The sequence below is a fragment of the Phocoena phocoena genome, chromosome 18 (genome assembly GCF_963924675.1).
Source record: "Phocoena phocoena chromosome 18, mPhoPho1.1, whole genome shotgun sequence".
Classification (NCBI taxonomy): domain Eukaryota; kingdom Metazoa; phylum Chordata; class Mammalia; order Artiodactyla; family Phocoenidae; genus Phocoena; species Phocoena phocoena.
The window spans coordinates 13,069,706-13,141,794 of record NC_089236.1 but is presented as its reverse complement, the minus strand read 5'-3'; the positions used below and the strand labels follow the sequence as shown (position 1 = coordinate 13,141,794).

The following is a 72,089-nucleotide window of genomic DNA, read 5'->3' as shown; positions in this document are numbered from 1 at the left end:
CCCTCCCTTTTCCCTCTTAACTGGCATCTAGACAAGCCAATGAGAAAGACCACAGGTACTCCCAAGGGCTTTCCCACTCTCTCTCCCTCTCTCTCAAGAGCAAACCCAGGGCCGAATGTGAGACCATTTACCCTGGCCCCATACCCTAACTCCAACAAAAGTCAAAGTCATTTTCCCCTTCCTACTCTCTCAAATCCCTTTTGAACCTTCTTGGGAGCCTGCCCTGCTTTCCAGAGAAAGCTCTATTATGTAAGTAATAAATGTCTTTATACCCTATTTGTACATGTGTGGAATCATCAATCTGGACCTCTAGACAAAATCTGAGTAGTGGAATCGAGAGTAGTGCCCCCTCTCAAGAAACCACAAATTAAAGAGGAAAACAAAATATCCACGGGCCCTAATTTCCATTCACACGATCCTTCTAATGATGCTGCTGGCCTGAGGAGCAAACACACAGTAAAAGCAAGTTGCTAAAAAGAGATATGCATTGATTACATTTATCCTTTTTATCTGAAATCACCATTAAGGCTGAAGGCTAACGAAAAACATTTTTTATAATTTTATCTCTGTTTCATTTTGAATAAAATAAAAATAGCACTTAAGGAAAATAAGTCTTTTATAAGCCACAGGGAATATATTACTATGGTAACATGATCCCCAACAGAAATAGCAACAGTGATCTTGACACACTCCTAGGATTCGCTTTCTCTTGATATGACACTGTGGAATATAGATAAGTCCTGCAAAGACCTTAAACGGAACACATCAGCTACAATGGAAGGCAATGTCCTAATGTTATATAAAGCTTGACCCTCAAAGTCATCATGCAAAATATTCAGAAACTCCTTTTTCAACTGTGCATTTTACATGTTTAAAAGGGATACAAAGGATCGTTGCTTTTTCAGGGCACATCAGCAGAATAGAAACTCTGTCAGGTACTCTTTACTTTTAAGTTAATGTCAATTATGTATGTCTCCTGGCAGCCAAAAATAAAACATCGAAAACCAAATCATGCATCAACAACAAAATATCTTGTAACCTTTTAGACAAAACACTAAAAAGGGATTTTTAAAACCCAATTTACATTTATTTACAAACAAATATGTAAAGTTATTGTATATCATCCTGATACATTATTGAATAATATTCCTGTGTGTGTATACATGTTTTTTTCTTTTTAATTTGGATACATTGCATTTTGAAAACTTGTCAGTTTAGCATTTCACTGTCATCATGACCTAACTATACAACCTCAACAGTGAACTTATTCAGCAAGTACTTTGTCTTTTGTCCATTTGACCTGCCCTTTCTCCTCCACAGCTGGGCTCTCGCTCTCTCCCTGTATCTCCCCAGAGTTGATTATCTGTGTAGGCTGAGTAGGTGCTTCTGTGTATTTTCTTCCCCCCCAGAAGTGTCTTAATCCTCTAACTCTAAATGTTCCTTCACCTGCTGTACAGTATAAAAATTGTACAATACACACCCTCCACTTCAAGAAAAATAACTCTGGACATTTTCACTGATATTTTTGGTGCTACTGCAGGATAGTTCCTTGAGGTCAATCACCATGCCTGTCAAGACTGAAAAATCGGTATCTCTCACTGCCTTTTGAAGGTCTCGCTCGACATAAAAACAGAATTGGCAATTTTGAGTATTATTCACTTCCGTCAACCTCGAAAAGGCACAGGAATTACTCTCTTTGGATATTTACTTTAAAACTCTCTCCTACATTAAAAATAACTCCTGAAACATCTCTGAGGAGTTGAAATGGCAGATATTATTAGTTGATTAGTCAGCTAAGGGAATTGAGGCACAGAGATGTTAAACAGCTTTCCCAATGATCTCAGTACTGAAGATAATCAAGGGTTCAACTGAGGCCATCTAACCTCCCAGCAGCAGCCTCTTAAAAAAAAAAAAAAAAAATATATATATATATATATGGCACTGTGTCTCTCTTTGTCTCATCTTTAAGTTTTTAATTTCTTTACTCTGTCTTTTTACTTTTATTAATATCCAAACTCCCTTTAAATTTTAACAGTAACGTATAAGTTTCTGTGAAAGAAGAAAGGTCCAATGCAAATATAGAGAGGAATAAAAGAAAAGAAATAAAAAGAAAATAATCTTTGCTAAGGGATTGATAAGGTGTCAGTCATAAGTTTACTTACAGTTTTTCCTGATTTTTCTTAGAAATCAAGCAGAACTATCATAAACTCATTTTTCCTTAAGAAATAAGCAGCTGATCGATTGAAGTTTTACTCCTGCTTCTCAGAGAAGTTGTTCCTCAACAGATAAAACTGTTAAAAAAAAAAAAAAAAAGAAGACTTTCATACAGTAGAATTTCAGACTACATCAGACAGTGGAGGACATTAGAAGGATGAAGAATTTAGAAGGGGAGGAAAGAGTGTATCTGCTGGTCTCTGAGAACATACGCAGGGTGAATTTTCCTATTCAGCCCTTTATTCTCTTCTCTGCTTTAGATTTTATGGTTTGGGTGACTTCCAGTCCATAGCCAAACCCCAAACATGATCTATCTCACCTTCATCCCTTTCTACTGTGTGTGCAGTGATATAACACTGTCTCAAACAAAAGCAATCCTGAAATTCATTTGATTGCTTTATGTTGAACTAATGTCAAAAAATACCATCTTTGTATTGAGTTCTAAATAGGTTATCTCTTCAAGCGATTTTACATGCTAAATTAATTAGAAGCTGAAAGCATTTCTTTAAATAACTTAAAAGGAAAAACAAAATTAATTTACTTTGTGTCACAACATCTGAACCAGTGGTTCTCAATCCTGGCTGTTTATTATCGTTTCTCGGGAAAGTATCGATTTGTTTATTTTCTGGGCTGGTGGTCTGGCTATCAGTATTTTTAAAAGCTCTTCAGGGCATTCTAATGTGCAGTTAGGGTCAACAAGCACTAATCTAGACATTTCATATAATAGTACTTTAGAGCCCAAGTCAGCTGCAAAATGGTCAAAATATTTTTTTCCCTATGTAATTATAAAACCTTCATATTTTTAAAGGTTTAGCACCGAATATATAGTTAAAAGTCATGTTTTAGGACTTCAGTTACTATACCAAAAATATTTTCATCTGCTACATCCTGGATCTGTTATTTTGTCAATAAAATCTCAAAGGAATTAGGTTAGTCACGTCTCTGAAGGAAATGCATCTTCCTTACAGTTGCAAAAAGTAGTTGCAACCACTAGAGGTCAGACATTTAAATCTGCAGTGTGATGCTCAAATACTAAAGTTATCCAGTTTAGAATTCTGTACCCTGATTTCAAAAATATTTTCTAAATTTTCTTCCATTATTAAAAACCATGTCCTTTCAAAAAGTTCAAAGCATTTCCTGCCTGTGTGGATAGGTGTTTTACACTCTATTTCATCCAAGCTTCAAAATTCTAAAGAGAAATGTAATCCAGGAGTACAGAAAGTTAAAGCACTATCAGCATGATCATCTTCTGATGCTTTTTAAAAAATAAAATAGAAAATGGAAGTATTAGATATATAGTACTTCCACATAACTATCTAATTTAACTACAGATTAGAGGACTCTGTAGGCATTTCAGGGTCTACCAGAAGTCCCAGGGCCTACGTGCCATTCTCCCATTGCCACAAGTATTTTTATCCTCCTGTCAATGACAGGTGGAGTCTATGAGCTCTTCTCTTATGTTTGGGTTAATTTGTGACATTTTCAATCATTAGCATATGTGGCAGAAGATCACTATGTGTGCTCTGAGTCAGCTCATTAAAAAACATGTATATTCTGTTTGTTAGGTGGATCACTGAGCTGTCATGTACGAAGTCCAACTACTCTGAGGCCACCATGCTGAAAAGGCCACGGGGAGATGCTCCAGCCGACAGTGCCAGCTGAGCTCAGCTTTCCAGTCCTCCTTGCTAACGTGCTGGACACATGCGTGAAGACACCAACCTGGAAGTGGAGCCTTCTCCAGTACAAAGGGTTCCAGGTGGCAGCCGGTGGTCTTTGGGGTTACCCCCTCCCCATGTCTCCACATGAAGCTGCAGACATCACAGAGCAGCATGGATTACGGGCAAACCCATTGTGCACTGTCAGAATCCCTGACCCATAGAAACCATGAATGTAATAAATCGGTTGCTATTTTACGCCCCTAAATTTAGACTGGTGTGTTAGGCAGCGCGAGATAACTGGAACTCCCAGAGAAATTAACTGAGCTTCCTACCCTCAACTGGGATTTTGTTAAAGCAGAAATGGCCAAAATCTAGGTCATTCTGGGCAAATGATTTGTTTGTTCTTCACAATTACTCTTTGGCTATTAACTTGGTAAGACTGGTGGGGCGTCGGGTGCGGGAGGAGAAAAAGCTGGAGAAAAAGCCACTGCTGCATGGCAAAGACATGTGCTGATAGATGCTTAAATACAATTGAAGAATTAACATAATCTATTTTAAAACTGAAGTTCCCAAAATTGTCTCTCAGACTGAAGAGTTATTAATTTACAGCCTCTATGGTTTTTCACTGCTTGGCTATTACATTTTCTTATTGGACCAGCACTACCAATGCCCACCCCAAATAACGTTTTCCTCCCGCATTTCACTTTGTGTATGAATTCCAAACACTGCTGATGTACATGAATATATCCATTATAATGAATAACTGTTACTGTTACTTTTTAACCAATGTCCACATGCTTAAGAGTTTATTTTACTTAAACTGCAAATGATTTGCTAAAGGCAAAAATGTACAACTTGTGTGTTTCTATGAAAATTAAAAGCAGACTTAAAGAATCAAAAATTCTTTTCTCATTTAAGGTAAAAGCTTCCATTAACTACTATAAGCCTTTTTTTTTTCCTGAATAAGAGCCATAGAATTAGTCTATATGTCCACTTGAATGATTTTTCTCCCTAGAAATCTTTCTCATAAGGTCATCTTCTTTTTTTGTTGTTCATTATATCCTGGGAGGCTATTACGCCCAAACCCCTGTGTGGGTTGTACATGTAGACATAACTTTAGGTCCTATGACTTGTCTAATTCCATTTTTTCCACAAGTACAGGTATCTTTCCATTTTTGTTCCCCTACAGTGCTAACACAGTCCCCCAAGATTAGTTTGTATATAAGAAAATTGTAGTGAATAAAAACCTTCATCAGATGCATGTATTTAGAGAAGTGACATCTTTGGGTAAAGTTGAGCAAGGAAAGTGGGAGCTCTCATGATATATGGAGAGAGCAAGAAGAAAGAATCTCCAATAGTGAAATTCATCATATAAGATCAATATCTGGAGAAGTGGAGAAACAGTTAATTTTAGAGCAGAATATATTCAATGTCTTTGTGGATAGCAGAGAGATTATAGCTGAAAAATGAGAAGTAACTCAACATTGGCTAGCATTTTCCTGGGAAGAAGTACAAGAAACTCCTCAGGTGTGGAGAGAGAGAATATAGACCATGTAATACAAACACTGGAAACAGAAGATGAGGATTTGAGGACACTGTCGACATGGACAAATAAACAGAGAAGATATCAGCAGATAGAGAGCTCAGTATGAGACCTGAGAATATTCCTGTTTCTCAGGGACAGAAGGAGGTGACATATGGATGATTATGAATGATGGTGTTACCGTAATTCAGACCATTCTTTCAACAGACCAAATGTGCCAGGTGGGATGTTGAAAGTCTAGTATTTTAAGGGATAGATGTCTACAGAGTGTTTTTAATAGCAGCAATTTAACCATCCCTTCATCTTACAATCTGATCTGAAGGAATATTGGAAGTTATCTGTAAGTGGGAGACAGACAATGACTAGGGTCTTAATTGCCTCTGAAACAAAGTCATCCACATCTAAATGAGGGAAAAGACGAAAAGCACATGTCAATATCATCAGGCAGGCCAGAGATGAGAAATATGGGATGTATAAATGTGAGGGTGAACCAATAAGTAAAAATAGACTGTGGAAGTGATTACTTCCAATCATTTACTTGAATTAGAAAAGTCAGTCACGAGTCCTTATTCTTGTCATTAGCCTATGTCAGCATAGAACAACAACAAAAACTCAGAAAAAAAAATGAAGCAATTCATTCTTCAGCTACATACATACAAAAACGAGTCCAGATTTTTCACTTTTTGTCTGGATTTGACAACATTTATTGTGGTGACCACAATAAATCTAATTTGAATTCAATCAAATGATTTGAATCTAATCAGCTTTAAAATATTTTATATGAGACCATTATTGGAGGAGCTTCAAGATGGCAGAAGAGTAAGCCACGGACATCACCTTCCTCCCCACAAAAACATCAGAAATACATCTACATGTGGAACAACTCCTACAGAACACCTACTGAAAGCTGGCAGAAGACCTCAGACCTCCGAAAAGGCAAGAAAGTCCCAATGTACCTGGGTAGGCCAAAAAAAAAAAAAAAAAGAAAAGAAAAAAAACAGAGACAAAAGAATAGGGACGGGACCTGCACCTCCGGGAGGGAGCTGTGAAGGAGGAAAGGTTTCCACACACTAGGAGCCCCTTCACCTGTGGAGACTGCAGGTGGCGGAGGGGGGAAGCTTCGGAGCCACGGAGGAGAGTCTAGCAACAGGGGTGCAGAGGGCAAAGCGGAGAGATTCCCGCACAGAGGATCGGTGCCGACCGGCATGCACCAGCCCGAGAGGCTTCTCTGCTCACCCGCCGGGACGGGTGGGGGCTGGGAGCTGAGGCTCGGGCTTCGGAGCTTAGATCCCAGGGAGGGGACTGGGGTTGGGGCCTGATCACAGTCTGAAGGGGCTAGTGCGCCACGGCTAACCGGGAGGGAGTCCGGGAAAAGGTCTGGACCTGCCGAAGAGGCAAGACTTTTTCTTCCCTCTTTGTTTCCTGGTGCGCAAGGAGAGGGGTAAGAGCGCTGCTTAAAGGAGCTCCAGAGACTGGCGCAGGCCGCGGCTAACAGCGTGGACCCCAGAGACGGGCATGAAACGCTAAGGCTGCTGCTGCCGCGACCAAGAAGCCTGTGTGCGAGCACAGGTCACTGTCCACACCTCCCCTCCCGGGAGCCTGTGCAGCCCGCCACTGCCAGGGTCCTGGGATCCAGGGACAACTTCCCTGGGAGAACGCACGGCACGCCTCAGGCTGGTGCAACGTCACACCGGCCTCTGCCACCGCAGGCTCGCCCCAAATCCGTACCCCTCCCTCCCCCACGCCCTGAGTGAGCCAGAGCCCCCGAATCAGCTGCTCCTTTAACCCCGTCCTGTCTGAGCAAAGAACAGACGCCCTCCGGCAACCTACATGCACAGACGGGGCCAAATCCAAAGCTGAGCCCCTGGGAGCTGTGAGAACAAAGAAGAGAAAGGGAAATCTCTCCCAGCAGCCTCAGGAGCAGCGGATTAAATCTCCACAATCAACTTGATGTACACTGCATCTGTGGAATACCTGAACAAACAACAAATCATCCCAAATTGAGGAGGTGGACTTTGGGAGCAAGATATATTTATATTTTTCCCCTTTCTCTCTTTTTGTGAGTGTGTATGTGTATGCTTCTGTGTGTGATTTTGTCTGTATAGTTTTGCTTTTACCATTTGTCCTAGGGTTCTGTCTGTCCGTTTTGCTTTGTTTTTTTTTATTACTTAAAAAATTTTTTTCTTAATAATTATTTTTTATTTTAATAACTTCATTTTATTCTATTTTACCTTATTTTATGTTACCTTCTTTCTTTCTTTCTTTCTTTTTTTCTCCCTTTTATTCTGAGCCATGTGGAGCACAGGCTCTTGGTGCTCCAGCCAGGAGTCAAGGCTGTGCCACTGAGGTGGGAGAGCCAAGTTCAGGACACTGTTCCACAAGAGACCTCCCAGCTCCACGTAATACCACACGGTGAAAATCTCCCAGAGATCTCCATCTCAATGCCAAGACCCAGCTCCACTCAACGACCAGCAAGCTACAGTGCAGGACATCCTATGCCAAACAACTATCAAGACAGGAACACAACCCCATCCATTAGCACAGAGGCTGCCTAAAATCATAATAAGGCCACAGACACCCCAAAACACACCACCAGACGTGGACCTGCCCACCAGAAAGACAAGATTCAGCCTCATCCACCAGAACACAGGCACTAGTCCCCTCCTCCAGGAAGCCTACACAACCCACTGAACCAACCTTAGTCACAGGGGACAGACACCAAAAACAACAGAAATGATGAACCTGCAGCCTGCGAAAAGGAGACCCCAAACACAGTAAGTTAAGCAAAATAAGAAGATAGAGAAATACACAGAAGATGAAGGAGCAAGATAAAATCCCACCAGACCTAACAAATGAGGAGGAAATAGGCAGTCTACCTGAAAAATAATTCAGAATAATGATAGTAAAGATGATCCAAAATCTTGGAAATAGAATGGAGAAAAGACAAGAAACGTTTAACAAGGACCTAGAAGAACTAAAGAGCAAACCAACAGTGATGAACAACACAATAAATGAAATTAAAAATTCTCCAGAAGGGATCAATAGCAGAATAACTGAGGCAGAAGAACAGATAAGTGACCTGGAAGATAAAATAGTGGAAATAACTACTGCAGAGCAGGTTAAAGAAAAAAGAATGAAAAGAATTGAGGACAGTCTCAGACACCTCTGGGACAACATTAAATACACCAACATTGGAATTATACGGGTCCCAGAAGAAGAAGAGAAAAAGAAAGGGACTGAGAAAATATTTGAAGAGACTATAGGTGAAAACTTCGCTTATATGGGAAAGAAAATAGTTAATCAAGTCCAGGAAGAACAGAGAGTCCCATACAGGATAAATCCAAGAAGAAACACGCCAAGACACATATTAATCAAACTATCAAAAATTAAATACAAAGACAAATATTAAAAGCAGCAAGGGAAAAACAACAAACACATAAGGAAATCCCCATAAGGTTAACAGCTGATCTTTCAGCAGAAACTCTGCAAGCCAGAAGAGAGTAGAAGGACATATTTAAAGGGATGAAGGAGAAAAACCTACAACCATGATTACTGTACCCAGCAAGGATCTCATTCAGATTTGACAGAGAAATTAAAAGCTTTAGAGACAAGCAAAAGCTAAGAGAATTCAGCACCACCAAACCAGCGTTACAACAAATGCTAAAGGAACTTCTCTATGCAGGAAACACAAGAGAAGGAAAAGACCTACAATAATAAACACAAAACAATTAAGAAAATGGTAATAGGAACATACATATTGATAATTACCTTAACTGTAAATGGATTAAATGCTCCAACCAAAAGACATAGACTGGCTGAATGGATACAAAAACAAGACCCATATATATGTTGTCTACAAGAGACCCACTTCAGACCTAGGGACACATACAGACCGAAAGTGAGGGGATGGAAAAAGATGTTCCATGCAAATGGAAATCAAAAGAAAGCTGGAGTAGCAATTCTCATATCAGACAGAATGTACTTTAAAACAATGATTGTTACAAGAGACAAAGAAGGACACTACATACTGATCAAGGGATCAATCCAAGAAGAAGATATAACAATTGTAAATATTTATGCACCCACCATAGGAGCACCTCAATACATAAGGCAAATACTAACAGCCATAAAAGGGGAAATTGACAGTAACACATTCATAGTAGGGTACTTTAACACCCCACTTTCACCAATGGACAGATCATCCAAAATGAAAATAAATTAGGAAACACAAGCTTTAAATGACACACTAAACAAAATGGACTGAATTGATATTTATAGGACATTCCATCCAAAACAACAGAATGCACTTTCTTCTCAAGTGCTCATAGAACATTCTCCAGGATAGATCATATCTTGGGGCAAAAATCAAGCCTTGGTAAATTTAAGAAAATTGAAATCATATCAAGTATCTTTTCCAACCACAACATTATGAGACCAGATATCAATTATAGGAAAAAAATCTGTAAGAAATACAAACATATGGAGGCTAAACAATACACTACTTAATAACCAAGAGATCACTGATGAAATCAAAGAGGAAATCATAAAATACCTAGAAACAAATGACAATGAAAACACGACCACCCAAAACCTATGGGATACAGCAAAAGCAGTTCTAAGAGGAAGTTTATAGCAATACAATCCTACCTTAAGAAACATCTCAAATAAACAACCTAACCTTACATCTAAAGCAATTACAGAAAGAAGAACAAAAAACCCCGAAAGTTAACAGAAGGAAAGAAATCATAAAGATCAGTTCAGAAATAAGTGAAAAAGAAATGAAGGAAATGATAGCAAAGATCAATAAAACAAAAAGCAGGTTCTTTGAGAAGATAAACAAAATTGATAAACCATTAGCCAGACTTATCAAGAAAACAGGGAGAAAGTCAAATCAACAGAATTAGAAATGAAAAAGGGGAATTAACAACTGACACTGCAGAAATACAAAGGGTCATGAGAGATTACTACAAGCAGCTATATGCCAATAAAATGGACAACCTGGAAGAAATGGACAAATTCTTAGCAATGCACAACCTTCCGAGACTGAATCAGGAAGGAGTAGAAAATATGAGCAGACCAATCACAAGCACTAAAATTGAAACTGTGATTAAAAATCTTCCAAAAAACAAAAGCCCAGGACCAGATGGCTTCACAGGCAAATCTATCAAACATTTAGAGAAGAGCTAACACCTATCCTTCTCAAACTCTTCCAAAATATAGTAGAGGGAGGAACACTCCCAAACTTATTCTATGAGGCCACCATCACGCTGACACCAAAACCAGACAAAGATGTCACAAAGAAAACTAAAGGTCAATATCACTGATGAACATAGATGCAAAAATCCTCAACAAAATACTAGGAAACAGAATCCAACAGCACATTAAAAGGGTCATACACCATGATCAAGTGGGGTTTATTCCAGGAAGGCAAGCTTTCTTCAGTATATGCAAATTTCTTCAGTATATCATTTGTTAATATGATACACCATATTAATAAATTGAAGGAGAAAAACCATAAGATTGTCTCAATAGATGCAGAGAAAGCTTTTGACAAAATTCAACACCCATTTATGATAAAAACCCTTCAGAAAGTAGGCATAGAGGGAACTTTCCTCAACATAATAAAGGTCATATATGACAAACCCACAGCCAACATTGTCCTCAATGGTGAAAAACTGAAACCATTTGCACCACGATCAGGAACAAGACAAGGTTGTCCACTGTCACTATTATTCAACATAGTTTTTGAAGTTTTAGCCACAGCAATCAGAGAAGAAAAAGAAATAAAAGGAATCCAGATTGAAAAAGAAGTAAAGCTGTCACTGTTTGCAGATGACATGATACTATACATTGAGAATCCTAAACATGCTACCAGAAAACTACTAGAGCTAATTAATGAATTTGGTAAAGTAGCAGGATACAAAATTAATGCACAGAAATCTCTTGCATTCCTATAAACTAACAATGAAAAACCTGAAAGTGAAATTAAGAAAACACTCCCATTTACCCTTGCAACAAAAACAATAAAATATCTAGGAATAAACCTACCTAAGGAGACAAAAGAACTGTATGAAGAAAATTATATGACACTGATGAAAGAAATTAAAGATGATACAAATACATGGAGAGAAATACCATGTTCTTGGATTGGAAGAATCAACACTGTGAAAATGACTCTACTACCCAAAGCAATCTACAGATTCAATGCAATTCCTATCAAACTACCACTGACATTTTTCACAGAACTAGAACAAAAAATTTCACAATTTGTATGGAAACACAAAAGACCCCGAATAGCCAAAGCAATCTTGAGAAAGAGAAACGGAGCTGGAGGAATCAGGCTCCCAGACTTCAGACTATACTACAAAGCTCCAGTAATCAAAACAGCATGGTACTGGCACAAAAACAGAAATATAGATCAATGGAACAGGATAGAAAGCCCAGAGATAAACCCACACACATATGGTCACCTTATCTTTGATAAAGGAGGCAAGAATATACCATGGAGACAAGATAGCCTCTTCAATAAGTGGTGCTGGGAAAACTGAACAGCTACATGTAAAAGAATGAAATTAGAACACTCCCTAACACCATACACGAAAATAAACTCAAAATGGATTAAAGACCTAAGTGTAAGAACACTATGACATAAATCACAGGAAGATCCTTTTTGACCCACCTCCTCGAGAAATGGAAATAAAAACAAAAAAAACAAATGGCACGTAATGAAATTGAGAAGCTTTTGCACAGCAAAGGAAACCATATACAAGATGAAAAGACAACCCTCAGAATGGGAGAAAATATTTGCCAATGAAGCAACTGACAAAGGATTAATCTCCAAATCTACAAGCAGCTCATGCAGCTCAATATGAAAACAACAAACAACCCAATCCAGAAATAGGCAGAAGGTCTAAGTAGACATTTCTCCAAAGAAGATATACAGATCGCCAACAAACACATGAAAGGATGCTCAACATCACTAATCATTAGACAAATGCAAATCCAAACTACAATGAGGTATCACCTCACATCAGTCAGAATGGCCATCATCAAAAAATCTACAAACAATAAATGCTGGAGGGAGTGTGGATAAAAGGAAACCCTCTTGCACTGTTGGTGGGAATATAAATTGATACAGCCACTATGGAGAACAGTATGGAAGTTCCTTAAAAAACTAAAAATAGAACTACCATATGACCCAGCAACCCCACTACTGGGCATATACCCTGAAAAACCATAATTCAAAAAGAGTCATATACCACCATTTTCATTGCAGCTCTATTTACAATAGCCAGGACATGGAAGCAACCTAAATGTCCATCAACAGATGAATGGATAAAGAAGATGTGGCACATATATACAATGGAATGTTACTCAGCCATAAAAAGGAATGAAACTGAGTTATTTGTAGTGAGGTGGATGGACCTAGTGACTGTCATACAGAGTGAAGTAAGTCAGAAAGAGAAAAACAAATACCGTATGCTAACACATATATATGGAATCTAAAAAAAAAAAAAAAAGGTCAGAAGAACCTAAGCGCAAGACGGGAATAAAGACACAGACCTACTAGAGAATGGACTTGAGGATACAGGATGGGGGAAGGGTAAGCTGGGACAAAGTGAGAGAGTGGCATGGACATATATACGCTACCAAACGTAAAATAAATAGCTAGTGGGAAGCAGCCGCATAGCACATAGAGATCAGCTCAGTACTTTGTGACCACCTAGAGGGGCGGGATGGGGAGTGTGGGAGGGAGGGTGATGCAAGAGGGAAGAGATATGGGGACATATGTATATGTATAACTGATTCACTTTGTTATAAAGCAGAAACTAACACACCATTGTAAAGCAATTATACTCTAATAAAGAGGTTAAAAAAATAAAATAAAGATGGCTTCACTCAAAAAAAAAGAGACCATCATTAATCTTCAGTTGTCTGGCATTTTGAAATGCATGTAGATTATTTAAATTTTTTCATATCAATTTCATATTATTATTTTAATCAAAACATAATAGACTGTATCTGTGCTTCTTGAAACATATACTGTACTTTCTCCACTAGATGTCTCCAGAGAAATACAAGTAAATACTGCTAATTAAAAATGCTGGTAATACACACCCAGCTCAACTAAGGACAAATAGTTACATTGGTTACTTAGTATGAGAGTGAAATCTGTCACTTGATAGGCTTTTAAGGAAAATGAGAGTCTAAATGCATAAAGGAAAGATGGCACACTACCCACGTTTATCACAGAAAGCCCTCTCGCCTCTAAATGAATTAACGTTAAAGAGACATCATTTAATGTTTACTTTGTATTTTGGCTGTTATGATTGTTTTAATGAGGGAAAAATAATCACAAAATTTAATTTTTAGCTTAATCTGAATTCCTTTTACTGTTGGCTGAGTTCAGCATAATCTAATCATTTTAACAAAAGGTTTTCTCTTCCTCGAAGGAAGCGAAGATCTCTGGGTCTTTGCCAGGACTTCAGTTTACAAGGCTGCAAACCCAGGTACCAAAGAAGGCTACGCACTTCACAGGCCAAGGTGCTTGGACACTGAGAAGTGTGCCCCCAAGAAACTGTGGCAGTAACTTCAAAGCCTTATCGGCTTTTAGAAGTAAATTCTATTACCTGTAGTTTCCAAATGGGCCAATAAGAAAGAAAAGTAGTACTTAAGAAACGCCAAGATCCCACAGACCACACATTTAAAAAACAGGGGATTTTAAATTATCTGGGGGAAATAACCACTCTGGATCACTCAAAACCAAGGAAATTCTGTTTTAAAAATCCAATAGTTTGGTATGTAATCATTCCACAATGATTCGTGTATCCAATCATCACGTTGTACACCTTAAAGATATACATTTTTGATTTGTCAAGTATGCCTCAATAAAGCTGGGGGAAAAAAAGTCTGGTTTCTAGAAAAAAAAATCCACTATTGGCTTGAGTATCCAGGTTTGTTGAATCCATAGGCCATGTCTAATCCCAGAGATTGTTAGGTAAGTTTAATGTTGGTTACGTGCTGGTGATAGTAAGCATGATACTTTAATCACATCACAGTCTCCAGAGTCTCCAGAGGCTACGAGGCTGCTACAAAGATCCACTGGATAATTTGCAAACTGCCAGTAAGTTAGCATCCTGATAGCTAGAAACAAATGTCACTGTCTTTCGAACACATTATTTTTCCTTGGTTGTGTAATAAACCATTTCTTTTTCATTAATGACTTACAGTTCTGGGTCAGACTTTGCAACCCTGAAAGTCAGATTTAATTACCAAGGTTTCAAACTTCCTCCAAACTGTTAAGAAAATTACATAGCCAACCCAGGGTCAGGATCCTTTCATGAAGCAGAAGAATAAGCGTCCTATGTGGAGTGAGAGATTAACCCTTGATGAGTGCTCAGAAATGAGAGAATTGTGTCCCTCTCAAGATGTTTAAACTTTTCTCTACAGCTTAGAAAGTATTCCCAATCTCTGGAACTATTTCCTTCCCTCACCCTGCCCCAAGTTGTTGGCTATCGACCAGGGTTCCATATTAGCTTCCCTGAAGTCAGGATCCTGGCTAAAGTAGTTGCTTGGACTTCCCCCACTATGTAATATCTTATAATAGCACCCTTCTGGGCTGGGCTCAGCATTTTAAGTTGCAGTGCCTTTTTTTTTTTTAATATATTTACTCTAAAATTTTCCTTCTCTTGGAATGTTCTCCAACCTCTAAATTTACATGAAATTTATATGTACAATCTGGCCTTCATTTTCAAGATCCTCTTTGATGGCATTACTCACCCTGAATATAAATATTTGTTGAGGGCTAGCATTTGTTGACTTCCAAATATGATGCTCGAGATGGATACATTTAAGACTCAATTATTTGAAACTCTGAAAAGAAAGATTTAAGAATACTCTTTTTATAGTATAAGCATATACAATGCTTTTTACAAAAAGTAAACCTCTACCTACTGTCAGGAAGGAGAAGTCATCTTTTGAAATATGAATGCACTTCCATTTTCACGACTTTCCTCATGCAATTATTTGTCTATTTGTACCAAAGGAGGAGTCAGGGTGAATGGAAGCCATTCATTCCAGTGGATAAAACTGTGGTCACAGGAACACAGGTCACAGGTCAAAATCGTTCTTTAAAATAATCGATATATTTTCAATTTATAGGCGCTGTTAAGAAAGTAGGTAACATGACATATTAATCCTGCCTTCAACCCTATCTTCAAAGTCAAGTCCATCTGTTATCATTCTGGACCATATTTAAATAACTTTTTCACTCTTGATACATATTTTCCAAGTCTATATCTCTCTCTATACCTCATTCCTTCCTCTCCAATCAAACCCCATTGGATCTGAGCAGATTTGAGCTTCATTACAGAAACGCTTACTAACGGTTACAGCTGTCTAAAATGAAAAGGGTTGCATTAATCTTAGAGAGCATCTCAGTAGAGTGGATGACTATTTACAGTGATGATGTTGGAGGGATTTCTGTATTTTGAGTCTGATTTGTTTCCTGTAATTCCAAAATTCTACTGTTTTATCTTAGAAGATAACAATCTACATTATAATGTCTCACCAGCCTAGAATTGAAGACTTTTATATAACTGTTATCAATAATGTTCTAACAGCTAATATACTGATATCAGATAGAACTTATTTTCAAAAAACCTTTTCATTCTACTCAATAAGAAATTACTGACCACCTTCTATTTGCACAACATAAGAGTAATAGAAACCTATTGTATAAAGCAAAACAGTGACATACGAGCAAAGTTAGAGTAATTCCATTCAGAGAAATATAAGTGATAGATTAATTCTCTGCTTCCCGCAAGGGACCAGGGAAAGAATATAATCTACCTCTTACCATCTTTTCTCCAGCTCTCCTTTTGAACTGCTCTTTCATTTTCTATACCTTAATGTCAAGATTTTCAAATTGAAAAGAAGCCCTAAACATATTTTGGAATTTATTATTACATTGTATGCTTTGTTACTAAACTAGCAGCAAGTTGCAGAATTATTTTGGTGCCCCAAGACAAAATCCTATAGCAAGCGTAATATAACTCTCCTGATACTTGGAATCCTCTCTGGCCTAATCCAGCCTTCCCTAAAAGACCTTCCAATTGGGCAACATGGAGTTTCAGTCTAAAATTTCTCTATATTGCCAGTGGGGAAACAACTCTGATGGGCCACTACAGCGGGAGCACTTTGCAACAAGACATATTTGAATTACACTTTCACTTTAGGATAGTGTGTAACTTATTTATCCAGGGAAACTCATTGTAGTCATTTAGCTAATTGTTGACGTATCACGTGTGGAGTGGTGAGAGTGGATATTCCCTTGGCTAGGAATTGCATTGTGTAACATTAAGAGACTTTGGTTACTCTTGATAAAACAGAAGAAGAAGAATTTGCATTATTCTATTGCAGTTAGACTGGTAATACTTGTTTCCAACAGGGGATGCTTTTGTCCTGTGGTTACCAAGAGATGCACTGTCAAATGGTTAACATCATGCCCTGTTAACCTGACACATGTTTTTCTTTCCTGCTTTGCTTCAAAAGTTAGGGAAACTTAACAGAACCAGATTTATGTTACCTCTATCTATTCCTTGATAGCTGAAAAGAGAAGTGAAATGGGAGGGGTCCCCCCAGTTTACACATTGCAAGGAAAATGTGATCCCTCCTACATGTTTCATCAGCAAGTTAAAATTCTTGTCCCATATTCTGTGAAAGTTTATGTCCATTCAACATTTGTTTTTAATCAACAGCCATTACTGCCTTGTGATTATCCAACCTACATCTACCTTGGTTATCTGGTGAAAAATAATCTTTCAGTTCTGATGTGAACTGAATATGACAAGATGTGATAAGATCAAATCATACTCTCACTGAGCACAGGGACACGCACCCCGAAAGGGATATATTACAGAATGATCCTTAAAATCTAAATAAAATCATTTCCCATAAAAACCCTCTAAATTACAAAAGAATAAAACAGAAATATGAACATGAAATGAGCCAGGTAGTAAAAATAAAGAGAAAGATAAATAATATAAAAATAAAATAAATATCCTTTTGATAATGAGAAGAAAAAGAGGCTCAGTGTGCTCAGTAGACATAGCTGAAAAAGCAGATTCTAGCTGGCAACTTGAAGTTGCTGATGCCTTCTGGAGAGAGTTCAGATTCCCAGGTTGATACAGAGCTCCCTCCCAGAACTCTGCCATGTATATAAGCTCTGAGCTCTCCAAAGCCCACTGCCAGTTCTCTTCGTGGACTAACTGCAACGGAGAGACTAGAGATGATTCCTCTCTTATCCATATTTTCTCTGCTCCTGCTTGTTGTGGTTAACCCTGCAAATGCCAATGGTCATTATGACAAGATCTTGGCTCACAGCCGTATCAGGGGCCGGGATCAGGGGTAAGTCAGTGGTTTGATTTTATAAACCTTCTTTTCCCTTAGCTTGTTGTATGTACAATTCTACATACAGTTCCTTATTTATACCTCAGGGTTTTTTTTTTCCCCTACTTATTACAATGTAACAAGAAAAAGGAAAAAATGAGTATTCTGTGGTTGATGTATGTGTCTTAAACTTTAAGTATTACTGTCCAAAAAACTTGTGTATAATTGCTTTTTATGAAACATTGTAAGATTTTAATGTAATTAACAACATGTAACAGGGCATTTCTTCACGATTCAGTTTATTTGTGCTTTTATTTGATTCCAAATTTCTAGAATGAGGTTTCCAAGATGAAAGAATCTATTGTTGGAGACTCTCATTATGTAAACAGCTTTAAAATATCTCACATTATGTTAGGGAAAATTTCATTTATTATGAAAATTAATAGGTAATGTAACCAGTTTTCTGAATTTTTTGAGGCATTTAAGAATGCTTTTAAATTTTGCATTCTGTACAATTTGCAAAAACTTTATTTCTTAGAATAAACTCAACTATAACTTAGCATTTTTAAAGTTATCAGACATAATTTAGTAACTTAACCAACCATTTATTATTAATTTTTGAAATGGATCTTGGCACTACATCCACAATGTCTCAGAGAGATGTTCATAATGCTCCAAAGTTCCCTTGCCTTACAGAGCAAATAAGACTTCCTTCTTTTTAAGGGAGAAAAACACTTAAAATTCTGGCAGAGGATGTCTTAATCTAATTACTTCCAGGCAAAGCAATAAATTTTCCTTTGTGCAGCCATATTATTTAATTTAATCTTAGCATTCATTTACTTCTGTGATTGCTTACCTAGAAAATTACAGAGTACAGTGTCCTTGGACTTAGTAAAACCTGTCTATTTTGCTGTCTGATCTGTCATTGTTCCAGAGCCTTAAGCCACCTCCAAACCCTAAATGAGCACATGTTTGGTTTAAAAGTGTCAGTGAAATACCTACTATTAAAAGTAATAAGACATGTTGTTTAATTCTATTAGGTTAACTTTTGAAACAATGGCATTTTACTCTCAGAGATGTATAATTTCCTCTCTCTCTCTGTCTCTCATAGACTTTAGTTTTTCCAATGATTCAGGAGGATTGGATCAGAATGAGATTTGTGCTGACTAGAATCACATCTTTTTTTAGAATTGCATCTTTGATAATCGAATCCACATATTAGTTTTCTTTTTGTACTATCTGACATGTAGATATGAAAAACTAGTTGTCATTAGGACATTAACTTTCTTTCCTTCCATCTTCCAGCCCAAATGTCTGCGCCCTTCAACAGATTTTGGGCACCAAAAAGAAATACTTTAGCACTTGTAGGAACTGGTATCAAGGTGCCATCTGTGGAAAGAAAACGTAAGTGTCATTTTTTCCTTAATGTGCCAGTTCCAAAGACAACACCACAATGCCCATGTCTTTCCTTGGACATACACATGATCTTCTTGAAAATATTCTGCAAAATTGTGAGCTTAAAAAAAATGGATCACATATGAATAAAGACATTTTCCCTGAATTTATCCCTCTACTAGTGGAACTCATGTTATTCCTGAATCTATGGCAATGGCCATGTGATCTGGTATAGAATCACTGACAGTTTGACTATGTCATTTCTACTCCTGGTTTGGCCTCTTTTATCTTAGGCAAGTCAATTAACCTCTTTGCCTCAGTTTCCTCATTTTATTTTTAAAAATGCCAGAAGAACAAATTGATCTGAAATACCAGGGTTTTCAGGTAAAAATTGTTTGCCTACAGTCATTTAGAAATTATATAAAGTACACCAGTTTACCCCAGAGTTTTCATCAAAGCTTAAAGTTGGAAGGGACTTAGGTTTCACATCTTCATTTAATCCAGTCATTCAATTCCAAACTGCCAGATCTCCAGGGGTCCCCAAAGGTGATAATGGAAACCCACCACTATATTACTATTTCAACAGCCAAAAAGATGATTACTTTTCAACTTAGTTATATACTTCACTGATTAACCTAGAGTTGGAAAACATTTTTATTACTTGATAGCTTATTGGTTTAATCAATTAATAAATATTGGTAGAAGAAATATAATCCTAGACATATAAAGGTTGATAAGTACTCATGTCATGCAAATTCTTCATTTTAAGATGAAGGAGCTGAATTATAGATAAAAAAAAAAATTAAAGATGTCATCCTCAGTCAGTGAAACAGTAGAAATGGCTCCTGCCTGCTTCTTATTACTTTGGACAGCAACCTCAGTGAAGGACGACTTGAGAACCAGAATATCTGAAGCACATCATCATTAAACTTCAGTTACTCTAAATAGGTGGAAGGATTGGGGGATTGTTAAAAAACATATTCTTACCTTAATAATATTTGGAGTCTTGTTTCTTTGCCTGTGAAATGCAGATTTAATACTTGGAGAGTTTCTGAAGGTAAAATGAATGAACTAATGTGAAATTCCTAAGTAACTCTAACTCATAACATTAATCGTACTTACATTTAAACTACTTTAAGCAAATTGGGTATATGCTGGTGTGAAAAGGAGGCGTGTTCAGATGCCTATTTAAAATGCACAGGGTTCTCTTTATTTTACTAAGAATCATGTATTCAAGGCATATAACCTTATCTGGACTGTGCCTCCCCATGGTAACCAAGGCTAGGACCCCACAGGACACTGCTGCCCGTTCCCACATGTTGGCTTAACAGAGTTTTAACCGATGTTACTTTTTGACCTGGACATTATTCTTATTAGTTTGCATAAATCTGCTAGACTTGTGGATCATTCACACAACTACAGCGTAAGTCAGTAGTTACAAGGATCCTGGCCATGATTTAGGTCAGGCCCCAGTTGGGAACTCCAAAGCTCTGGATTTTTCTCGCTTTGTTCTTTGTATTCTTGGTTACTATGAGGCCTATTTGGAAGGCACACTAACTGCATAAGAAAGGACCTACCTGCTCTCTGAAATATTTAGGGAAAATTTTTATTACACACTTCCCAGAAGTTAAGGAAGTCCGATACAATCTTACTTTAACCATCTAAATATGTTAGAGATGCCGACGCTTGTACAAAGCTTATGCCAAGATTCTTTCTTGCTTTCCATTAAAAAAGAAAAAAAAATTCCTGCTTTGAAGCCTGGCTTTTTACCAGAAATATAACAGTGTGTCCTTTGTTTAATTATATTAGCTTATTTCCCTTAACTTCATTTTCACAAACACATTAACATCTGTGCTCTGGAATAAATGTAAATGCTAGTTGCTAGTTTCAAACAACCAAAGGAATCAGTAACATTGACAGGAAGAATGCCTGATTTGCCATCTGCTTGCAGCTGCTAAAATTTCCAAAGTCATCTTTAGGACTTTATGTATCAGTTGACAGAAATGTTTATCTTCTGTTTGAATAGCTGCTTTGGGGATTTGGGGGAAGTTACTGGGTGGGTCTAATGAAAAACAGGAAGCTTCCTAGGTTTAAGGTATTCCCCACAATATATATTGGCTCAATAATATAGTATTTTGTAGACCTCCTTCAAAAAAATGTCAGTGACATTTTCAGTTGGCATTCCATGAGATTTTAGATACTATTCAGAAAATGAAGATAAATTTCCCACTTTCAGAGATACGCACATTCATGATATTTTTTTACTCTTATTTGTCCTACTGACAATATGGGAACTTTGAGTTTTGCGTAGCATAAATTTCCTGGAAAAAATACTTCTTTGTTGTCATTGCTTTCAAAGCATTAACTCAGACAACCGTATTGTTCAAGTATCATCTGAAATTGCAATTGCCTGTTTTGGAATTCTATACCATATAGTGCATTAATATGAGCATATGTTATAGAAATTTTTGCTACTTTAGCAATTTCTTCTTCTATTTACTATTTTACATAAAGTATTATTAGTCCCAAACTAAAAATTATGTATCTCATTCTTATTGTTTATGATATATGCTAAAGCTAAAGTATAAGCAATTCTTAATCAATCCCTTGGCATCCAAATATTCACATTTATTTTTATGGGTAGCCATGTAAATAAAATTATTTCAGGGACCATATTTGCATAAGGCTCTCTTACAGTCTGTATATGTTTCCGATACCAGCTCTTCTTGAAATTATATTAAAATTAGAGAACAGTTTGAAAATTTAGTTTCCCACTTATCTCTATATTCTTACCTTTTAACTATCCTTAAGCCAATATTCCATGCCAGAAATTTTATTCTCATCTATAGTTTCATGTTTTACTACCTATAAGTGAGTTAATAAATTTTTCTGACATTCTTAGTTCCTAATAACCTTATACTAATAAACATTTATAGCTATTTATAGTTTGCAAAATTATTTCCAAAGCATTGTTTTATTTGAGATTCACAACTACCCATGAATAAGTATTTTAGCTACTACCTTCATGTTAACTAGTTGGGGAAACTGAGACTCAAATTTATTAAATGATTTGCTCAAGGTCACACATCAACTAAGTAGTGGAACTGGGAACCAAACTCCATTCTTCTGGCTCAAGATCCTGGAATTTTTCCACCATGCCATGAGGCTATAGAGAGAAATCAAGCTAATATAAATACCTTGATGTCATAAACAAACAAACAAAAAAACTGGATTTCTAAATTCTCAATAAATCAAGGCAATAAGTAATATGTTTTGCTAAGTTTATGTCAAAATATATCCTTTGTAGTTCTCCCATTTTAATATTAATTTTCTTCCAATGTATAGGACTGTGTTATATGAATGCTGCCCTGGTTATATGAGGATGGAAGGAATGAAAGGCTGCCCAGCAGGTAAAGTTTCAATTACTGAATTAAATGAGGAATTTGTCTTGTTTGAGGAAAAAGAGTTGAAGTAGCTTATAGCGAAGCCAATTGTGTGTGTGTGTGTATTTAGCACCATGATAAATCCAAGCTATATCCCCCATATCTTGGTGTTAATCATGACTTTATCATGTTGATAAAGTATTCAAATATACATCATATACACTAAATGCTGGACAACAGAAGCTTATTCTAAATTTAAATTAGTTCAACTTTCCTTCAAGAACAAAAATCCCCACTACAAAATCCCTTTCTTTGAATTTGTCTAGGAACGTGGGCTGACTACTTGGCAAGGCATCATCTTCTCTGCTTCAACAGCTCTGATTTTATAACGTTTCTCAGATTGAAAGTTAGTTTCCTGTAACTTGCCAACTAGAGGAAAATTAGTTCATCTATTTCCTCTTTGAAATGACAGCCATTCAGATAGTTAACACAAATCATCACACCCTTCCTCCAGCTACCCTCTCTTCCCCAACAGAATCTTCTCTTCCCTTGGCTCATGGCCCCCAGTTTGAATGTGATATAGACTTTGGAGTCCTTACTGTAATTGACAGCAACCCATGAAAAGCCTCTAATCCAGTCAATTTTTTTCCTTCTGATTGTGATCCAAGACTGGTGTCTACTATCTATGTGTGTCCAGGAAGCTGAGAAAATATTAAGACAAATACCTCAGTTTGGGGCAGGTGGGCTCCTGAACTTTGGTTAATGTTATTGGTAACCATGTCATATCGTTAACTCATGCTGAATTTTTAAGTAATTAAAATTGATTACAGATCTTTTTTAAATGAATCCTGTCACATCAAGTCTTCCTTTGGGATTTGTTTTTTTTTTTAACTTAGGCGTGGGACTTAAATGGAACCCTGTGACATTTAACTGTCACATTTGACTCATTTTCCCCATCCTGTTGGGGTGTTTTTAAATCCTGATTTTGTGACTTAATTTACTAATTGTGTACCTAGTCTTGCTATATTCACAAAGGTAATAACCATTTCTCCTATGATATGATCCAAATCATACTAAATTTTAAATAAGACAGTCATAAAAAATAAGTTGGCTGCACCCAAACTTCAGGCTGACATTCATATATTAATCTTTCTTCTGAAGTTCAGAAGATGTATTCTAGAAGTATTAGATATTTTTATATATTTCCCTCCTGAAATTATGATGAAAAGAAGCAGGTCTACATATTTCTTTCAGGGACCCAAATCTGTATAATTACACCCCTATACCTAACAGTATTATACTATTTAGGAGCTTTAAGCCAACACGAAAAAATAAATTACCTTTGCCATTGTCAGTGAGAAGTGAGGAACTTTTGTTGTTTTCAGTGAAATAATCAAAGATACTTACTAATAATTATAATTGAACCATATTGACATAGCAGATTTGACATGTAAATAGACTAAACATCAAACAAGGATAATAATTGAAAATTCATTTTCCCTCAACACCAAGGATATATGGAATGATATTTTTCAATAGTACTTTATTATTTGACATTCAAAAGGCAACTTTCACATAAAATTGATGATTTATAGAAATGTATTGCTAAAATTATCATTTAATATATTGGGGGGCTTTGTGTAAAGGTTAAATTATTATAAAATAACATTCTTGAAATTTTTTCCTAAGTACTTATTCATCTCTTGATTATTTCAGTTATGCCTATTGACCATGTTTATGGTACCCTGGGCATTGTGGGAGCCACCACCACGCAGCGTTATTCTGATATCTCAAAACTGAGGGAAGAGATCGAAGGAAAGGGGTCATTCACTTACTTCGCACCAAGTAACGAGGCTTGGGACAACCTGGATTCTGTAATTCATTATTTTTATGAATATAAATTTTTTTACTGCTATTGGTATATTTTAATTGGTTTACTGACTTGGAAATGAATAGAAATTGTATATCTTTCTGTCGTACATATATGAGGATACATAAAAGGATGAGTTAATTGAGGGTAAGAAGAAAATCATTTTAATACATCCATAAATGGAATAACACCCCGGTAGGCTCATGGACTAATAAAGGCAAACTAATAGTGGATTGAACAAGCACTTTATCATTATTCTATTTTACTCCTTTCCTCTTTCCCTTTTGGTTGTGAAGAAATATAGGTAATTTTAAATGACATATCTCATAGAAAGGCAAGTTAAGAAGCCTAGTGGAATTTAAAATTTTTAATAAGCTATATTATACATATACTTATTATTTTAATTATATGTAAATATATATGGCTGTTCAGAGACTGACAGATTTATAAACGTGTGTGGATATTTAAATTGAAGGGTTGTAAGCAATACATTTAATTTTCAGGCTTTTTTTGTGCATAATCTGATTTACAACACACTAAATTATGACAATATACAAATCTGTAAAACTGGTATAGAAATATATTCCTACTTTCTACTTGATATGAAGATGAACTGATAATTACTACTAGAGTCATACAATACTTAGTAAAACTTAGGCAGATTCTTCTAGATTTTATCTTGCTTCATTAACTGTGAGGTTAATTGCTTGCATTATAGAACTTTCTCTCTTCTGGTTGTCTTTGACCACATCTCTAACCACCTTTCTGGTCCTTTTTGCAGACTCCTCTTCTTCCATGCCTTTAGAATGGGTCTTATTAAGGTCTCTTCCAGGAACTATACTCTGAAGTTTAGATGCACTTCTGATGGCTTCAGCTTTCACTTTAATGCATAGAGCCATGGAATCTATGTTTCTTGAATCCCAGGAGAATATTTCTAACATCTATCTTAATATTTCTCCTTGGATACACCATCTGTATCTTTAAACAAAACGTTACCTAAAATAGATGCCACTTTCTTTCTCCCCATCAACAACTGCTTTCCTGCTGTCTTTTTTCCATAATTGGCAGTACCAATCTCAGAGTTCAAACTTGAAAATTATGAGTTATCCTTACTTTGCCTCTCTTCAGTTCTTAGAAACTACTGTTAGTCACCCATATCTCATTTTTCATCCTCATAATAGTCTTTTTCCTGCTATGCATTACCAACAGATTAACCTTCCTAAAGCCCAGGCTAATCATTATATTCCAAGCCCACAACAGCCTCAATGGCTCCCCATTGCCAGTTTAATTTACTCTTTACTTGGGCATTAAAGTCTTCTATGTTATGGTCCCATATACTTTCTAAAATTTCTTTCTTAATATTATCTGGGAAACGTAAAGGCATATAATAACCACACTGGACAACTTCTGCTTTCCCAACGTTCACCCTGTGCCAGCAGCTGGACTTAGAATGATCATCACACCGTCCCTACCCTGTCTACCTACCCTGCAAGACCTGTCACCAAACCTGAATTGCCAGCCATCTTCATTTGACCTGGAACGCATTTTTTTCTCCTTCCGTCCTTTATCTTACTATGTTTATTTTTGCCTGCTGCTATAGAATAAGTACCTCAAAGGTCGAGACTTCACCTTACTTATCATTGTCTTTCCATAACACCAAGTACAGTATGATATAGTGTGGTATTGGATAAATTAAAAGGTACAGGATGGTTGAATTCTTGAATTTGTCATAGAATAAACATAAAACGGTTATTAAAACTCTGATGTTGTACACAAATATAATGCCACTTTTATTTTGTTTTCCACTCAAAGTACTTTAAATATCTGATAATTTCATATTCCCTAAGCCTTTACAGCAAGATCATCTCTTCATCAATACATTTATTAAAAATTTTGTTTTGTCTCTAAAAATGTCCAAGTGCTCTGTAAGAGCTGGAACCCTTTACTGAGTACCTCTACTTACAAAATTTCTTAATCAATTGAAATAGTATAATTTTAAATTATTTATGTCAATTTGGTTTGACCATCTGGGTAATTCAATGAGAAAATAACAAGAGAGTAGAAACAGAGTGATTATAAGATTTTAAATAATCAACTATAATAAAATAAACTTCTGTCATTTCAATTTTTCCTAGGATATCCGTAGAGGTTTGGAGAGCAACGTAAATGTTGAATTACTGAATGCTCTACATAGCCACATGATTAATAAGAGAATGTTGACCAAGGACTTGAAAAACGGCATGATTGTTCCTTCGATGTATAACAATTTGGGGCTCTTCATTAACCATTATCCTAATGGGGTAAGTTTCATTAATAAAAAGTACCTTTCTCAATAACATTGCCCTTAATTTTTTTCTATACCTTTTATATAAGGTTCACAGAAATAATAAAAAGTTAGTGAATATAATGTAAGTGCCATATCAAGACTTTTCCCTACATCTAGAGCATGTAAATTTCTAATTCAGTGAGTGATTTCTATTAAAGAGTGACTGCAAGGAAGAAATTAAATCGATAGTTCATTGATAGTAGACTAAGGTGTGCTACAAAAGGAAATTTTAGTATTTGATGTGTTTGAAAACTAATAATCAGAAAAAATAATAAGTATTTGTCAGAGAATTTATCAGAGAAAACTCAGAGAATGAGTATTCTTTTATTCACCCTCTGGCTACTATACTGATTTAGGTTCTTGTGTGTTTTAATAAAGTCTTTGTGGGAGACGACCAACCAGGGTCATAGAGCTCTTTCAACAGTCAGAGTTCCAGGAAATAAATAAAGGGTCAGTGAGGAGTCAATATTTAGGAAATCACTGAAATAGAACTGATTATATTTATGCAATAATTGTTTGTTTCTGTCTCAGAACTTTTTTTTAGGACTAATTAGACTTCTTTATGTAACTCATTGACCTACATTAGAAATAGTGTATGACTATCTCTATGAAAGAAATAGAGGAATAAAAGCAATAATTTAAACAAAAAAAAATGTTTTTGCCTTGCATTTCTAGGTATGTTAAGTGTAACTGGACTTGGGTTCTCAACTGGTTGCATTTTTTCCCAGGTTTTGTTTTTTTTTTTTGGACATAGTAATATGTAAGTCTTCACCCTCAGAATTTACATTCAGAATGTCAGTTCTTTCATGTTACATTTACCAGTAATCATGAAAAATAGGAAATGGGGGCTTGCAGTCTCAGTGGTCAATAGATAGCTGTGATTTCTAAAATTTGATTTTCTCAAATAATTAGGTTGTCACTGTTAACTGTGCTCGAATCATCCATGGGAACCAGATTGCAACAAATGGTGTTGTGCACGTCATTGACCGTGTCCTTACACAAATTGGTACCTCAATTCAGGACTTTATTGAAGCAGAAGATGACCTCTCATCTTTTAGAGTAAGTACAAGAAGTAATAGCAGATTGTCTGGGACCATTGAAATTCCTCCTCTTTCCCTGTCAGAATCTAAAATAATTATAAAAAGCTATTAAATCTGGCAGACACGTAACCAATGTATTTCTTGAAATGAAAAGGTTTTCATTTTACGCAGAAGAAATCATCTCCTTATATGAAATAATAATATTTACGTGGACATGATAGATGAAGAATGATTCGTTTCATGACTGTAGTGTACTTAGTGCATTTAGAATGAATTCATCAAGTATTATGTTTACTGCTGTATATTGTTCCGTCACACAAGCATTGGCAGAATTCCCCATCTTACATACAGTTTGAGGAAAGTTTGAAAAGACATGGTTGTTTGCGTCAAAAGATAATATTTTAAAGATCTAACAAGAGTTATATCTAACTTCTATAGTTTTCTATGTAATCAACTCCCTCATGTCCACCCAGACTGAGTGTATTGTAATTTTCTTCTGGATTTGCAATGTGCCAGCCTCTAAAAAGCACATTTGTGTTTCAGGCAGCTGCCATCACATCTGATATATTGGAGTCCCTTGGAAGAGATGGTCACTTCACACTCTTTGCTCCCACCAATGAAGCTTTTGAGAAACTTCCACGAGGGTTTCTAGAAAGGATCATGGGAGACAAAGTGGCTTCAGAAGGTACTTAACTGTCTCTTTCTAGGAGAAGCCTCCCAGAATTCCAAGAAAGGAAATGAAAAAGAGATCAAGTCCTGCCAGCATTATCACCTTTGATAAGCAAAGGCAAAGAAAAACTTTTATTCTGAGGTGGACTATAAAAATCTTAAAAAACAAAATCCTTGAAAGAGTAGGCAAAGTAATTCAATAATTAATTTAATAATTAAAATAATTAATCAGGGTATCCTAAAGATCACATTCTTCTGCACTGCTTTCAAGTAACTAAGTAGCAGACATTAAAAAGAATTAGAAAGTGTTGAAAAGAAATATTAGATCATCAAACTTTAATACTGTATACATATTGTTCAATGCTTTTAATTCTAAATTTACACTAAAGTTGAGTTGAGAAAATTGCATGGTTCTCTTTGGCCATTACCTATTGATACACAGAACTTGGCTTCTTTCCAGTCTCCTTTTTAGTTTCAACTAGATTTTACATTGTGACTAGCACATTTCGCTTACTCAGCCTACCCCAAATTGGCTTAACCAATTTACGATGAGATATTTTTGTGCAAATATAGACAGTTTAGGCACAGATCCCTTCAGAAGTCCTTCAAGAAAGCATCTTTATTTTGGTTATTTTCTAGATGTTGCCTTTAGGGTTGTCACAAACCTTCAATTTGTAAAAAAAACAAAAAAACAAAAAACATAGTATCTGCAAAGTGCAAAATAGTGAAGCTCAATGAAATGAAGTATGCCTGTAGAGCTGTTCTGTCATGCGTAGCTGATGTAAGATACTGCTTGGGTGTTTGGAAAAGGTATCACTAGCAAATAACTTTATAGGCCTTCTGAAAGGAGAAATTATTCTTTGCTCCCATCGGAAATTCCTTTCTTATGATAGAGGGAACTTGATCTAACACATTTTCTAGAACTACACAAATAATTCCATGCAGCTGATCTTCTTTTCTTCTTACTTCCTACTGAGCTGAGCTAATTTTATTGTAGAGTTGATGGAAAAAACATTTTGAGAACATAAACAGAATTTTAAAACCTTAGGTCAATACTTAGGTCTTACATATATTATATTTCTTAGGAATACTTAGTTCCACAGTGAAACACATCTTTTAAGGGTCAAATGCTATTCTCCTTGATCTGAAAGCTTACTCTTTGTACTTTGTCCTCCAGCTCTCTTGAAGTACCACATTTTAAACACCCTCCAGTGTTCCGAGGCTATCATGGGAGGAGCAGTATTTGAGACTCTGGAAGGAAACACAATTGAGATAGGATGTGATGGTGACAGCATAACAGTAAATGGAATCAAAATGGTGAACAAAAAAGATATTGTGACAAATAATGGTGTTATCCATTTGATTGATCAGGTCCTGATTCCTGATTCTGGTGAGCAACAGTTTCATATTGTTCTACCTACTATCGTTTACCAATTAGATGCCTTAAGAGTAGGCAGATGGAAAATAAATGTGCAGTATAAGGAATGCCATATGAAGCACAAACACAAAATTAACAGTGAGCTGAGTACTAAATAGGCAGCTTGTGTAGTCATGGGTGTTCCATGCATTGACCTCTGGCTTTCCAGAGTTTCTTTCTTTTTTTTTTAATGAATTTTTATTGGGATATAGTTGATTTAAAATGTTGTGCTAGTTTCTGCTGTATAGCAAAGTGAACCAGTTATACATGTACATATATCCACTCATTTTTAGATTCTAATCCCATATAGGTCATTACAGAGTATTGAATAGAGTTCCCTGTGCTATACAGTAGGTTCTTATTAGTTATCTATTTTATATATAGTAGTATGTATATGTCAATCCCAATCTCCCAATTTATCCCTTCCTCCCCTCCCCCTTGGTAACTGTAAGTTTGGTTTCTACATCTATGACTCTATTTCTGTTTTGTAAATAGGTTCATTTGTACCATTTTTTTAGATTTCACATGTAAGCGATATCATATGATATTTGTCTTTCTCTGCCTGACTTACTTCTAATACCTAATATTGATAAAGATTATCACAGTGCCAGAGCTTTTCTTGAAAACAGAAGGGAAGATATAACCAAATGGTTACTTTTGGATAAATGAAAGACCTATGGCACTCACAAGAGCAGAGAGATAAGAGGCAAGTAATAAAGAATCCAAGAAAACTGCAAAGCAAGAAGTCAGAAAGATATTGTCCTTCTGACATCAACTCCAAAAAAGGGAAGCTGGAACTCTCTTACTAAGGAAAGGCAGGATGTCACATTGCCAGTACAGCAAATAGCTTATGGAAAATAGCCAAGAACTGATTTACTAATTTCATGATTATGGTAATAACAACGATGACATTGTTTGAATGGTAATGGTTTATGTTACAGCCAAACAGGTTATTGAGCTAGCTGGAAATCAGCAAACCACTTTCACAGACCTTGTGGCCCAATTAGGCTTGGCATCTGCTCTGAGGCCAGATGGAGAATACACTTTGCTGGCACCCGTGAATAATGCATTTTCTGGTATGTACTGGACACTGTCATTCCTACTCTTTCCTCCTCTACACACATTGTTTCTTCACCATGATTGTTTGCATTAAGAAATAATAGATATTTTGTGAGGTGTTAATTAGTTTCTTTACCAGCTACACATACAATGCATTAGCACTATGTAGTGTCTATTAAAATGTTCTTCATTTCAAAACATTTCATTATAATAGATAATAGCCTACAGGAAGTGAAAGTTTGTGGTAAGTAGTCTTCAGTTGTTCTGTGAACCTGATCATATTTCCAGCACACATAATGGATGTATTAACAGATCTTAAGAAAAATAAATCTGATTTGTTTATTTAAACACCAACATAATAATATTTAGGAATATGTAGGTGCATTTTGCAACTCAGAATTTGAATGTAAGGTATCAAATTATAAATAAATACAAACAAGAGAAAATGATACACTTCCATATTATGATGTGAACTGTTATTACAAGTATTTGACCTAGTGGCTGCTATTCAAGGACTGTGTTTAGATTAATACAACCTGACACTTTTTCTAGAAAAAAATGACTTCACAAAGACATATTTAAATTCTTAGGCAAAATTTAGCAATTAAAAACTAAATAAGTATCACCTTTTTAATGTTTTTCCAAATACTAGGTTGTGACATAGAAAATTATTAATGAGAAAATTCAAATTCCTAGAAATGCTGTTTTTTCTCTTCGTAATAATAATATCCATACATGTTGACATCAACCCATCTTTAAGAGGTTACATGCTTCAACTCTCTCTCCATAAATAAAAATAAATGTGGAAATGATTCATCAGTAGTTTCTCATGTGACTAATGGACATCAGATTCTCAGAGAAAATCTTGGCCAGGTTTAGAGTTTAACTTTTGTCAGTGACCACATAAAACCATGTGGCCCTCACACAGATGAAGCCCATTGTTTGGACTGCTTGGAATCATATTGTAGTCATTTGATGAAATAGCTCATGGAATTTCTAATTTGTGCACAGAATTCTTAGCTTTTGGCATATAGTCATCTCATATACTATATATGTGTAGGATCCATAAGATCTATAGTGGTAGGGATTACCCATTTTCATGATTTTCTCTTACAGGAGAAACTTTGCTTTCTAAACAAAATAACACTCTTTTGTAATGAATTTACTTATAGATGATACCCTGAGCATGGATCAGCGTCTTCTTAAATTAATTCTGCAGAATCACATATTGAAAGTAAAAGTTGGCCTTAATGAGCTTTACAATGGACAAAAGCTCGAGACCATTGGCGGCAAACAGCTCAGAGTCTTCGTGTATCGCACAGTAAGTGAATCCGAATGAGATAAAATATCCACACTGGCCTAAATGTCAAATGACGTGCCCTTGTCAAAGACTGTGCTTTTTTCTTTTCTTTAACATCTTTATTAGAGTATAATTCCTTTACAATGTTGTATTAGTTTCTGCTGTATAACAAAGTGAATCAGCTATACGTATACATATATCGCCATATTTCCTGCCTCTTGTGTCTCCCTCCCACCCTCCCTATCCCACCCCTCTAGGTGGTCACAAAACACCGAGCTGATCTCCCTGTGCTCTGCAGCTGCTTCCCACTAGCTATCTATTTTACATTTGGTAGTGTATATATGTCCATGCTACTCTCTCACTTTGTCCCAGCTTACCCTTCGCCTTCCCCGTGTCCTCAAGTCCATTCTCTACATCTGCGAAAGACTGTTCTTGTAACAAAAGTTCCTTAGAATTTTATTAATGCGGTCTTAATAGTAAATATTTATAGGAAGATCAGGGAACTGAATAGCTTGTTTGAAAAGACTTTGAGGAAAGTATACAAAAAGTGCTGTGTATTAATAATTCTGAGAACTTGCACTTGTTTCATTATAAATAACATTTTCTAAAGCATTATTTCAATTCCACAAATCACCAAAACTCATTTAAAATAAGCTTTTGCTTTACAGAGTACCGTACTTTACTGTTTACAAGGTAATTTTTATATTGAGTCCAATGTTTAGGATGATCTTTTAATGTACGGCCATCATCCAACCCCCGAATCTCTTTTGAATGGCTTTCAGGATAACCTTTTATAGGCACATAAGGATTTCTAGTAAGTGGTTCTAATGTGCTTTATCTGAGGGAAAATTTCTAGAAAATATTTATTATCAGAATTACAGTGCTACTTAGTGGTGCTGTTCAGTTTCTGTCCAGGCAACCTTGCAGCTACAGTTAAAAAGAACTCATAGGAAAAAAAAAAAAAAAAAAGAACTCATAGGAGGTCAAGCATTACCTTGAACTAAACATGACACACAGTGCTGTGCACCATAGTTCCACAAGGCCAAGACACACATTTTAAATGATGCAGAAAATGCGCCACATTCTAAATGATATAAATATTATTGTTCAGAAATGCTATAACTTAATCAGTAATTTGACTTAAAATTGATAGTGTCTTACAGTCAAGATAATATACTAAATATTTGTGAAGAGGCAGTAAAGTCACGAAACTTTATGGTTAAAGAGGGTCTTAAAAAGTTAAAGGGTGAAAGTTCACAAAAGAGGGTCTGTAAGAATGATTAGAACCTAGAGAGGAATGATAGGAAATGTAGAAGTGGAATTATATGGAATTTTTAAATTCACTGACAAAACTACCTGCCCCACACATAAGGTAGCTTGCTTAGTAGTGGAAGACCTAGTTGAATAGGAAAAGTGAGGTCAGAGTGTACAAGACCTTAAAAACAGAGGAGAGAAACTGTTTTTTCTCGCATTAGAAGTCAGGTGACCTCTTAGAAGAGCCCATCCAGAAATTCAATTATGTAGCTTCTTTTACATAGGGAATTTCAAGTAAGGAAATGGACAACTGTATCTTTATTTCTTTGCTAGGCTGTCTGCATTGAAAATTCATGCATGGTGAGAGGAAGCAAGCAAGGAAGAAATGGTGCCATTCACATATTCCGAGAGATCATCAAACCAGCAGAGAAATCCCTCCATGAAAAACTGAAACAAGATAAGCGCTTCAGGTAAGCTTACTAGTTTCACCTCCACAAGAGAATAAGAGCTTTTGGCATAGTTTTGTTTCACAGTAAGTATTCCAAAATCCATTTGGTACTCAGTACTGCTGAGAACAGAATTTAGAATAGAAAGTCTATACAAATGTTTTTAAAATTAAGATATGTTCTTAACAATATTTTTCTTCCTGGTGTAGCATAATATGACTTGGTGAGTAAAACACAAACAAACAAAAATCAACCTAATAGACTGAACTACTTCTTGCAAATTTTTTTATAATTAAGTCTTTAAAAACTGATAGTATATTCTAGCAAAGACTATTTTGCAGAATATTAAATAAACTGTGACCTCACCAAGATTTATAGGGGGAAAACAGAGTTTAGGAAATTTAAGAATCATATGTATATTTAAATAATTTCCCCATGATAAAACTTTAACAGTAAATTGCATTTGAAACATATGAAAACATATGAACCATTTTCTCATGCTTCCACGTATAGGGATTCTACTCTATTTCATGCACGGTGGGTAGGCTTACCTAGATTAAATCTAATAAAATAAACATATGTCCATATGTCCTTCCTGCTTAGCATCTTCCTCAGCCTACTTGAAGCTGCAGACTTGAAAGAGCTCCTGACACAGCCTGGAGATTGGACCTTGTTTGTGCCAACCAACGATGCCTTTAAGGGAATGACTAACGAAGAAAAGGAAATTCTTATTCGTGAGTAGAAGTGAACACCAGATATATTTGCCCCTTGATTTCAGGATCTCATTTCTTCCTCAAGCGTTCCTGCCCAGATATCAGCCCCCAAAGTGTCCCCTCTTTCCTATTCATGGCTAGCCTTCGTCTCCTTTAATTCCATTTGGAATAATTAGAGGGTCACTCATAAATGTTCTCAATTAACTGCTTACCGTAATGTTGTTGGACTAGATGTTCACTTATGTTGTCTCTATTAAAGGGCACACAACTAGGTGACAAAGAAAGAAATAGTCACAATTTCAAAAATAATTTGACTTTTTTCTCCCAGTAAGTTGGATAATATTTTGATTGAACTTATTGAAGGGACTGCATGTTTTGACATAGCATTGATATCACATTGAGAGAACAATGATATTATGAGAAATTACAGTGTGGAAAAAATAAAGACAAAGAAATATTTTTCTCCTTCATCCTCATAATATCAAAATGTCAAAATATATAACATGTTATTAAATAAATATATATTTTTCCCCCTAGGGAACAAAAATGCTCTTCAAAACATCATCCTTTATCATCTGACACCAGGAGTTTTCATTGGAAAGGGATTTGAACCTGGTGTTACTAACATTTTAAAGACCACACAAGGAAGCAAAATCTTTCTGAAAGGAGTAAGTTCTCTAGTATGAATCTATGAGAGTGTTAATCTATTATTCAATTATCCTAATGTTCATATCATATTTCATTAAATTTCCCATTGACATTATCCCCTGTTTTAATAGGTTAATGATACACTTCTGGTAAATGAATTGAAATCAAAAGAATCTGACATCATGACAACAAATGGTGTCATTCATGTTGTAGATAAACTCCTCTATCCAGCAGGTTGGTAATTATTGAACTGATTAATGAAAACATAACTCTTTTTCAATAGAAACCTAGATTTTTATTTCATCCATTCTTACAATATTCATTTAATATTCCTCTTCACAGACACACCTGTTGGAAATGATCAGCTGCTAGAAATACTTAATAAACTGATCAAATACATCCAAATTAAGGTACAGATGTTATTGCATGTGTTTCTAATGTGTTGAACAGACATTGCAGGTTTAACATAAGAAACTAGAAATGTATACATTAATAAGTAGATGTACACTGGGATTGCATTGCTCTTTGTTGATTATAATGGTACACTGGCATCATTTCTTCATGGTTTTATTTAAGGAGGATTTAATAAGAGCTACTTGGGGCCAAGCAGAATGTTAAGTATTATGAGAAATATTAAGTTGAATCAGATATGGCCCTTTATTCAAAAAGTTTACAGTCCAGCAGGGAAGATAAGACATGTAGATAAGAAACTATAATTTTTCTATTATCAAATATTTTTGCTACAGAATATAAGGGAAAGATAAAATATTTGCTTATAAGAAGTTGTCACCAATCACAATAGTTAAAGGTAAAGGAATATTCTAGGATAAATATTGTGTTGAATATTGGTAGGGTTAAAGCACCAGACAACATAGGGAGTATTATTTAATGAACTTTTAATTTGGGATTCGCTATTCTATAATTTTTAAAACTCTGAGTAACAAATCCAACCATTTTATGCCATGTTGCCCAACAGCAGGAAACTGGAAGATGATTTATATGAAGCCTTCATTTTTACTAAATATAATGATAGCTTCACTGTCTTTACTTCAGTGAAAATTAAAAATCATGGTGCCAAGATTTTGTTAATACATCTACTACATTTCATGTTACTAAATATAATGTTTATTTTCAGTTTGTTCGTGGTAGCACCTTCAAAGAAATCCCCATAACTGTCTACAGTAAGTACATAATGAATATTTGTCACATATAAGTGGCAAGATGTAAAAAAAAAAAAGAAAACCCAAGAATTTTCTTTGTGTTTACTGAGATGATTGATAATCTGGTATTTAGAATTCCAAACAATGGCAAATCTCATGTCACTTGAAACAGGGCTTGAGGTCTGGATGAGACCTCTCAGCCTTGACTATACCCTTCAACTCCAATGAACCACTTCCTCATTCATCTGCTAGCTTGATATAGATATAATTGCTAGCATTGCAAAGACGCAGGGGAAAAAGACACACAAACATACAAAGAGAGCTAGCTAAAAGGCACTTGAGAGCTATCTGAAAATTCAAATATGTGGACACAGAAATAACATTGCTGAAAGATTTGTAGCTCATTCCACTCTCAAGACCTCAGCCATCTAAGGGCAGGCTGTCAGAGAAGTCTAATATTTATGGGCTGGTGGTTCAAAAACTCTTCCCCATTCAAAATTGGATGAAGGAACAAAAAAATTGTCAGGTGATAAACCGAGAGTTTCTAGATTCCAAGGTTCTTTTATTCCTGACTCTACCAGATTATCAAAATTAAACCTCTACTTCTTAACAATAGCAAAGGTATTTCATTTTCATAAATGTAACTCATAGTATTTCTTATTCAATGTGGCTTTTTCTTCCTTTGTCTTTTTTCCTCTCTTCGTTGCAGCTTTCAAAGCAGAAATTCTTTCCATTTTGTTTTGACTCTACAATTCAACACTCAAAATGCATCAGTAGCTAAAGCATTGCTTCAATTCCCACATTTATCTTGGCAAGAATTATTCTATTTTATACCATGAGCATCCTGTTATTTAATTAAGAAAATTTTCCTTAATATTTACACTAGATATGGAAAAGGAGTAAAGATGATGTAAGGAGCAAAACAAAAGGTCTGCTGTTCTTACTGATCTTAATTATGTAATAATAACATAAACAGTCCTAGTATCAGGCCAGCTCAGCGCTGTTTCAATGACTTAGTTGGAATACTTATAATTCAACATGGTTTAAATTCCAGTATGGAAGTATACAATCTTATTAAAGATATATTTTATTAAAAATGAAAGAATGCTTATGGGCTCTATTCATCAGAAATGCTATGTCATCTTCCTCCACTAAAAACGTATATCTGCACTACATTTCTTTACCTTTTCTACTTTATCCATGAGAGGTCCACTACCTTTTATATGTCAATGCAATATTTTGCTTACATTGAGCCAAAATATTATAATTCCTTTATTTTCCTCTACTTAAATTGTTCTCACAGAGAACAAGCTACAGTTTATGAAATTATGCAAGTCTAATGAATCTTACCTACCTACTCAGCTCTTGAAAGAGCTCTGAGATTTACATGCTGATGTGGAATATTTCTTTAGCTCTTCTCCGTGTATGCTGTTACTTGAAAGCACAGTTCAAACAGAGGTTGAGACTAATTAAACCAAAGATTCCATTTTCATGTTCCTTTATTGACTTGTCTCTAAAATTTTAATTTTCTTACTATGTATTATTCTTGTCCCCCAAATACCATACATTTTAAATTGTAAGGGGGGAAAATGCTCTTTAGTATGTGTTGTCAAATATATGACATTTGAGGTGGAGAGGAAGAAAATCAGTATTTAATCCTCAACCTGTGATCTGTCAAAACTATTTAAGTCTTCAGAAAAGCAAGACTGAAACAAAACTAGGACCCCAATAAACATTCTAAACTTCAAGTTCCTTAACATGAAGTGAAAATTTAAGCTAAAAGTAATTAACCAATTCTGATAGTAGCAGCAGAGACCTCTGTGAATTTGACCTTCATGGAAAGGCTCCTCTGTGGCCAGGCCACCTGTGGAATCAGTAATTGGGCACAAAGATCTGACATATTTTAGTTTCATAATTTGAGATCTCAATATGTAAAATCTGAAATAACCGAGACACAGTCACAATTAAGCTCTAGAATCCATATGAATTCAAAGAGTTGACACAGGTAAACATCTCAGAAACCTGAAGTGAGAATGTGACAGAAATCCAGACTGCGCTAATATCTCACCTCTAATGCTTCAACACAGTCTGTTATGATTGCACAGATAGCTTTAGTGCTTTATCTAATGAATCCATCTTTTAAGGCTCTAATTAGAAATGATAAAGAGCCAGTAGTAGCTCCAGAGGCACACTCCCAGTTAATCTATACAACCAAAAGCCAACCAAATAGTTGGCTGTTATCTGAAATATATTTTGTACTTTATTATTATTTCAGTTGGATGGATGACATCCATTCAAAATACATAGCTTTCAGTATAAAAATGATGATGATAAAGCTGAAAATTAAAGCCAATTTAGCCTGTAACTTAAATAATTAAATACATGATCATATCATATTTGTTGCATAGAGCTCATGTCTGGCTGGCTGGAATCCATTTTTACATTTAAGTATTCTGAACTATTTTTGTATTTTCCTTTCTGTATCACTGTTATCAAATGCATGAAAAATATTTTGAGTCTTTTTCTTTCAATGTCTTCTTCTAATTGAGAAAGAATCCAACAATGCAATTTAAGATATTATGAATTGCATGAAATTAATCATGTTTATTTGTCTTTGTTGCTATGCAGCCAATATTTTCAAGAAGTACAAAAGAAGGTAAAGAGCTTTAGTGGTGCAGTTCAAAATGATAGATTTCTAGATAGAATTCCTCACTTAGCAAGTATATATTTCACTGGAACAAATCCAAGTCACTGGACTTCAGAGTTCATCATCTGGACATGAGAAGATACTAGATAATTACCAGGAATATTTCCTGTATCTGACTGCCTGAACATATTACCACATCTGATACCTCAGTACCCAACAAAGACCAAAAAAAGAGAGAGAATTTCGTTCAGGTTGTTTTTATGTAAACATCATTTATGTTCCACTTTCTATACTTTCAGCAACTAAAATTATAACCAAAGTTGTGGAACCAAAAATTAAAGTGATTGAAGGCAGTCTTCAGCCTATTATCAAAACAGAAGGTAAAAATCAATGTTATACATGGTTCCTTAAAAATCCATATAATAGACTGATTTCTATGAATGTATCTACATTCTTTTTGAAACTAACATGCTAAATATTTCTATATCAATGGCATGCTCATTTAACAGCAGAATGCGGAATGTAAGTTATTTAGCAGAGTAGATGGTGCATGAAATGTACTTTCAGTACATTTGCTTGTATTTGATTTCATTTGAACTTAATTTACCATTGCATTAGCACTAGTACCCAGATACTCACCATACAAATAAATCCTAAGCTATTTTTCCTGCACCTAGACTCTTTTAGAGAGTATACTCTTTATAGTTTTGTTTCCAGTCTCCCCACATAAATCTCTTTTATACTGTTGCGAGGTGTTCCAAAAAGTGCAGGCATTTTTGATTCAACAACCTAAGAGAGCACAGAAGCTGTATACTGAAGAAAGCTTTTAAAATGTATATCCACACATGATATATTTTTTAATTAAACCACCAGAAACAGAGGAAATAAGTAGTTGGTGCCGTTGAGTCAAACCTTAGAATCCTTAATTCCAGCCCTGAATGTGTGTCTATATATAATATACATTACATATTCTTATATGTATACATATATAACACATTAAATAGACACATATACTTACATATATACTTATCTCCTGATGTTTCAGACTAGAGCATTAAATAAAGTTACTTTTCTCTCTCCCCCTACTGTGTGTGTTAGCCAACTCCAACATCTCTGATGCCCCCTTCATTTCACATATTTTAATTACTCCCAAAGGATCGGAACTTAAGAATTATTTCCATGTCTAAGAATCTTAATGTGGTGACTGGCCACAGAAGAAAGACCAGGTTTTCGTCATCATTCTGTAAGAAGAATAGAAACAGTCTTCCAAAAAAGGAATAGATGATATCCTCAATTGAATCTCAAGAAAACTATTATTGTAATTATCTTTGATTTGGGTATTCTCATTTTACGAATTGAGATGGCAACTTCTTGAACACTTTTGATTCCTTGAAAAGTGTGTCATTACTTAAAACTTAGACATTGGAAGTATGTATGTAAAAGTGTATTTCCTAGCTAGTTAGTTATCTATATTTTTATACATTCTTGAGACTTAAAATTGAGGTATTTGGAATCTGTGCTTTTTTTTAAAAACATACTATACCTATTGTCATTTGAGTATTTGATTGCTCTTATATAGTGATGAAGAGAATTTGATGATTTAAGAAGTTAAATCTCAGAAATTTTTGTTGAGAAAATGTTTCTTGATCATTTTAATGAAAAATGATAAAATGATTCTTGATGTTTAGATTCTTGTACTCTTTTTTAAAAATTAGATTCCCTAAAATTTTGTATAATCACTTGTACACAGCTTCTATAGTAAAAATCATTCACATGTACTATTTTTATTTTCAAAGATTCTTCTCTTTTCTTTCAAGCTTCTTCATTCAACCCATTTATCTTCCCAATCTTTGTGAGCAGGATTCTATTGTATTACTTTTCTTCAACTAGGAACACAATGAAGCATCAGCTCTACTTGAGTTTTTCCTATGAAGGGAACTAAGATGAAAAATGGGGTCAAGTCACCTATGCATTAACAACTCTCCCGTTAAAAAATTTGGAAGTTTTACTTTGTGCAATATAATGAGGGAGACAAATACTTATTTTGGCAGCCATTTACAATTGTCCAGTTCTAGAATTACTATTGGCATTTCCTTCTCACTGTTTGAACTTTTGCTGATTCATCGATAACTCTTGAATTCTTACTAAATAAATTAGACCCCAAGACACAATTTTAAGATGTTTCTTATAAACGGTACCTAACCAAATTTTAGAAGTAAGAATAAATCAACTGAATACATATTGAGCACGTACTGTGCCATGTACTCTCGTAGGTGCCCGCCAGGAATAAATATGAAAAAAAAATTTTTTTGGTGGTAAATCCCTGCCTTCATAGAATTTAAGGATAGACGATGTTTCTGAAATTCCAGTTGAGGCTCTTCTAAAGAAATGTCTATTGGGATATTTTATTAACTCATTTCCTGTTCTTAAACTCCTTAGCTGTTCTTTCCTTTTGAAGTTTCCACACCTTAAAAACTTGGGCTTACGTTTTGATACTCAGTGTCCCTTGACCACATAGATCAAATATTATGGTGCGAAATACTTACTGTTTGAATGAACTGTACTCTTGTTTTCATTATTTTAGATTGTCCTAGACTATATAATTCTGGGTAATGGTGTACATTGACAATTTCTGAACAAACAAACAAACCCTCTCAAAGATAAGCAAATATAGTTATATTCAACTGTTGAAGGGTGTCACAGTATGAGTTAAATGTACTGAACTTCTCCTCTAAGAAACAGTCTTGATTAACTAATGTAGTAATCTGCTTTCTAACATTCAAAATGATTTTCTCAGGGAGCAAAATCATTTTGCAAGTCAAATGCAACACTTAACTTTTGCATTTGAAGGACTGTTTAACTATTTATTAGTAAATACATGCATCATTCACATATAGAAGGTAAGTACTCAAATCTATTTTCTCATAAAACCTGAATTTTGTATTTTAAAGGTAGGCATAAAGTTGGGCTTTTTTGATGTTCAGTCTTATGCCCATTAGATAAAAAATGTAAGATATTGACTGATTAAAAATTAAATTAAAAATCTAACAAGAAAGTAATAGACAATATCAGTATGGTAAAGTAAGATCTACACTAGTTATCATTAGAGCCACTCAAATTTGTACATACTGTATGATTCACAATGTATAGTCACATATAATATTTTGCATGATCATACTTTACAACTATGAATAAATGGATCGATTAAACATCAATTTAAATGCTAAAGCAGATGGAAGTTATTTTAGTAGCACACCAATAGATTGAGTTATTTGTTCTCATAGATACTGTTTAATTTGAGGACAATGGGAACTGTTTAAAACCGATTTCATAAAGCCTGAAACCACTTTGAAATTTGAGCAACACCAAATGTTGAAAAAAATTTCCTGTTCTGGTAAATTTAAAGGACTACATTAACATGATAATTTGTCTCCTAAAACAATGCCTTAGGACCCACAATAACAAAGGTCAAAATTGAAGGTGAACCTGAATTCAGGCTGATTAAAGAAGGTGAAATAGTAACTGAAGTGATCCATGGAGGTGCGTTCTCTGTGTTTCCTGTAGCCTACTGTGAACATTTTCAAACAGTGTTGGTTTAAATATATTGAATATCTGAGGTTTTCTCTCGGACTTTTGTTTTATATAAATTGTGGGAAAACTTTTCTCAGTTACAGATTCTTATTAGCCGATCAATTAAAACATAGTTTACCTTTTAATGGATATAGTTGGAATTGATTTAACCATTAACTCACCAGTTCCAACAAAACTGTCATTACTCTGCATATGCAAGGATGATTATGAAATATAATGAAAACAATCACGTCAATACAAAAGAACATATTGTACTTAGAAGAAAGAGTGGCCATTCTATAAGACTGACTAATAAGTCATTGCTAGGACTTATAAGATTCCCATTCTAAAGATGTATAATTCCCTGGATCCTCCCTGAACACTCATTCCACAGTCAAGAGACAAATATGACATGGAGTGTTAGCTTGCTAGTTGGCTCTCACCCTTACCCAAGATTCAGGACATAACCACTACCTTTTAGACCTCTGTTATATGAATTTATTTGAGATACGTCCCCCAAATTATTATGATTGAATTCTAAATGGCATTGCTGTGAGAAATACATTTAATCATTAAAATGTCTAGCTTATGGCCATTTAGATGCCATAAGGGGATAAATCAAATGCATTTTCTTCCCCTATTTCAGAGCCAATTATTAAAAAATACACCAAAATCATTGATGGAGTGCCTGTGGAAATAACTGAAAAAGAGACAAGAGAAGAACGAATCATTACAGGTAATTTTTTTTTTAAACAAATGTGATCCTGAATCTCATATTGATCAAAAATAATGAAAATGAATAACAAAAAAATAACTGGCATTGTGCACATGAAACACTGTAAAGGAAACTATCCTGATAAAATATCAATACATCACCCTTGATGATAAAGATCACCTGTGAGCGACAGAAGGGATAATCCAACTCACCTGAAAAATGCAGTTATTGTAAAATCTTCTTAGAAAAGTTTAGGTTGGGATTATAGTTCTCTACTAAGCAGATCTGACAGGTAATTTTTAACTCTGTATATGAACTATGCCTGGATTATAAAGAACAAACCATTTAATCCTAAAATATCTCTATAAGAATCATTAAAGAAGCTAAGTCATTTTCTTAGTGGTTACTGAAGTTATTTTATTTCTTTTTTGGTAGAAATAATACTAATCCTAAATATGTAATCTATGTTTTCCTCTGAATTGGAAATTTTGGGACAAATCTATAAGCCTGTGTTTTTATTATGAATATGCATGTGTATCATATAATACACTATCTTCACTTTGCTATTTATTAATGAGTTACTAAATCCTAGAAAAAAAAACCATTCCCTCCTTCGATTTTCCTTTAATCTTAAGGTTTACACATACACATCTACACACCAAAATAATATGCAAGCTTGTATAGAACAACTGATCAATAATTTCAGTAAACCTCTGTATCAGTCTCCCATCAGTGAATTAGTCTAAAATTCTGAATTCAGCTATTTTTTAAGTCTTTGGGAATTCCCTGGCAGTCCATGTTTAAACAAGCAGTCAGCAAATATGGCCCATCCCACCTACTTATGTAAATAAAGTTTTATTGGAACACAGTGTGACCATTCATTTATACAGTGTGTATGGCTATTTGCACTCTAAAGGACAAAGTTAAATAGCTGCAACACAGACCACAAGACCCATAAAGTCTAAATTACTTTCTATGTGACCCTTACGGAGGAATTTTGCCCAGCCTTGTTTCAGATCCTTATTATTATTATTTTTTTTTGTCTTTCCTTTAGGTCCTGAAATAAAATACACTAGAATTTCAACTAGTGGTGGAGAAGCAGATGAAACTCTGAAGAAATTGTTGCAAGAAGGTCAGTATGTCTAGAAGAATAAGAATGTGGATTTCTTTAAGCTATCTATGTCAAAGTCTAAAATAATCTTTGAAGCCTCTTACACTTTCTACTCTATCTCATTCCTTTGTTCTAGTTCCATACCAACACAAGAAAAAAGTCCAAAGATAGGGAATGAAACTCAAATGACAGTCATATTGATTGTTTTGTTCTATATTTGCTATATAGTGTTCAACAACTTTGTAAGAAAATTGGTTTATCAAAAAGTAACACTAAAAACCAAGAAAGTACCAAGTGTTGGTCTGGAATTCATTGTTGGGCAGATGCCATTATATATCACATCACGTCTCCTGCCTTTTTATTACATAAACCAACTTCTGCTATAAACATGTATCCTCTCAGAGGTCACCAAGGTCACCAAATTCATTGAAGGTGGTGATGGTCATTTATTTGAAGATGAAGAAATTAAAAGACTGCTTCAGGGAGGTTAGTAAAAGGGAAACAACTAACCCACTTAACAGGTTCTGATAATTGAGATTTTCAACTTTTTAAAGACTGAGCATTCAGGTTTGGTTTTGTTTTTTTTTTAGTTAGGTTAAAAAAGACAACATCATGTCTGTCTTAACAGACTGATTGGGTTAATGGTGGTTATAGTAAGCCTTATAAAGAAAGAATTACTAGTTTAAACAGTCTTTAAAAAGTTCATTGGGGAGCAGTGAATATTTTTTTGCTTTGATACAGACAACTGTAAAGATATTTTTGTATGTGAAAGGGGGATACTTTAAAAATTGGTAGTTATTTAAAGAAGCCCAAATTGAAATACTTTTTATATTTTAAAAAATGTATTCACTGTGCCCACAACAATAATAAGAGGCATGTTTATGAATTTTTTAAGTGCATAGATCTAGCAAAAAAATTGCATTTAGTATTTTTATTTTCCAAAACTACATACTTGGGAATGGGTTATCTGTTTCTTCTAACAGTTTGAGTCATAATCTATACCTGGAGCTGTAAATTATTTTGCATATGAAATTAATTTTAATATTTAAAATATGGAATGTTCTCTGCCTATGGCGTTAAAAGGACCTACTTTTAAAAGGAAAGAAGAAAAAAAAGAATTCAAAATCTTACACAAACTCTCAATGGTAATTACTCAAAGAAATAGTAAATGTTAATAAAGTATAATTTGGGTAATTGGTATTTGAATAAATTAATTTCCAGTTCATTTTCTTAACAATAAAAGAATTTAAGGTAAGAAATTGTTTTAGAGAAACAAGTATTTCAATTATTTAGAAAAGTCAAATATGCTCTTTGAAATATACTGTGAATTGAGAAACACTAAACTGAAGTTTGATGTTTATCCAAAGTATGGTCCCAATGGGTTTTATCCTTAAAATTTAAAAAAATTGTAGTACCATGTCCAAGAAGTTGTAAATTCTCTTGGGACCATGTATATTTTTGGCAATTATTGTTTTATTCTTTACTTTTATATAGGTAGAATCTCTTACATAGTATTGATACTGTTCAGTGATAGTAAAAATAAATAATTTTTATTGAACCAATGATTGAATTTCCCCTCAATAGAAAAATTTGTGTCTGAAAAATACAAGATTTCCTTTCAGACTCCAGGGAATATGTGACACTCCCAAAGCCACAACAGAACCAGTTTCCTGTGAGATCTAATACAGAATTTACTCATCTACCCCTAAATGCTTAACACTGTACTAGAAAAAGGTAGGGATTTGAGGGAAGAGGTGAAGACATGAAAATTAAGTTGAATTCTTTTTTTTTTCAGTCCTTGCCATAGTAAGCGGCTTTGTAGAATGGCAGTGCTTTGTAGAGAATGAACCAATTAGTAACTGCACTTGTATATATTGCTTTAATTTATTTAGGCTTAAACTTCGGTAAGTATGTTTTCCTCCCCTTCAATAAGCCCCCATTAACAAGTCCATTATAAACAACGAACTAAGTGCTGAAGACTAACTTCAGCCAAGAGAAGATAATACCTGTTACAAGAATAAGATACTCTAATTTTTGTTAATGGAATCCTTCTTTAACTCTAGTTTATGTTCATCCCAAAGGTTGATTCCTTTAGTTCCCAGTATTTGGTTTCTCCACATATTCATAATGCGCTGGTTTTGTCAATGTCACAACATAAGTTTTTATCAAAACATTTCCAAGGGTTTTTTTTTTTTTCTCATAAGAAAGACAATATAAGCAGTATAGTTACTAATATCTGGACACTAAGTGGACATGCTAGTTTTCTTTCTTCCAGCCCTGTAAAACCATTGGATCAACACTGAATAACAAGTGTCTCTTGTCTAGATCCCAAGAGACACCAATTTACAAAGAAGCTGGTGTAAATAAAGATTATGTCATGCAAGATTGGCTTTTTTTTTCTTTCAGAGTATTGATAATTGATCTATAGGTAAATGTGGTCTTCATCTCAAAGCTTGGAGTTTTCTATCTGAACTACTCATATTGTGGTACATATGGTACATTTTGATGAACTGAGTGTATTCCTCAATCATTTAGGTCATTCTTATTAACATGGCTAAGTGGTCAGTTTGGTACCAATATGATCTGTCATTGAAACACTTCAGACCCCTTAACTAAAACTTCTTCTCATAAAATGTGTTGAGTTTTTCACTCTTGTCTTAGATGGAACTACATTTACTGAAACTACTAAAGTAATTAAGGGAGAACAGCAAAGTAGTAGGCTATGGAGAAAGGAACAACAACAAGAAGTTATCTGGGAAGGTTTTGACAAATCTGCCTGTATAACATATAAAGATTTATGGCTTCTCTAGAGAACATAGGATCAGGTTGTAGGTCTGGCTTCCAATCTGGGTTCCAACTTGAACTAACCTGTATTATAAATTGATGCTTTCCTGCCCTGCTTTCTTAATCTGAAAAGTGGGGATAGTAATGTTACCTACATATAAATGAATCAATATGTGAAAAGCACTTGGAATAATGTTCAGTGCATATAAACTCTCAGTGATGTTAGCTACTATCAGGATTACGGTCAATTAACGTTAACATGGTCAACAAAGTAATATTTTACACTCTAAATTTCCAAAGTCATAGCCATGTAAAAATGCAAAAATCTTGCAAATAAGTGAGCTGAAGCATTTTGTATGTTTCAGGAAACATGTGGTGGAGAGGAGCATTTTTGTGGGATTGTTCAATGATTAATTTATCTTGCCATATTTAGCTTCTCTAAACACGACCTAATACAAGTGTCATTCAGTTTGAGATGGCAGAGGGCCACAGAGAGCAAATCTGGTTTTCTGCACTTTAATCAAGCTTTTCTTCCAGAGATGTTTGTTTGCCACAATGAACACTTCTTATTTTGATTTTATCATAGCCAAATAATAATAAATTAACAAGTTAGTTAATTGGATATATATTAATTGGATGCTGCCAAATTTATAAAAGAAAATCTGAGTGTAAGTGCTTGTTTTGAAAAGTAATGTCGAAATATTGTTTTAAATTGCATAATAAGTGTTCTTTGGAATTTAGTAAGTCCATTATAAACAATGCTTTTTGTTCACTGCTTAAAGACTGGATCCATCTTTTCATGGCAACATTTTATAAGCCATTTTTTGTGATCAAGTAAACCTGAAGTTAAGAAAAATATATCAACTGGAGCATATTCCATAATTCAGACTTTTCTATCTCACATAAACTTTCCCTCACTAATCCAATCTAATGAGGTTTTCTCTAGTTCTGTATTTTATTATAGTATTAATATAGTGTGATAAATGGTTATGTATCTTATATTCTGGGGGGAAAAAGACATGTTGGAAATATGGTATGTAAACAGAAACAGAATTCTTCAAAAAATGCTTAATGTTTCTTTCCCTTTTTTTTAAACTTGATATTATACAGCCCACAATACTGTTGGTGATAGTCTCATGTCTTATTTTTTTATGGGATTTCAGAGAATTGAATACATATATAAAACAAAAATTTTGACTTCATTGTTGAGTATAGATGATATATAAAAATCAAGAATTCAAAACTTGGAATAAAAAAGGTAAGCAGAGAAAGAAAGTCGCCATAGGGACCACACTTATTCATTGATCTCAAATGTCCAACGACAGAGTGAAAATGTGAATTTAGGTTGACCAAGTGGTCTTGTCAATGATTTAAAAGAAAAATGAGGAATTGGGAAGTATTTTGCAACTATAACAACAAAAAACTGCATTGTTATGAGACACTTAAAATTCTAAAATAAGAAAGATTTTATTATTTTTAGCTACTTAACTTTTAAATGGTCTTGTAGGATTGGAATTAAATTGGGGAGTATGTTGGCACACACTTCCTGAATTGCTTACTGGTATATTTCTAGAGTTATGATATTTTGTTGTCCTCATGTATTATAAGTTGATCATAGATTAATTTACAATGAGAATTTTACAGAGACAGAAGTCTGATACATCACAAATGGGAATGACTGGAAAAAATGAGTGGATATCTCTGGGAAGATACTTCTGCTAAACTTTATAGAATGTTAGACATCCTTTCATCATAAAGTGATGCTTTTCATAAAATGGGTGAAAAAGTCATGTAAGTCACTCCATGCAACAATGGAACATCATCTGGGGTGCTACATGCCATAATAAAACAATATGTTTTGCAAATAGTAAACATTCATTATGATATATGGAAAACAAATGTCTGTTTGTTGCCAGTGCAAAAGTCTCACTACTCCAAAAGAAATCTACATGTTTACATGATGTTTATTTAAAACTTTATACTCTTCTGATCAACTATGGTTTCCTGTCTCATATTAGTCATAATTTCAAAGTATTTTTAACTAAAGCTATTTAATTTCAGACACACCTGTGAGGAAGATACAAGCCAACAAAAGAATTCAAGGTAAATATATTGACTATGGTAATTTACATATATGACAAACCTTTTGTTATATTAAGACAAACCAAAGAAAAGGAGAGTATTCTAATATATTTTATTTTGAGCAAAGTATTTTGATGGTATGAGTCAGAAAATAAATCTTTCACTATTAATAGAATATAAGAAAAACAAATGTTAAAAGAAAGGCAATTATACTCATGTAAAGTGCTAGACATACTCAACCACTGAGGTAGACTCAAGTAGAATTAATTTGAAAAGAAACCTTTGAATACCAGAGTTGAGCAAAAATGGGTAGCAGGTAGACCTGAACTCTGTGAAACTATTATTTAAAATGAGGCTACAGTTTGAGACAAAAATAAATTCAAAACTGTATCTACTGTACACATATAGAAAATGATTAATATAGGTATGTACAAAATTTTGATATAATGTATAGGTTATATACATGCATATATCACCCATGCACTATAATTTTCTTTATAACTTTATTTATGTGCATTTTCTAATCTTCCACATAGGTTACCTTACATTCTGATGCATTCAAAACTCAAAGATTTCCCTTGTGGAACTTAAAATAATTACATATTTGGAATTTCTAAGATAATTATATACTAATAGTCAAAAGAAGCTGAAGGCTTATGAATGCAGTATAGGCATATCTGATTTTAACCCAGTCCAATCTAGACATTTGAAACTAAAGACTCAATTGTACACATAATTTTTTTTTATTGTAGTAAAATTGCTTTACAATGTTGTGTTAGTTTCTGCTGTACAATGAAGTGAATCAGCTAAATGTATACCTATATCCCCTTCCTCTTGGACCTCCCTCCCCCCCACCCCCCATCCACCCAACTAGGTCATCATAGAGCACCAAGGTGAGCTCCCTGTGCTATAAAGCAGGTTCCCACTAGCTATTTTACAAATGGTAGTGTATTTATGTCAAACAATCTCCCAATTAGCCCCTCATTCCCCTCCCCCACCCCATGTCCACATGTCCATTCCCTATGTCTACATCTCTATTCCTGCCCTAGAAATAGGTTCATCTGTAAGATTTTTCTAGATTCCACATCTATGCATTAATATACGATATTTGTTCTTCTCTTTCGGGCTTAGTTCACTCTGTATGACAGATTCTAGGTCCATCCACATCTCTACAAATGACCCAGTTTTGTTCCTTTTTATGGCTGAGTAATATTCCATTGTACATATGTACCATATCTTGTTTATCCATTCATCTAACGCAGGACATTTAGGTTGTACACATAATTCTTAACTGAAGGCTTTGTCACAGATTTCTTCTAAACATGAAAATTCATCCAAATTTTCTAAGGAACTAAAATCATCACTTTAAATTATTATTTTCATATACCTTTGATCAAAAGAGGACTTGGTTTTATCATCATAACCAGAATATATTATTAAGAAAACATAATCTAACATTTATCATAATAAGAAATGATGGTCTTTTATAGACATAGTTATGCATAAAATATCATATTCTTAAACACTATAGTTTCATCACATTTACAATCTATATGCTCTCCCTTCTTCCTAATCAGGATCTAGAAGACGATCAAGGGAAGATCGTCCTCAGTGAAAATCCAGACACCAGACAACAAAGTTTACAAAGCCCTAAATCAACAACCTGATCTTAAAGGAAAAATATGAGAGCCACGCTGATGTGAAGAACTGAACCACCAGCACAAAAAAGCAATCACTGAACAATTCTGAATGCAAATATAGTATTTTTTTTTTCTGAATGAGAAACAGGAGGGTAATTGTGGGCTTAGCCTCCTGTGGGATAGAATCTGAGGGAAACATAACAACCTTACAGGCTTTTACATCTTGACATTAAAATTTCTGGCTAACTCTGGAATCCATGAGAGAAAATCCTTGCCACTGGATTAATTACAGTTCAAATCTCAGAGTGGTGAGCTGTTATCCCCTTGAGAAGATTGAACCTTGAATAATGGATAGATAAAATGCATGCAAGGAGTTACCTCTCAATGGGAAATGGATAAATAAAAATGGGTGCTCAGTATAAAAAAATATAATAAGAAAACCAAAACTTTTGTATCAAAAAGGTTTGCACATTTGTAATACAATGTGGGTTTACCAGAAAATTATGTTATTTCTACAACTAATTTTGTACTCTTGAAATGTTTGTCTTATGCTTCTTGCAACACATATTTTTATCTCAAACATTTCAATAAATCCATTTTTCAGGTATAAAAAGAATTACTTCAAAGTGGGTAATTCAAAAAACTCAAGGTTTAAGTTAATCAGAGGTTTGGACTTGGGAACAGGACTTTATACCTCTTTTTTTTTTATAACAAATACTCATTAAAGGAAATTGAATGAATTTAGTGTTTTTCAAATTTTTTAAACTATTATGATAAATAATCATTATACAATGAAGCAATAATTAAACATCAACTGAGTACATAATATAACCCTGGAACTGTGCTAAGTTATGAGGATTCAAAAGAAGAATTAGACAACTACTGTCCTCAAAGGGTAAAAAGACAAATCAATAATCCACAATGTACCATGGGCTATAATAGAAGAATAAACAGCACTACAGGAGCACAAATACCTCAATTAATTATTCCTAGGCTTAGGCTAACATAGAAGGAGCCAAAGAGATGCCCTTAACAGAGACTTGAAGTAACATAAGAGTCTACTGCATGAAAAAGGAGGGGCAGAAAAATATTGGTTTGCTGAGAATGATAAAGAGATCAGTTTGATCTACTCAGATCTCAATAAATGTCATCCTTATCTTGGACTAGAGATAAGAGCAGACAGGGAATAGAACCCATACTGCTCAGAAACTGACTTGTGATAGTGTGATAAATTATATCATGCATTGAAAGTTGGTCACTGAGAGACTATAAAACTGAGGAAAACCAAACTAAAGATACCTCTTGGATCAGAGGCTCAGCCCTAGAGTAATACTAAAGGATCTGAAAAGATTTGAGGTAGCTGAAAAGCATTGGTTCTTTGAGGAGCAATTGAGGTAAGGAGGTGAGATATAAAGTTCTAATGGTGCCACTAACTGCGGAAGTCTGGGTAGCCTGGGTTTTCCAGAATGTTTCCTAGTCTGGACAGTGGTGAGATTTATGCCTAGCATTTAGAGCCCTTGCCAAGAAACAAAATGTCCTACCAACTCAGTACTCATGTAGAGAATCTTTGGACTGCAGTCTAAACTGGACAGAGTGTGGCTGTGTTTTAACCAAAATGATTCAAAGGAAGTGGTTACGTAAGGTGGTGCTGGTAGAATATACTACATCATCATTAACACAGATGGCTATTCCAGACAGACAGCATGTTGTTAATAATCCTCTGGAAGATCACAGGTTGATTGAATAGAACAGAGTATATGGATTCATTCAGTTAGCTCCCTTCAGGGTTTGCATTTGATAATGAACCAGGTGTTGCGAAGTTTGACTTTGAACATGGTCATCGGAGACAGTAGGGATGAAACCGAGGGATATTTTTAAAGACTGTTACCTTTAATTTTAAGGCCCTGATGGGTTTTTTTTGTACCATAGGAGAAAAAAAAATCAGTATTTGAGAGTATACATACAAAAATCTAGCATGTATCTCTGGGAAAAGACAGCCAAGTGACATATGCAAATATAAAGATAAAATTTAAAGAGAAATTATTTATAAAATAGAAATAAACAAACACAAATAAAAAGAAAGAAGGTTAAAACATATGAAAATAAACAATAATTTAAAACTGCAAAATAAGAATTTAAAATAGGTAGGTAGATAGATAGATCAATAGATAGATAGGTAGATAGATATCAATCTTCCTGGGACACTTTCTACAAATCAAAGCTGCAGAGTAGTACGTGTTTTACACACAATATTTATTCCTTTAAAAATTCTCAAGAGTCTTATTATCTCCAGTTTCATAAGAAAGACATGAGGCTCAATGACTTCACGTAACTTTTCTTACTTCTTTTGCACTGTACTCTTAACTCAGGCTATCAATCAGCTTACAACATGCCCATTACCCAGCAAGCACAAACTTGAACAGAGCAAACACATCTGTTTTTGAAATTGTGCTTACTCTGCACTACTTTATTTCAGCTCCTCTTCTAACCATCCTCTGCATAAGTGGCATTAAATTTAAGGCTGAATTTTAAAATAAGCCCTTCTAGTCAATCCTGATGCACAAGGTCCACCATCCTAACTTTGAGAAATATCGCTTTACAGAGATTTCTGCTGAGACTGTAGTATCCAAGCAACCAGTGATCTACTTTCTGTCACTATAGACACAGCATTTTCTAGACCTTTTATAAACTGAATCACATAGTATGCATGGCTTCTTCTTTGTCTGGCTTTCCTTTCTCTTGGATTAATATGTAGGAGTGGAATGGCAGGACCAGACGAAAGGTATAGGATTAAAGTTTTAGGAAACTGCCAAATCATACTCCAAAGGCGTTCTATTGTTTTGCATTCCCACCAGAAGTACATGAGAGTTCCTGTTTCTCTTGCCAACACTTGACATGGTCAGTCTTTTTAATGTTAGGTTTTCTAATAGGTGTGTAGTGGTATCTCATTGTGCTTTTAATTTGCACTTTCCTAATGTATGTTTTTCATCTGCTGATTTGACATTTGTATATCTTCTTTGGTGAAGTGTCTGTTCAAATCATTTGCCAATTTTGAGTTGTTTTTTAAAAAATTAGTGAGTTGAGAGTTCCTTATATGTCATGGATACAAGTCCTTTATCAGCTATATAAGGTGAAAATATTTTCTTATAGCATGGGACTTAACTTTTCATTCTCTTAGCATTGTTTTTGAAGATACCAAAGCCTATTTTCTTTTTTTCCCTTTTATGGATTGTACTTTTGGTGTCATATCTAAGAAATCTTATTAACCAAAGATCACAAAAATTTTCTATGTTTTCTTTTAGAAGTTTTTATTAGAATTAGGTTTTACATTGATGTATATGATCCATTCTGAATTATTTTGTTTATAGTACAAGGTATGAACCGAGGTTCTTCTTTTTTTCTATAAATAGCCAATTATTCCAGCACCATTTTCTGAAAAGACTATCCTTTGTCTACTGATTTCCTTTTATACCTGTGTCAAAAATCCATATATTTGTGTATATATTTCTGTTTCTTTCTATTCTCTCCCATTAATCTATTTGTCTATCTTAATTGAAATGTCACAATGACTGGTTTGAAATAAATCAAATCAATCTGTTAGAATTCGTACTCCAACTTTGCTCATATTTCTCAAAGTTGTTTTGGCTATTTTAAGTTTTTACATTTCCAGATGAATTTTTTAATCAGTTTGGCAATTTCAACCAAAAAAAAGAGATATCTGCTGGACTTTGAAATTGTATTGAATCTATGGATCAATTTGGGGATAATCAAACTCTTCACAAACCATGAACAAAATATATCTCTCTGTTTGTATAGGTATTCCTTAATTACCTTACCAATGTTTCATTATTTTAAGTGTACAAGTCTTGCACATCTTTTTGTAGATTTTCCTTAAGTACTTGATATTTTTGATGGTATTATAAATGGCATTGTTTTTATTTCAATTGCTGGCTTTATTTTCTGTGTATTGATCTTGTATTTTGCAAACTTGTTAAACTCACTTATTAGTTCTAGTGACTTTTTGTAGATTCCATCACGTTTTCTACATTGACAAACATGTTGTCTTCAAATAAAGACAATTTTACTTTTTCCTCTGCCATCTTAATACCTTTAATATTTTCTTGCCTTACTTCATTGGTTGAAATTGAATAGTAGTATAATTTAGAATAGAAATGGCAGGAAAGGGCATTTTTTGGCTTCATGATCTTAGAGGGAAAACATTCATTCATTCTTTTAGCCTTAAGTATGATGTTTAGTTTCATGTTAGCATCACTACTTTTTCATAGTTCTCCATTATCAGGTTGAAGAAAGTGACTTCTATTTCAAGTTTGCTGAGAATTTTTATCAGGAATGAATGTTGAATTTTACCAAATGATTTTCCTGCATCTATTGGGATGATCATGTGGGTTTTTGTTTTTGACTTTTTTCAGTTTGACAATATGGTGAATTGAATGGAATTAATTTTGAATGTTTTGGATGTAAATCCTTCATTCCATTCATCTCTTTCATTCTGGGATGAATTCTACTTGGTCATGATATATTCAATTTATGAAAGCTTTAACAGTTTTCACATGTATGTTCATGAGAGATATTGGTCTATAATTTTCTTTCATTGTAATCTCTTTGCCTGAGTTTGGTATCATGGTAATGTAGACCTCACAAGATGAGTTGGGAAGAATTTTGTTCAGTTTTTAGAAAGTGTTTTGTATAGAAATGATAATATTTTCCTCCTTAAATGTTTGATAGAATTGATAGAATCAAGGCTTGCAGTTTTCTTTAAAGAAACAACTAAATATCCAATTTCTTTAATAAGTATAAGGCTATTCAGATTATCTATTTTTTCTTGAATGAGATTTGGTAGTTTGTGTCTTTCAAGGAACTTGTCCATTTTACACCATTTTGAAATTTATTGGCACAATGTTGGTCAAAATATTCCATTATTATCCTTTAAATATCTTTAGTGATGTCACCTCATTTATGCCCAGTTCTGGAAATTTGCGTCTTCTCTCTTTTTCTCCTAACCAGTCTAGCTAGCCATCAATCAATTTTATTGATTTACTCAAATAACTATTTTCCACTCTTATCTTTATTATTCTTTCTTCTGCTTTATCTGGTTTTAATTTGATCTTGATTTTCTAATTTCTTAAGGTAGAAGCTGAAGTCATTGACTTAAAAACTTTCACTTTTCTAATACCATACTTTAGTATTATAAATTCCCCCACTAAGTAATGCTTAGTGGTCTCTCACAACATTTCACATGTTTTAAAAATTAAATTAAATTCAAAGTACTTTCTAATTTTCTTTCTAAATATGTTTAAAAGTTCCATTATCTTTTTAAGATAGTGAAATAATAAGAAAAGTATCTATTTACATGTGTAGTGATGATTTCTCATGTTCTTTGTTCCTTTGTATAGATCTATATTTCCATCTGGTATCATTTTCCCCTTCCTAACATTTCTTTTAGTGCAGATCTGCTGGCGATAAATTGAATTTTTCTGTCTAAAAAAATCATTATTTTGTCTCTGTTTTTGAAAAATATTTTTGCAGGATATGCAATTCCAGATTGCCTTTTTTAAATTTATAATGCTTTAAAGATGTTACTTCACTGTTTTCTTGCTTGTCTCATTCTTATTTGCTCTGTATTTAATATGTGCTTTTTGCTTTTTGATTATTATGTGGATTGGGGTGGTTTATCTTATGTTTTTGTTCCTAGGATGTATTCAGTTTCTTAGATCTGTGATTTTAGGATTTTTATCAAATTTTATTTTCTTCAGTTATCAATGATTTGTTCTGTCCCCTCCTTTCTGGGATTCTAACTACATATATTAGACTACTTTTAAGTTGTCGTATAGCTCACCGTTACCCTTTTTTCTTTTTTTAATTTTTTTTTCCTCTGTGCGCTTTTATTTTAGAGAGTTTCTAATTTTATGTCTTCATGTTCACTAGTCCTTTCTTCTGCAATGTGTAACTTGACCCTGAATCCATTCCCTGAATTTTTCATTTCAGACATTATAGTTTTCATCTCTAGAAATTCAATTTGGCTTTTTTAAATATCTTGCATGTCTCTCCATAACTTTTTGAACATATGGAATACAATTATGGTAACTATTTCAAAGTTCTCTGCTATTCTAACAATGTGCCAACTCTGAGTCAGTTAACTGATTGAATTTTGTCCTCATTATTCCCCATATATAACTTTGCATGCTAGTAAACTTTGATTGGTTCCCAGACACTGTAATTTTTTCTTGTTGGATGCTAGATATTTTGCATTCCTACAAATATTCTTGAATATTGTTCTAGGATGTAGTTAAGTTCCTTGGAGACAGTTTAGTCCATTTGGGTCTTGCCCCTAAGATTTGTTAGGCAGTGCCCAATCTGTGTATAGTCTGAGGCTAATTATTCCCTGCTATTTAGGCATGGTCCTTCTGAGTACTTTTCCCAATGCCCAATGAATTATGAGGCTTTCCAATCTGACTGGTGGGAACAGGTGTTATTCTAGGCCTTGTGTGAATGTGAGGTACTGCTTCCTCTAATCTTTTCGGAGGTTTTTTCCCTCTGTTCTCTATTAGTTTTCTAATATTAATGTGATTAATAATTAATAAATTATTTCTAATAATTTTCTAATATTTCTAATCATGTGCTGATGATTACCCTGCTGAATACTCATGGAAACCCTCTGCATATCTTTAAAGCTCTCTCTCTGTGCAGCTCTCTTTACTCTGGTCCTCTGTCCTGTGAACTCTAGCCTTCTTAGTCTCCCTTTACACTCAGCTCTATCTCATCACTTCCATGAGTCAGCCAGGCTCCACCTGGATTCTCCCTTCCTGTACTTCAACCTGACAAGTCTTTCAGAACAGAACACTGGGACAATCATAGAGCTCACTTCACCTGTTTCCTGACTCTTAGGCATCACTGTCATTCGTTGCCTGATGCCCAGGCACCATTCTAGAACATTCTTTGGAAATTTTTCTCTGTTGTTTTTTTTTTTTTTAATTGTTTTAGTTAGGAGAGTAAATCTGGTTCCTGTTATTCCATTTTTCCTGCAAGTGCAAGATCTTCTCTAATTTAATTTAGTTATATTAATTCCATTTCATAATCATAAACTGCAACTCTAAATAGGAGCAGCCAACTGGAAAATGTTAATCATAAGAAGAGCCAGATGGAAACATGTTGATGGGATGCACACAGATCTATCATAAGTAACAGAAAAAGAATTCAAGATGAAATATCTTACAGCTACTAACATTGCTATTCAACGTGCACATGCACTCACATATACACCAATAAGAAATTGTCTATGTCTACCTAGAGGGGTGAGATAGGGAGGGTGGGAGGGAGATGCAAGACAGAGGAGATATGGGGATATATGTATATATATACAGCTGATTCACTTTGTTATACAGCAGCAACTAACACAACATTGTAAAGCAATTATACTCCAATAAAGATGTTAAAAAAAATGCTAGAGAGACAATAAAAAAAATAGAAATTGTCTAAAGGAAAATGGTAATTGAATTTTATTTATTGAGATTTCTTTTTATATTCATCTGAACAGTTATTTCTTTTTATCTATAAACTCTGAAAATAACATTTCTTAAAGTTTTAAGCACTTATTTATGTTAATTGAAAATAGCCTCATTGTCTTCACTTCTGAGAGTCTCTGAAACGTCTTACAAAACATCTTACAAACATTAAATATTCATTGATGAGACTTCTACGCAATATGATGAGAAAAGACTAGTAATTTTCTAGCCAACCTAGGTTCTAAAAACAACAATTGGAAAACTTAGACCATATGTCAATAAGGCTGTTGGATGACTTTCATTTTTAGCAATAAAGTCATTAACTAATGAATTTCTTAAACTTTAATGAGGTCTCACAAAAAGTTGTGGAAATACAGAAAAAAATCTGAAACATAAAAGGTAATTATGGAACTTCATGAAAGATAAATCAAAAAATTCCATAATTACAATCTTCAAGGGGTTGGTAAGAACAGTTAGCTTGAAAATATAAGAAATAATCCATGAGAATTAAAAAAAAAACTGGACAGAAACAGGGTCAGTAAACAATGTGTAGATTAAGGATCCAGCTCAATTGAAGGAATTTTAATAAGTCCCTCCTGAATGAATTATTCCTGAAAATTAATCCCAACTTAATTTTGTTAAACTTTAGAAACTATTTATTAGGTTAAGGCTCTATTATAAAAATCAACCTGGATTTTTTTCTTAATATGGCAGAACAGTATACCATTTAGTTAAAAAAAAATTGAAATCATTAATTTTCCTGTTCTAGAAGAGCTCAATTAAATTTTTTCTTAAGTTCATTATATATCACCAATACCTGAGTTTCAAATATTTGCGCCACAATTTCTGTTTGCTTCTCTTTTACTACAATAAAATGATCAGCTCTCACACACTTTAGATGGACTGGGTCCACAAACGCAACCATCAAAGACAGCAAAGAACCTGCTGCAACCATACCTAACTACTACATTGTTATCTCTGCAGACCCAAAGCTACTCTCTGGTATTCACAATCTTCTTAGCCCCAATGTAATTACATCTTCAGGAAAATGAACATAAAAAGAAAATAAAATCCCTAGGTCTTGTTTTACTATGACAGTTTTGCCTAAGCAGTTTTATTGCCAAACATAGGAACTGTATTGGAAAAATTAATGCAAAGAGTAGGAAAAGACTGAAGTAAAAATTAACACAGTTTATGCTACAGTAGTCTTTGATGAGAAATACTTTTATGCATGAATTATTTAGGTAATTTCCTCAGTCCTTTATTATCGTCCTGTTTACAGCCATGCCTTTGCATAGGTCAGAGAAATAGGACACTTAACCCACTGCATTCCCTTAAATACAAAAGTCATATAATCTTGGCAGTAATTATGAGTTCTACCAAACCCAAAATAGCTTAATCTAGTTTGAGTGTAAGCCAAAGGATAAGTGAACTATGGACACAACCAGCCCACTACCTGTTTTTGTAAATGAAGTTTTATTGGAACACAGACATGTATATTCATTTATATACTGTCTGTGGCTTCCTTCATACTATTAGGACTGAGTTGAAGAATTGCAACAGGGACAGATAGACCACAAACCTAAAGTACTTACTACCTGGTCTTTTACAGAAAGAAAAATGCCAACCTTTGGAATAGACTCCAAGTTAGGAAATATTTCTGTAATTTTACACTAAACACAAATCACATACTTAATTCATAATTTTCCACCTGGTTGGAACTAAATAATTTGTAGAAATTAGTCCCTTTAACACAAATGTAATCCCTGCTTTGAAGAGATTTGTTTATTAGTTGATAACTTTGTATCCATTTCTAGTAATTTAGAATTCTCACATGCTTTCAGCACTAGGAAAGGAATGCCAGTGTATTAATTAAAGTAACATTAATTCTACACAATTTGCATATAATCAGTAAGACATAAGAAATGATCATTCATTTCTTTTCGGAAACTATTATCAAACACTGGATATGCCAGTGATGGGGGCTGAGAGAACAGTCTTCCTCAGGTACCTGCATCTGTAGAACTGTAGCCCAATTTGAAACATCATTTCTAAAGGTGCTACTGTTTATAAGAGGTTTTAAAGCCTTCAATTCAGGTGTCTAAGAAATAGAATTTATTTGTCTTATTGATGACTTAGTCTCTATTTCTAGTCACATTCATTATGATTGGCAGAAAACTTAATCTTTGGTCAACTGTAAATATTCTCAAGACATATAGATTTGAATGCATATGCTTTTCTTCCACTTACTTCTTAGATATCCAGCATAGTCTCTAGTTCCAGTTGGCATTTGCAGTACAGTAATCTCAAGGTATAAAGAAAGGTATACTGGACTGCCTGTATACACATGGAAATTGGAGACAACTCCTATTTAGATGTAGTTGGATCTGTCTGCTGTTCATCAGTATACCCAAGGTGTACACATTCCTACCTCATCCTGGCCATTTGGCCCATGCGCCTTCCTTGGGAACAAGGTTCTATATCCATGCTCACAAGTCTCTGTGGCAGCAGGAAACTAACTCAGCGTTTTCTCAGTCCTATTCTGCCAAAAATAAAAACCACAATACAACCATCTCCAAAGAGTCAATATTCAAAATGTAATACTAAATTTGGGCAAATCTAAAAATAATACTAAATTTTGATGAAAATGGAAGTACATGGGAGAATTGCTGGCATATTCTTTTTGAAAATTATATCAACAGCTTGAAATTATATCAACACTGATCTAATAATTCCTAAGACTATACTGGTATTCAAGTATGAAGATTTCTGGGTGTGAATGTCTTCGTATTTCTTACAATAACAAAAATATTTCTAATGAACTTATTATTTAAATAATATTAGATTTAGGGAAAAGTTGCAAAGATAATTCAGAGAGTTTCTGTTTACCCTTCACCCATTTCCCCCAACATTAACATCGTATATAACCACAAAAAACATTTTTTAAATAACCTGTTCAGATTAGATTATGACAGCTTTTTAAATGTGTTTAAAGACAGAAACTTTACATTATACCAAAATTTAAAAGGAAATTGTATCATATAAACCTATTTATACAGTATAATATATATACAGTATAATAATTTACAATATATAAAATATTGCTCATCTTCAAGAATTTGCTCAAATGTCTCCTTCTCAATGAGATCTACCCTAACTACCCTATCTAAAGTTGCAGACTGATCCGATCCTGGCACTTAAAATCTCTTTTACCCTATGTATTTTTTTTATCCCATAGTATTTATCACCCTCAAGCATGCTAAAAACTTTATTGATTTATTGATAATATTTGATGTTTATTATGTATTCCCCTCCCCTCACATAAACTCCGTGAGAGTAGGGATCTTTATCTGTTTTGCTCACAGCTATATCCCTAATGTCTACAACTGGGCTTTTCACATACTAAGCTTCAATACTGAATTTGTGAATAAGTCTATTTATAATAACTGCAAAAATTTTGGAAGAATAATACTCAAAATATCAACAAGGTAGTTTTACAGGTATTTTATACTCCTTTCATCATTTTCTGTATGGTATACACTTTCTATCACTGATATTTATAATCAGAAAACTTTTTAAAATGGATATTTGCACATGTACTATTGAAAAGACATGGCTAATGGGATTTGTATGTAAATGGTAAGGAACATGTAAATCCTTACACATACCAGAGGCTCAACATTTTTTTCAGACTTCTATGGACCTCCTCCCTGCCTCATTTATTCATCATTGATTCCAGTCTGCAATGATTTCAGTTATTCTTGCTTTTCCTCTCCACCTTTTTTTCCATCTGTTAGATCTAAAATGTCTTCTCTTTGCATATCTCTCTACTAATTTCTTCATTTTAACACAAGGCTTTTCTTTTGCTTCTCTTCACCTCTTCTGCCTACACTACACATACCATACATCATATTTTCATGCTCTTACTTCTCTTACACATCCCAGAGCTTGCATTACATAAAACACTCACATCTCCTTATCAGGAAAGTGATCTATGTTTGGGTCACACGTATACTCCCATTGTCTTACACAAGGGCTGGCATAGACGATACAATTACAAAAAAGCAAAAATTAGGAGTAATAACAAAGTGTCATCTCCTTAATTGGACATGTATTTTCTACGAGGAGCCTGTGCACACCTTAAAGAAGGCAGACATGCCCTTGCACAAGAGATGAACGTCAAAATGGGGAAATTCAACACCTATCTCTAATTCTTGGACTTGGTTTCCCAAAATGCCCTACATCATCTGCACTGCACAAATCCTTTGTTTCATTCTTCTAGCCTCTCTGGTCATATACTTACTGCCTCTTCCACTTCTATGTCATCATCCTGTGCCTTTGTTCTAATAAATGTTTCCATTTTTCCTTGTTCGTCACTTGGTTATACTTAGTATATATTTTTTCTTAATGAACTCACTCTGGGAAACAGCTTTTCTATGACTTTCCATTTCACACTTATAAGCAACCACCACCCAGACAATCTGACATTTCTAGTGGAACCGAGAAGTTATACAATAATAAGAATTATTTTTAAAATAAATAACACCTATTTGGCACCTATTATATGACAGAACCTGTTAAGAACTTTGTATGAATCCTCCTGACAATTCTATAAGGTAGGCGTAATTTTTATCTCTATTTTAGAGAAGAGGAAATTGGATCACAGAGAGTTTAAATAATTTGCCCAGATTAGCGAGGAGCAGAGCTCAAACTTGAATCTATACAGTATGGCTTTATAGTCTGAGCTCTTAATGATATGATAGACTGAATCTCTTTTCTCAGTTTTCCTGAATCTGGTCTTGAATCCCATTACTATCCTTTGGAGCCTTATGATTTATTTTCTGGACTATAGCCATAGTTTCTCAACTGGGCATCGTACTGCTAGTGTTTCTTGTCTTACCTCATGTTTAAAAAATTAACTAACATTTTTATTCCTAAAACTCAACTCTGATGGTGTCACTCCATTGCTTAGCAACTTAGCACTCTCACTTAACTCTGGAAGTCTAAACTTTTAATCAGGCATACACAACGCCCTTCAAATTAACCAAACCGCACACTAAACTTGACAAACACTGGGTATACCAACTGACTGAAGTACTCCTAAATATTTACCACGTTTCATTCCTCCTCATGTTGAAGGCTCAGCTTGAGTCCCATATTGTCCACGGCACCCCTCTTGATGTGCCCAGCAAACCATCCATTCCTGTTCTGATTTCACATATGGCTTCAGTGGAACCCTCTTTTGTCACATGTTATAGCCGACCTCGTACTGTATCTCACCTGCATTAATTCATTCAGCAAACATAAAGCTATATATTTGTGCTATCTTTCCTATAAAACCTCAGATTTTAGAGACAGTGCTACTTTTTTTCATTTTGACATCCCTGTGGCTCCTAATTAGGTGTGTTTCACATAGGTTATATTTAATGAGTGATGACTGAAATAAATCTATTTATTTGCTCAAAATTTTATTGAATACTTTTCAACAATTTCTCCTAAATCAAAGTTACAGTGTTTCCAGTTGTGAATTAGTCCAATTTCTCTCTATCTTTAGCCATTTCTAGACAATTAGGCTGTAAACAAGGAATTTGGAGGGAAAAATTGGTGTCAGAATCTTCTCGAGCTGTTGCTCATCTGTACACATCTGTTGGTCATTATTAGTCACAAGAAAACATCTAAGAGTTTACAACTTTTATTTAAGTTCTCCTTCATAGTCTCTTTATATTAGCCAACCACCTTCAGATCCTGTGTATACTAGCCCTTCCCATGTACAAGAACTTGGCTTCCTGCTGAATCTTCCCGCTCACTCTTTATGTTTATAAAATGAAAAAGCTAATGATCAATGTCAGATTGAACACAGTTCTGGAAACTCCAGATGGCCCTTTTCTTTCCTTCAGAAAGACGAACTTTCACATAGAAATACTACTTTGAAATGACCATTTTGGGGTTTTGACAGATTATTTAACTTTTAATAGAGTGTTGTTAATGAACAACTGAATTTCGCAAAAATGATGGCCCCATTATGAAACATATCTCACTAACACAGACTCAATCACAAATACAAGCTCCTGGCAATTCTTAAACTTGTAGAATTTTAGTCTACAAATACTGCATTTGTTATCTATTCATAAACATAATAATAAATACTTGTCAAGTTCGTGCGCAGGGCACATACAAATGCATGAACACAGAATTCAGAATGCTACTAAGTTTAACGCAATACGCCATTTCTTTCAATATTATGAATCACTACAAATAGAAGCTAGGAAAAAACTTAAATGTTATGCTCTCACATTATCTAATTGAATATTACACGTTACTTTTTAAACTAAATTTTCTAGTTTTTATTTTCATGTGTATATTATTCAAGATTCACTAACTTGTAAACAATGGAAAGACCACTCATAATAAGTCAAGCCAAACAATAAAATTATTAGTTTATATGCTAGTAAGCGTAAACAAATAGCTCCCAAGTTTCAACAAAAGAGCTGCAGACCAGAGCCTTAGGAACTGGAACAAGAAACTCAATGCAAATAAGCTCTAGCTCTTCCTGGGCTTTTGTTTTTGTTTTTGTCTCTGACTGTATCCATGGTATGGAACATGGGTAGTGATAATATTAGTCTATAAGCCCCAGAAGAAAGAATGGTTTTATTTTTCAGTGCGTGGAAAGGATATCAACTGATCTGCCATGATTTATGTGTTCACGCTTTGGACCAGTCACTGTGGGCTGGAGACTGTGGTAAGAAGACTGCACTTGATTTTATAAAGAGCCAGACCTCTCCCAGGAAAAAGCTCCCACAATGTCCAACAATGTGTAACATGCTGGGGACTTCTGTACTGAAGTCAGCAGAGAACGGGCAAGGTAACGTAGGAGAGTCCATGCTTCACAGAGAGAGTGAGGTTTGGCTGAGCAACATGAGAGCTTAATAGTATGGTGCTCTTTTAACTTATACGGTTAGGTAAAATTGAGTTCCGGGGTACCAAAGGATTAATGATAGTTCAGAATTCTCTCAAAGCAGGAGATGAAAGGTGCTGGAGTTTTCTGTAGCTCCCACTTGATCTATTACTGTAGAGGTTGCGCCCATCATATGCACCAACAGCCTCTTTACTTGCGGTCCCTTGTACCTGCCTTCATTGCTTTTTCTAAACAGGTTTCCTTAATCCAGGTAAGGAAATGTCAGCCATGTCTAATTTATGATTCTTACATTTTTTAAAGCAAAATTTAATCTTTTAGGACATAAATCACCCCTCAGAATATAAGAAGCATATGAAGACATATATTAATTATGAAAAATTGTCAAGGCCTTATTCTGTTATTTTCATACCTAGGGGTTCTTTATTTACACCTTGGTGATATAAAAAATCACTATCAACTTCTTTTATCCTTCCAGTTATAAAATATTTTAATAGAGTATATCATATAATTTAAAGAGGAAATTGATCTCTCCTAGTTTAGAACATACTTGTTGGAATTTATTTTCAACACTTACCACCAAAACCATGAGATTTAACTTATCGGCCAAAGGCATATTTCCAAGGAACTACCAAATCTATATTAAGTCACGAGCTAGACTTATACCAGCTAGCGTCTGCTTAGTAGGATACTACTGTTTCTCATGAGTTTTAGACATTTCCCCCTAATAACTAGCACTGAAAGCTGTGACTGTAGTCACCACACCTAATATAATAGTTAACTTTCTGTTAACTTGGTATTCATATTACAGAAGTTACAAAATATTTTATAATAGTAACTATATTAACATTCTATGCAAGATGTGGTTTTACTTGGTTGTTTTCCCTCACCTTTATCCTGACAGCTCACCTGGGTGCCCTCATACTCTGGTGGTAAAAGCATAAATAGGGCCAGCTTTCCAACGGATCAGTTTGAATTAGAAACATGCCAATACCCTGGCCCAGTAATTCAGCTTACAATAATTTATTCAAAGGAAATAATCAGAGAACCATACTACACACTTACTAAAATGTTTACTACAGGTTCATTTATGATGCTAATGTAAATATATATAGTATAGTAATATAAGAGAAATAAAGTTCATGTCAGACTTCAAGAGAGTTGTTAAATTATGGCTATTAGAATAATAACCAGGCAGAAAATGATTTGATAGTTTTTGTGTGTGTGTGTGTGTGGTACGCGGGCCTCTCACTGCTGTGGCCTCTCCCACTGCGGAGCACTGGCTCCAGACGCACAGGCTCAGCGGCCATGGCTGACGGGCCCAGCCGCTCCGTGGCATGTGGGATCTTCCCGGACCGCGGCACAAACCCGTGTCCCCTGCATCGACAGGCGGACTCTCAACCACTGCGCCACCAGGGAAGCCCTTGATACATTTTTTTGAAGGACCTGGCAGAATGATCAGAAGAACAGTAGAATAATATGTTACACAACAGGTTACTACAAAGAATATACAGCATGGATCCATTTAAGTAAAATATGTATGCATAGGCAAAAATAAAACTTTTGGCAATATCTTAAAAATAATTATCTTTAGTTGTAAAATTATGCTTCTTATGTTACAAAATTTTTACTGTGATGCATCACTACTAAAATAGTTATAAAAATTAATGTTTAGTTATTTAATTTCATTCTCTAATATATTTACAGGTACTCCATCCAAGTATGAAAGAATGTATGGTGATGATTATGAAGGCAGAAGTAAAGACAAATAGGGAACATTTCTTCCAACTTACGAAAAGGAAGGTGTAAGAGCAAGTATTATTTTTCTGTTTATGAAGACAAAGACTACCATTTGTTTATAAAAGAAGAAAGTAGGTGCAAAGATTCATTAAGGCTTTTTGTGGATGAATTAGAGGTAGGAACATCTGGCATACTATCTACTATAAAAGAAAAGTGGGGACCAGTTAGAAAGCTACTGAGGCAATTTGGATGAGAAATCCTGGTGGCTTGAACAAAGGTAGTGGCAATGAAGATGAAGAGAAGAGAAGATGATGGTTGTAAAACATATTTTGAAGGTAGAACTGACAGGTCTTGGCAATGGATTGGGTTTAAGGTAGAAGGAGAGAAAGGAATCAGGATGATCCCCAGGTTCCTGGCTTGAGCAACTGGCTGGGTGATGGTGCCCTCCCTTTAATAAAATAGGAAAGCCTGGGAGAAAAAAAAAGATCAAGAGATCAGTTTTCGACTTGATAACTCTTGGGACCTCTATAAACATACAAGTGGATATAACAAATAGATTCTTGGACAAAGGAATTTAGAATTCAGAGCAGATACTCTAACTAGAGGAGAAACAAATTACACATGTGTTGTCACATTGCTGTTGTTTGAAATTAAAAAATGGATTAGGTTAGGAGACAAGTCAGAGAAAAGAAAGAAGAATTTCAGTAGCTGGAGATTCAGTAGCCGGAAGAGGGGGAGATAGGAAACGAGACTGAGACAGAATAGCAACAGAGATGGGAGATACACCAAAATCGTAGTTTCAAGGGAAGAAGGTTGTTTCAAAAACGGAGTGGATGAATGCACTGATCAATGGTAAGACAATGAGAAAGAGGATGACAGAAGTGTGCTCACTGAATGTTCCAACAAGATATCATTGTGGGCCTAGGCAAGGGCAGTATTGGGAACAGAAGCCAAGAATGGATTGACGAAAAGATGAAAAGTAAGAGAACGAAGGCAGCAGAAATATACAACGTTTTTGAAAAATTTGTCTTTGGAGGGAACAGAAAATGAGGCAGTACTTGGAGAGGGCTGAGGAGTCAAGGGAAGTGATTTCTTAAGGAAAAGCTTTTATTTTTTTATTTAAATGATTCAGTAACGATTCTATATTATAGGAAGCAAGACAGTATTACAAGCTGTCAATGAAAGTTTTCTGGGAGGTAGACAGCTTAAAAACGTATCGAAGAAACCTCATTAAAATGTTCTATACATCCAGTTGACGTAAATATGAATTCAATATTTTGGTTTTTCTTCATTACCTCTCTTTGGATATGAATTTTTTCTACTATAGTTTCTCATCCGGATTACTACATTAGCCTCTCACTGCCTCAAGCCTTACTTCTCTGTTATCAGTATCTTTCAAAATCCCAAGTACAACTATATCTTACCATAAAAAGTCATCCCTAAGCTTTCAGAATAAATGCTCAACTCCTTACTTTACCTCTTCACGTCAGCCCTACCTCTTGAACATCTCCTCCCACTTCACTTATTATGCACCGTTTTTCCAAACAACAGTGACATATTAAATATATTTGACTCTCTGCTTCAGACTTTTGTATACGCTTAGAATACATATTTTCTTACAACGTTCTCTGCAATAATCACAATACTCAAATCATATCCATAAATACATACACTCTTACACATAAAAAAACCCTTTTATATCTAGATAATATTTTTCAGCTCTCAACTCAAATGTCTCTTCTTCTGGTAAGCTTTCCTTAATCCATTTGTTTTGGATTCTGATTCCATAAAGTACATTTTACCAATCATAGCCCTCATCCCACTGTATCATATCATTGGTTTTCTTGTCAAAATTGGAAGAATATAGAAGGTCCTGGAAGGCAAGAGCAAAGGTTCATGAACCTTGTAGTCCCAGATATAGCACAATGTCTGACAACTGTTCTTAACATAGAGTATAGCAAAATAGCTAGAAGGAAGCTGGAAAGAGAATTGGGAAGAAAAAAGGTTTTACAATTTATAGACATTCCCCAGCTGAACCTTAAGTCCATTATGCCAACCTATTTGAGAACCACTGAACTGGGGAAATATCCATTCCTGGGAAGCAACAGGAAAACATTACTTCATTGCTTTCCTTATGGGTCTGGAATCATACCTAATTAAAAGAACACTTTGTTTTTCTTAACATAGCATATACTAAGAATTGCAGATGTCAAATTTTGGCACATTTGCAATAAACTTACCGAACAAAAATTTAAAATTCACTACTTGAACCAGACAGAAGATTGGAGGAAAATAAAATGTAACATTAATGATAACCATATTTTCTTCAAAATCGGCTGCACGTTTCTGAGGAACACTGTTATTCCTTATGGTTTGGCTAATCCAAGTGGAAGAATCACTGCATATTTTGATGTGACATACTTTTTGGTCTTACTATTAAAACAAAAAAAAATGTTTTAAGGTATTTCACCCCTTAAATAATTTGGCAAAATGACAACAAAAATATCCTTTGGCACAGTCCTATATATACATTATCAAAACTGATTAAGCGGGACTTCCCTGGTGGCACAGTGGCTGAGAGTCTGCCTGCCAACGCAGGGGACACGGGTTCGAGCCCTGGTCGGGGAGGATCCCACGTGCCGCGGAGCGGCTGGGCCCGTGCGCCACGGCTACTGAGCCTGCGCTCTGGAGCCCGTGCTCCGCAACGGGGGAGGCCACTGCAGTGAGAGGCCTGTGCACCACAGTGAAGGGTGCCCCCGCTCGCCGCAGCTGGAGAGAGCCCGCACTCAGCGGCGAAGACCCAGCGCAGCCAAAAATAAATAAATAAAAATTTAAAAACAAACAAACAAACAAAAAAAAACTGATTAAGCCTTCAAAATATGTGTCCTATTCACCTCTGCTTTCCCGCTCAGGCTATCTCTTCATATCTTGTGTTCTTTTCAAATTTACAACAGGTAACTGAATCATCCACTTGCTACAAATACACTGAGAATTTGTTTCTCACCCTCAGATTGCAAGAAAGGGGTAAAGGAAAAGAAAGAATATGTTCTACTTCTTATTCTGTTATCTTCTGATTAGTTTATTGATCCCAAACTTGTGTTTTCAGAATTATTTATCATCATGATATATGTTTGCTGAGTAGTCGGTTTCTAAAAGGACATGCATCTTGCTATGGGAAAACTTAGAATAAAACCACAGTAAAATACTTAGAAATTTTAGTTCCTCTTGAGCAATACAATGTTACATGTTAAGGAAAAAAGAATATATATATATATATACACACACACACACACACACACACACACACACACACACACATATGAATCACTGGGCTATACACTTGAAACTAACATGATATTGTAAATCAACTATACTTCAGTTTTGAAAAATTGAGTAAAAAAATAAAAAAAATAAAGTGAAGCCAATCAATTTTTATGTCTCCTGGCTTGCCACTTTTGAAATGCCTGGGTGAGTCCATCTCTTATCCTCTCTGCATCCTTGAGGCCTTCTTGTTTATTTGAAATAAAACTAAGAGAAACCAGATTAAAAAAAAAAAAGAAGGCCGCAGTGAGGTAGAAAAATAAGGTTCACAAGAGTGAGTGAGAGAGCAGGAATAATTAACAATTTGGCATAAATTTGGAGAGCATGTCCAAAATACAAAATAATTGATAATTCTTTGGAAATATTCAGTTAAGTTGACGCTAATTGACTATATCCTCTTAGAATCTAGAAAGGAGAAAGATAACACCATGAAGTTGAATGCATTTGTTAAAAACATAGTGTCTACTATACGGAACCAAATGGTTAAAATTAGAATTATGTTAAAATTCAAATAAACAACTTTTCTGATTGTGCTTCACTTTACTGATCTCTTAAATTTTTGTTTAGGTTAGGTAATTTATCTTTTATGAACCTTCTTTGGGGTATAAATAAATAATTCAGAAATAGTAAATAAAATTTCTAATAAAAATGTCTGATTGTATAAAACAGGGACTCTTACATAGTAGAATACCAAGCATCAAAGACAAATACCAAAGTTTTCACCATGGAATAATCCAGAACAAAGCCTATAAGACATGGAAATACCAACCACTTCTTTGTGTAACATAACATGTGAAACAATTATAAACTGATTAAGTGATGGATTTATTGACCTTTGTTTACAGGCTCTGACATCAACTGAAACAACTTATTTTGAGTCCAAAGCATGTTCATTCATTGAGTCCATTGCCTTTTCATATACTTGATTCTATCACCCCTATGATATGAGTGATTGGGCACAGACTCTAATTAACATGCATTTGGAAAAGCACTAGGGAAGAAGTCAACAAAAATTTTTTATGAAAGGTTTGTGGTCCTGAGTAGCAATGTGATAAAATGGAGAAAAGACAACTTCAGTGGGAAGGAAGGTTTAAATATTTGAATCAAGGGTTTATAGGTTGGTTTTGCTCAGCGTTCTAAGTTCTACAGCACAGAGTATTCTGTGTTCTCCTTTTCAAAATATGTTTTTGTAGAGGTAATGAACATACATGGCATAAAATACAAAGTAAAAATGCCCATATTTTTAGAAAGTGAATCTCCTTCCTAACTTTAGCCATTCTTTCCAAATTTCCTGTGTAGTCTTAAAAAAATATGTTATGCATATATGAGCATATATATGAGTCTATGTCTATCTATCTATATATCTGTCTACCTATCATCTAACTATTCATCTTATACACCAAAGGTAACATATTAATCTTATTTCCTGTGCCAAATTTTTTTTTGAAATGGTAATATATTGTGAACATCTTCCATATTGGTATATATAGGGCTACTTCATTCTTTTTTTTTTTTTTTTTTGCGGTACGCGGGCCTCTCACTGCTGTGGCCTCTCCCA

At 34.6% G+C, this 72,089-nt stretch overlaps 1 protein-coding gene across 8 annotated transcripts; it reads left to right on the top strand.

Annotated features, from left to right (window-relative positions):
* Positions 1 to 17,586: 17,586 nt before the first annotated feature.
* On the top strand, positions 17,587 to 51,774 carry POSTN (periostin). Of its 8 annotated transcripts, XM_065895834.1 has the most exons (23): positions 17,669 to 17,823; positions 19,111 to 19,209; positions 22,546 to 22,610; positions 24,300 to 24,457; positions 26,589 to 26,753; positions 27,692 to 27,838; positions 28,363 to 28,504; positions 29,666 to 29,878; positions 30,847 to 30,981; positions 32,137 to 32,285; positions 33,852 to 33,988; positions 34,568 to 34,698; positions 35,215 to 35,345; positions 35,457 to 35,559; positions 35,668 to 35,735; positions 36,461 to 36,506; positions 39,432 to 39,512; positions 42,583 to 42,672; positions 43,349 to 43,438; positions 44,472 to 44,549; positions 44,931 to 45,014; positions 49,374 to 49,415; positions 50,972 to 51,774. In XM_065895834.1, the coding sequence occupies exons 1-23, from the start codon at positions 17,705 to 17,707 to the stop codon at positions 51,007 to 51,009; spliced, it is 2,511 nt and encodes an 836-aa protein (XP_065751906.1). In that variant the 5' UTR covers positions 17,669 to 17,704; the 3' UTR covers positions 51,010 to 51,774. The 8 variants fall into 8 exon arrangements, with proteins under 8 accessions (XP_065751911.1, XP_065751912.1, XP_065751906.1 ...); XM_065895838.1 differs by lacking the exon at positions 42,583 to 42,672 and having other exon boundaries at positions 17,697 to 17,823; positions 50,972 to 51,016; XM_065895835.1 differs by lacking the exon at positions 39,432 to 39,512 and having other exon boundaries at positions 17,705 to 17,823; positions 50,972 to 51,009.
* Positions 51,775 to 72,089: the final 20,315 nt, after the last annotated feature.

What these genes read in the sequence shown, in the direction of transcription:
- POSTN (XM_065895834.1), top strand. Translation starts at nt 17,705, where the DNA reads ATGATTCCTCTCTTATCCATATTTTCTCTGCTCCTGCTTGTTGTGGTT. An exon ending in ATCAGGGGCCGGGATCAGGG is followed by an intron (nt 17,824 to 19,110) that starts GTAAGTCAGTGG and finishes TCCATCTTCCAG; the next exon opens with CCCAAATGTCTGCGCCCTTC. An exon ending in AAACAAGATAAGCGCTTCAG is followed by an intron (nt 33,989 to 34,567) that starts GTAAGCTTACTA and finishes CTTCCTGCTTAG; the next exon opens with CATCTTCCTCAGCCTACTTG.